Raw genomic sequence first — 72,089 nt, 5'->3', positions numbered from 1 at the left:
TTAAAAGCAAAGGGTTTGAATGGACCCAAGATTGCCAGCTCGCATTCGACGAGCTCAAAAGGTACCTCACTAGCATACCAGTTTTAACCCGGCCTAAGCAGGGCGATGTTTTAGAGTTGTACCTTTCAGCAAGTGATGAAGAGGTCAGCTCGATACAAATAAAAGAGGTAGATCAGGTCCAACGACCGATCTACTATGTTAGTAAAGTGTTGCAGGGAGCAGAGACGAGATATCCAGAGATAGAAAAGCTGGCCTACACACTGGTTATTGCAGCCCAAAAGCTCCGTCCGTACTTCCAAGCTCATACTGTTGTCGTCCTCACCAACAAACCTCTGAGGCAAGTTCTGCTCAAGTCCGAGGTCTCTGGTCGACTGCTAAAGTGGGCCGTTGAGCTCAGCGAGAACGACCTCCAATACAAGCCGCGAACTGCTATTAAGGCCCAAGCCTTAGCAGACTTCGTCATGGAATGCACTTTCAACTCCGAAGTCCCCAGGCCGATTGAGCACGAGGCCCCTAGTTCAGTCAAGCTCGAAGCTCCCAGGCCGGTTGAGTCTAATCACTGTGAGGTAGTAGCCAGTGCGACATCTCTCCTAGTGAGGCCAAGCGCGAACTGGGATGAGGAGCCCTGGATCCTTCACGTAGATGGCTCCTCGAACCAGCAGGGCAGCGGAGGTAGAATCATTCTGTACGACCCAAGTGGCACAAAGTTGGAGTACGCACTACGCTTCGAGTTTGCGGCATTCAACAATGAAGGGAGTACGAAGCGTTGATAGCCAGGTTGGCTCTAGCCCAAGAAGTGAAAGCCAAGCATATCGTCATCTGCTGCGATTCCCAGCTCATGGTCAATCAAGTCACAGGCAAATACGAAGCTCGCGAACCAACTATGATTGCCTACCTAGCCAAAGTAAGAGAGGCTCTGCTCAACTTCCAGTCACACTTTATCAGGCAAATCCCGAGGTCGGAGAACGCTGAGGCCGATGCCCTGTCCTGGCTAGCCAGCATCAGTGATAATACCATGAGAACCGTGTACATAGAGAACCTGTCTCAGCCTATCATTCTCGGGGGGGCATAGGAGGTCGCTCCTGTCATTCAAGCAGAGCCGAGCTGGATTGATCCTCTCGCGAGCTAGTTACTCTCAGAACCTAAGGGTAAAAAATGTCGAACTAACATTGACCTCGACGCGATAAGACCCAGTCGCCTCTATGGCATGGGCGAACTACTGAGTAGACCACGAGTCACTCTCAAACCCTAAGGGCCAAAATGGCGAGCTAACACGACCTCGGTGCAATGAGACCCAGTCACCTCCAAGCCATGGGCGAACTCCAAGAGTGGACTATAAGTCACTCCCTCAGCGTAGGGGCTAAAACACCGAGCTAACTAAGACCTCGGCACGATGGAAGACTTAGCCGCTTCACTGGTAAAGGCAAAGTATTAAGTATCAGAGAAGTAGGCAACTTGGGTCTGAACACTATGAAGCATAGCTCGTCTCAGTATATTGGCTGAACCTGACAAGGAACAACCTACGAACATACAGTTCAGGCATACATGGTAATTACTTCGGGGTATACTATAAAAATACCTCAAGCATTAAGGGATAGCTCGGGGTAACAACTACCAAAAAGTCCTACTTTGGGTATGTAGCTCTAACAGCCTGAGTGATGAAACCTCTTCGGCAGAAAATAAAGAGCACACCATACTTAGCAGGAAAAGAAAAATTCCATTACTGATTCATAAATAAAAGTCGGGCTTAATAGCCCAGAGAGAGTTCAACAAAAGTAAATAGGGCATAACCGCCCAAGAAAGAGATTTTGAAAACCGGGTTCTGACACCCAGGAACCACCAGAATTCAGTCAGAAGAAAAAAAAATAGAAGAGCCGCCAGCCTCAAGGGTCCACCTCCTCCACCTCGTCATCATCCTCCGGGGAGTCAGGCTCCTCCTCCTCCGCTTGGTCCGCCGTCTCAGGATCCAGGCCCTTCATCGTTATGCCGTTGAGGTTGAGCCCGGAGAACTTCTTTCGGACCAACCAGCGACAGAGCTACCATTATTTTTCTATATAATATTTAGTTATTGAAAATTTTAAATAATATTTTTTAATTTTAATATTTAAATTGAATAATTCATAAAAGTATAATTTATATTGTTAATACACGATTTCGTTATGAATTTCATAAAAGTATAAAATCATTAATAATATGAATATTACTAAATCTTGATATTTTTGTGTTTTTAATAGATATTTTAAAGATATTAGATAATTTTATAATAATGGATATATAATTCATACACTTTTTAAGTCAAACTTTCTTTTGATAGATATAGATGAAAAGTGGAGAGGATAAATAAGAAGAGATAATTTAGGAGAGAATAATCTCTACTAAATAAGGAATTATAGATAATGATGGAGGATGATTTGGCCCGACCTACGAAACGGTGACACGTGGACTTGACTCAGCGCGAGTAACAGCTCAACTTCGTGGCCTATTACGACCAAGTAATGAGCCCATAAAGCAGCTCACCGCATTGTAGCTTGTAAAGAAGGAGCTCGCCACAACGCGAGCTCCAGGTTCCCCGAGCTACCCCGAAGGGGATATTCTGAGGCAACTTTAGCTCGCGAGATAGGGAAACCAGCTTGCCCGGGCCCCCAAGCAGATAAGCCGTCCCGGGGACCAATTCTACTAAAGGTAACCCTGAGGTATTCCCAAGCTCCCTACAAAGTGGTTTGCAAGTGCACAACATGAGCGTTCCTCAGGAAGCTTCTATCTGACAGGCCGTACCGATCAGACTGCGCCGAGTCCCTTAACTGACGGCGCAGTCCCTATCCTTTCGACAGTCTGCGCCCACGTCTCTCAGCTGGTGGAGGTGTGCCTGCCCCTTGGAAACGTGTCACTCACTCGGGCAAGGAGTACGTTGCAATGGCCACATGTGCAGCCCTGGCAAGCAACGGCTGTGGCAGGGGTCCAGTGGCAGTTACGCCCGATCTAACAAGAACACCCCTATAAAAGCCCTCAAGGCAGAGGGTAAAAGGGATCTTTAGACTTTGGAACACTTTAACATTCTCATACTCTAAACTGTACACATCTTTGCTCGCGAGCTAATCTCTCGAGCACAGTGATATAGCGCGACCTACATTCTTATCTTTAGCACTCTTCTTTTCTCCTACCCCTGCGTTCTGACTTAAGTATCGGAGTATTCCCACCGGGTAAATCCCCAGGAATCCTTTTTTTTCGTCTTCTCAAATGTCATCCATCACCAACAAGGAGCTAGTTATTGAACAACTAGGAGTGCCCGGATCGTGCCGCATCATTTGGCGCCATTTGTGGGATACGCTTCTAAAAGCCTCCCATTAAACTTTCACAGTTCCTTTTTTTCCGAAAACGTAGCACCCATGGCTTCTTCAAGGAATGTCGGACGTAGCATGGAGATGGACATCGCGAGGGAACAACTCTAGGCCCCCGTGGTCTGCTTTGGGCAGTTCACCATTCCCCTTTCAGTGGACGGAGTCCCTAGCCTCAACGTGCCACGAGCAATGGCGCTTGTGAGTGTTCCCCTTCCCCCCTCTGTTGAGAGAGCCTTTGCTGAACCAACTGTTGTCCCTCCGATGACAAGCCAGAGCCAACTTGATAACCTAGTGCAGTCCATGCGGGCCATGCAAGCCCAGATGCAGCAGTTTCAGTAGTTCCAGCTCTACCAGCAGCAAGTATTGCACCAAGTCTCTCAGTATCACTATCAGCAGCAATTCCCTCAGCTGCCTCAACCTCAGCCTCAGCTCCCTCCTTGGCACCCAGCCTTACGGCAAGCTAGGTCTCGCCGCCAGGATGAACACCCTTCTCGTCAAGAAGAAGCTTCCCAGAACCCCCCTAAGAGCCAAGCCTCCTCCTGCGGCAGAAAGGAAAGACCAGCCACTCCGGCCTCGCCGCGGGCGGTCAGGTCAGGAGGACCCCAACTCGCCAGGTCTACATCACCCCAGCAGTCAAAGTTCGAAGCCCCACTTCTGGAGAACCAGTTCGAGATCCTAGCTGCAAACTCTAAGTAGAATTCCTCTGTCCGCAGCCATCACCAGCAGCCTGAGCTGCTTCCTGCGCAAACTATTCCTGATAGTACGGATGTGAGCAGCACCAATGCAGAGCCCACCAAGAAGCAAAGACGCCGCCACCGAGCTCGCCAAACTACCTCCCACAACCTACCCGATCACAGCGGTAGGGAAGAGGTAAGCTCGGGTGAAGTTAAAGCTCCCCTCCTTTCTGTTCCATTCCCCCTGTCTCCCGAGCTCCTGGTTGTTCCAATGCCCAAGGACTTCAAGCTCCCCCCTCTCGATAAGTATGACGGGTCGTTCGACCCGAATGATCATGTAGACGCTTTCCAGTCACAGATGCACCTGGCCAGGGCTAGTGAGTCTTGCATGTGTGTGGCCTTCTCCACCACTTTCAGAGGAGTGGCCCACACGTGGTATCGGAACCTTGCACCCAGATCTATAAGAAGTTGGGCACAAATCGCGCAAGCCTTCACATCCCACTTCGTCACCAGCAAGCGGTGCCTGCAAACTGAGGAAAGCCTTCTCAGCATAGTCTAGAGAGAGGGAGAGTCCATCTGAGGCTATATCAAGCAGTTCAATGATGCATGCATGCAAATACCACGCCTAGATCCTGCAGTGCGTCTCGCAGCAGCCAAGAAGGGCGTGATGCACAAAGAATTCAAGTGGTACATGGTTGTCAACCAGCCAGCGACCATAACTAAATTCCTCAAGCTTGCAGACAGGTTCATAGCCAAAGAAGAAGAGATCAACTAGAAGGGCGAGAGCGCGCCCAAGAAGAGAAAGAGAGAAGGAGAACCTTCCAGCCAAGGGGACAGCCGAAAGAAGAATGATGTAGCTCGGGGGGCAAAGCCAAGTCAGTCGTTCCAAGCTCCTGTAGCGGACCGAACTGATTACACCCCACTGAACGTGAAGCGGGCCGAAATCCTAATGGCCATCAAGGACGCCCCGTACGTGAAGTGGCCGCCCCGCTTGAGGGGGAATCCCAATGAAAGAAATAAAAATTTGTATTGTAGTTTTCACAGAGACCATGGTCATAGCACCGAGAACTGCAAGAATCTCCGCGACGAGATAGAGGAACTCATTCGTCGCGGATATCTAAGAAATTTTGTACAAAATAATAATAACAATAATAATAATAAAGCAGGCCGGCAGAGCAGTCACAGAGGCAGCCTCCAGAAGAGAGGCCAGTTCGGGGCACCATCCACATGAAATGGCCAAAGACTAGAGGAATCGATCTTCTTCACGAAGGACGATGCGCGCGGGATCCACTACCGCCACGGTGACGCGCTTGTCATAAAAGTAAGGATCAATGATTTCGAGGTCAGGCGTGTCCTCGTTGACTCGGGTAGCTCGGCGGATATCCTCTTCAAAGCCGCGTTCGACCAGCTTCAGTTGTAGGGAAGTGACTTGAGGCCCGCTAATACTCCCTTGGTGGGCTTCAGCGGAATAGAATTCAGGCCCTTCGGGAAAATAACAGTACCTATGGAAGTCGGCACATGGCCCAGCGTAGTCAGACTCAACCATGACTTCTTGGTGGTCGCGACCCCCTCCCCGTACAATGCCATAATAGGTCGGTCGATCACCCATGTCCTACGGGCGGTGGTCTCCACTTACCATTTGGCAATGAAGTTCCCTACAGACTTTGGAGTAGGGGTAGCGCGGGGCAACCAGGTTGAGTCTCGCAAGTGCTATGTCGTCGCCCTGAAGGGAAAGACCAAGGTGGCTGACGACCTCGAACTGGAGCAGCCTACGGAGCAAGGTGAAGAACAAGCTGCACCCACTGAAGAAACAGTTGATGTTCCGACTTAGCAGCAGATCCAGCTCGGACACTTCAGATCAGTGCTTCCGTCCAGGGACCCCTGCGATCCGAACAAGTAAGTTTCCTACTTCAAAACTTAGATGTTTTTGCATGGTCTGCGGCAGAGATGCCCAGTATAGACCCTAGTCTTATAACTCACAAGCTCAATACTGATCCTGTAGTTAGGCCCGCTAGACAGAAAAAAATGTAACCTAGCCCCGGAGCGATGGAAAGCAATCGACGAGGAGGTCGTGAAGCTCCTCGCAGCCGACTTCATAAGAGAAGTCCATTACCCGCGCTGGGTAGCCAACCCCGTTCTGGTAAAGAAGGCTAATGGCAAGTGGCGCATGTGCGTCGACTACACTGACCTAAACCAAGCCTGCCCAAAAGACTGCTTCCCACTCCCCAGAATCGACTACTTAGTAGATGCGACCTCGGGGCACGAGTTGTTGAGTTTCTTAGAAGCCTATTCGGGCTATAACCAGATCAGGATGGACCCGGTCGACGAAGAAAAGACTGCCTTCATCACAGAGTTCGGTCTATATTGTTACAAGGTTAGGCCCTTCGGGTTGAAAAATGCTGGGGCAACCTTTCAAAGGCTTATAAATAAATTATTTGAGCCATTAATTGGCAGAAAAATAAAGTGTTATGTAGACGACATGGTCGTCAAAACTCAGTTCTCACACGAATTAATACAAGACTTGCATTCTGTCTTTCGAAGTCTGCGACAATTTAACATGAAGTTGAATCAAAACAAGTATGTCTTCGGTGTCACATCGGGAAAGTTCCTAGGATACATCGTTAATCAGCGCGGCATTGAGGCCAACCCGGATAAGATTAAGGCCAGCTTAGATATGAGACCACCTTGAAAGTTGAAGGAGGTTCAAAGGTTGAATGCCCACGTAGCCGCCCTGAGCCACTTTATGTCTAAGTCAGCGGACCGTTGTCTACCTTTCTTTAAGGCAATTAAAAGCAAAGGGTTCAAATGGACCCAAGACTGCCAGCTCGCGTTTGACGAGCTCAAGAAATACCTCGCTAGTGTGCCAATCTTAACCCGACCCGAAGAGGGCGATATTTTACAGTTGTACCTCTCGGCAAGTGACGAAGTGGTCAGCTCGGTAATGAAAAAGGAAGTAGATCGGGTCCAATGACCCATCTATTATGTTAGTAAAGTATTGCAGGGAGCAGATACGAGATATCCAGAGATAGAGAAGCTAGCCTACGCACTGGTCATCGTAGCTCGAAGCTCCGTCCATACTTCCAGGCTCATATTGTTATCGTCCTCACCGACAAACCTCTTAAGCAAGTCTTACTTAAGCCTGAGGTCTCTAGTCGATTGACGAAGTGGGCCTTTGAGCTCAGCGAATACGACCTCCAATACAAGCCGCGAACTGCTATTAAGGCCCAAGCCTTAGTAGATTTCATTGCCGAGTGCACTTTCAGCTCCAAAGTCCCCAGGCCGGTTGAGCACGAGGCCCCCAATTCGGGCAAGCTCGGAGCTCCCAGGCTAGTTGAGTCCGGGCCACGTGAAGTAGCAACCAGTGTGGCATCTCTCCTAATAGGCCAAGCGCAAATTGGGATGAGGAGCCCTGGATCCTTCACGTATATGGCTCCTTAAACCAGCAGGGCAGTGGAGCCGGAATAGTCCTACACGGCCCAAGTGGCACGAAATTGGAGTACGCACTACGCTTCGAGTTCGCAGCATCCAACAATGAAGCGGAATACGAAGCGTTGAAAGCTTGACTAACTTTAGCCAGAGAAGTAAAAGCCAAGCACATCGTCATCTACAGCGATTCCCAGCTCGTAGTCAACTAAGTCACAGGAGATTACGAAGCTCGCGAACCAACCCTGGTTGCTTACTTAGCCAAAGTAAGAGAGGCTCTGCTCAACTTCCAGTCACACTTCATCAGGCAAATCCCGAGGTCGGAGAACGCTGAGGCCGACGCCCTGTCTCGGTTAGCCAGCACCAGCGATATCACCATGAGAACCATGTACATAGAGGACCTGCCTCGGCCTAGCATTCTCATGGGGGCAGAAGAGGTCGCTCCCGTCGCTCAATCAGAGCCAAGCTGGATTTACCCGCTCGCGAGCTTCTTGCTACATGGGACCCTCCCTGCAGATCGCAATGCGGCCAGAAGGGTAGAACGTCAGGCAGCCAAACATGTAATAATAGACGAACGGCTGTACCAGAGATCCTACACGCTCTCCTACCTGCATTGCTTGCGACCAACCGAAGCCGAACTCGTACTCCGTGACACTCATGAGGGTCTGTGCGGTGGACACTTGGGGGGCAGGGCCCTCGCCCAAAAAGCACTACGACAGGGGTATTATTGGTCAACAATGAAGGCAGATGCCATCGAGCTCGTAAAAAAATGTGACAAATGCCAGAAGCATGCCAATATTCACCATCAGCCTGCTGCCGACCTCAAGTATCTCACCAGCCCGTGGCCTTTTGCACAATGGGGCATCGACATACTTGGATCGTTCCCACCAGCGGCAGGCCAGAGGAAGTTCTTAGTAGTAGTAGTGGATTACTTCACCAAGTGGGTAGAAGCTGAACCTCTTGTAACGATCACAACCTGGAACGTCTAAAACTTCTTTTGGAAGAACATTGTGTGCCGCTTCGGGCTACCTCAGGTACTAATTTATGGCAAAGATAAGCAGTTCGAGGACATCAAATTCTAGAACTGGTGCCAACATATGGGGATACGATAGAATTTCACTTCGGTCGCGCACCCTCAAGCAAACGGTCAAGCAGAAGTCACAAACAGAGCCATCCTCCGCGGACTGAAGACACGTTTGGAACGAGCTAAAGGATTGTGGGCAGACGAGCTACCCAGTGTTCTATGGGCTTACCGAACCACGGAGAAAATTGCCACAGGAGAGACTCCCTTCAACCTCACCTATGGCACCGAAGCAGTTATCCCAGCAGAGATCGAAGTGCCTACGCTGCGACTGGAAGCATATAATGACAAAACAAATGAAGATGAACTACGTACCAACCTCGATCTACTCGACGAAGTAAGGAACCTCGCGAACATTAGGACTGCAGCTTACTAGCAAAGAGTAGCTCGATACTAAAACGCCAAGGTCAAGAAGCGGAACCTCTGCATCGGTGATCTGGTCCTTCGTAAAGCTATGGTACCTGAGCCCGGCGCTGGCAAGCTCGTGTCCAATTGGGAAGGACCTTACCGAGTGAAACGAGTGCTCGGGGAAGGAACATACGAGCTCGAAACCCTAGAAGGGAAACAAGTACCTCGGGCATGGAATATTATCAACTTAAGACAATATTACCTGTAACAACTGAGTAGACTATGAGTCACTCCTAGAGCTTAAGGGCCAAAAATGCCGAGCTAATGTGACCTCGGCGTAATAAGACCCAGTCGCCTCCATGGCATGGGCAAACTCCAAGAGTGGACTATGAGTCACTCCCAGAGCCTAAGGGTCAAAATGTCGAGCTAACTAACATATCGACATCAAGAAAGACTTAGTCATTCCGATGATGAAGGCAAAGTATGAAAAGCATAAGTAGCTCGGGTTTAAACCCCGCCAAGCATAGTTCGTTTCAGTATGTTGATTGAACTAAAGAATAACCGGCAAGTGTATGGTTCGGGTACACATGGTAATCACTTCGCTGCGCACCATAGAGATGCCTTAAATGATTAGGGGACAGTTCGAGATAACGACTATCGAGAAGTCCTACTTCGGGTATGTAGCTCTAATAGCTTGGGTGTTGAGATCGCCTTAGCAATAATAAAGAGGGCACATCATACTTGGAAGAAAAAGAAGAAATTTCATTACCATAAAAAAAAGAAAGAAAAATAACAAGTCAATAACCGAGCTAAACAGCTCGGGAAAGTCTGACAACCAAAGGGCACACCCGCCCAACAAAAGATCTTTGCAAGACCGGGTTTATGGCACCCGGGAACCACCAGAAGTCCAGAAAGACACCGCCAAAGCCTCAGGGATCCGCCTCCTCATCTTCGTCCTCCGGAGAGTCAGGCTCCTCTTCCTCCGCCTTGTCCGCCATCTCGGGAGACAAGCCCTTCATAGTGATGCCGTCAAGGTTGAGTCTGAAGAATTTCTTCCGAACCAACCACCGACAGAGCTTAAACCCAGAGCGGTACAAACTCGAGCCGTATTCCACTTGGAGGTCATGATATTCCTATGAGTCCTTGAAATCCCAGACCGCCTTCTCTCACTTAGCCTCCAGCATTTGGTCAAAATTCCGAGTCCGATCCAGAAGAGTAGACTCCAAGTCTCTCACCTGTTGCTGGAGGAGTTCCCTCTCCGCCGCTACCCTTGACGACTCCTCCCTATAACGTGCGCTCTCTTCAGAATGCCTGGCAATCTATGCCTCCTGGTCATGAATGACCAGCTCCTGAGATTCACTCCTCTTGCAAGTGTGATGGAGCACTTCCTGGAGCTTTTGATTGGTAGCCCTTTGGTCGATGGCGTCGCCGCGGTGGATGCACGTCTGGAGGGCCATAGCATGAATAACGGTATTCACCTGCCGAACAAAAAGAGGATCAGAGGACAGCAAAAGGAAGCAAAACGAGAGAAGAAAGGAAAGAATCACTTACCACCATGCAGTGAGAGGAGGCAAACACGGCGAGGTCCTCGGGCTCCATTTCCCCCCACTTGGTGACATCGTCATTATAGATCGCCCTCCGGCTCTTCCGTCGAGCCACGATGTAATCATTCACCCCCTCCCAGTTCCCCATTGGGAACCGCAGATAAGGGAATGGCTGGAGAGGATTGCGAGGAGTCACCCCCTGCCGTGCGAGCCCACCCCCTTCAAAGCCAGCCCCACTAGCTCCTCCTTCGGGGGGAGGTGGCGGGATTTCAGGCGGCGGAGAGGATAAGACTGGCTCGGCCGATCCGAACTCGGTGCCCCCTGAGGGGGGAGTCCGATCAGAGTGCGACCTCTTCTCTCTGCGCCTCTGGTTGCTTGAAAGGAGGCGGCGCGAGTCGATACCATACATGATGGCTGCCAAGAAGAAACCACAAAGTGTTAGTTTGGTAAGAACGAAGTATATGTATATGAACACAACGTTATGACAAGTACTACGCGACCTAAAATGGCAACCTACCCGGGCTCTGGCCGGCCTGCACGAGCTTCTCCTCGGTCAAGTAGTCCGAACAGAGGAAGCCTATTGATGCCCAGGACAGCATCATTTTCTAAGTATCGGGGTCCAGCTCGACCCCGGAGTCCTGCATGGCGCCCCTCCAAGAAGTAGGGAAGGGCCACCCTTCAGGGTTGCGGACCAAAAAATAATCCCGCTTCCAAGCAGGAATTTTTGTTGGGAGCTCGAGGAAGCCTACTGATGCCCAGGACAGCATCGTTTTCTGAGTATCGGGGTCCAGCTCGACCCCGGAGTCCTGTATGGCGCCCCTCCAAGAAGTATGGAAGGGCCACCCTCCAGGGTTGCGGACCAAAAAATAATCCCGCTTCCAAGCAGGAATTTTTTTCGAGAGCTCATGCAAGAGCTTGTAGCCACGGCAGGGAGAGAAGTAATAGAGATGCCTCTCCGGTGGAGCCCCGGGGGTGGCATTCTTTATACAAAGGATAGTGGAAAAAATGTCGAGATTCAAGGGAAAACAGTATTCCCAACACAAGGATATAGTCCCAACCATGTTTCGAATGGCATTGGGTTGAAGCTGATCGATGGTGACATTAAAGTGGTTTAGCACCTCAACTATCAAGGGGTGCAGGGGAAGACGCAGGCCAGCCTCGAGTTGCTCCTGGTAAATGACTATCTCATTGGGTCTATGCTCCCACGGAAAGTTACTGGTGGGAAGGCAGTAGAAGAGGTCCCTAGGAAGGTGGAAATAACTAATTAGAGACCTAAGCCTCCCCTCTGTCATGGAGGAAGGGCCGAAAGAATCGGGCTCCCTTCCCCGGGAAGTAGAGGTTCTGTCACTAGAGGTCTCCCGGGCCTAGTGACGGCTGCACGACATCCGGAGTTAAGCGCCACTTCAACACGTTTTCGGAATCCGAAAAGTCAGAAAATCTCCTGGTTCTCGCGAACGCATTTAATATGAGTAGTCAATCAAGTTTGAATTTCGGTCAAATCAGTCCGTCATATTTCATGAACTCCTCGCGCTAGGGTGACGCTCTCAGCCCAAGGAGTGGGGGGCAATTGATGGAGGATGATTTGGCCCGACCTACGAAACGGTGACACGTGGACCTGACTCAGTGCGAGTAACAGCTCAACTTCGTGGCCTATTACGACCAAGTAATGAGTCCATAAATCAGCTCGCCGCATCGTAGCTTGTAAATAAGGAGCTCGCCACAACGCGAGCTTCGGGTTCCCTAAGCTACCCTGAAGGGGATATTCCGAGGCAAATTTAGCTCACGAGATAGGGAAACCAGCTCGCTCGGGCCCCCAAGCAGATAAGACATCCCGGGGACCAATTCTACTAAGGGTAACCCTGAGGTATTCCCAAGCTCGCTATAAAGTGGTTCGCAAGTGCACAGCATGAGCGTTCCTCATGAAGCTTCTATCTGACAGGCCGTACTGATCAGACTGCGCCAAGTCCCTTAACTGACAGTGCAGTCCCTGTCCTTTCGACAGTCTGTGCCCACGTCTCTCAGCTGGTGGAGGCGTGCCTGCCTCTTGGAAACGTGTCACTCACCCGGGCAAGGAGTACGTTGCAACGGCCACCTGCGCAGCCCTGGCAGGAAACGGCTGTGGCAGGGGTCCAGTGGCGGTTACGCCCGATCTGACAAAAACACCCCTATAAAAGCCCTCAAGGCAGAGGGGAAAAGGGAACTTCAGACTTTGGAACACTTTAACATTCTCATACTCTAAACTATACACATCTTTGCTCGCGGGCTAATCTCTCGAGCACAGTGATAAAGCGCGACCTACATTCTTAACTTTAGCACTCTTCTTTTCTCCTACCCCTGCGTTCTAACTTAAGCATCAGAGTATTCCCACCGGGTAAATCCCCGGGAATCCTTTTTTTCCGTCTTCTTAGGTGTTGTCCGTCGCCAACAAGGAGTCAGTCAGCGAACAACTAGGAGTGCCCAAATCATGCCACATCAGATAATTTAGGACAAAGTGAGGCATAGTGGTGCCATTTGGCTAGATTATTTTAGATTTTGGTATAAAGAGATTTTAGGAATAGGTTTAAGAAGGGATATTATATCCAAAGGGATAAACATAGAGGAAATAAGGGTGGTTAGGCATGATGAGGTGTCATTATGAAAGAGGGTGAAGGGAGTGATGAGGTGACTTCTCTTAGACAGTGTATACCCTTAGCTCTAATCAGAATGATGTACATAATGACATTTAATGTAAATGAATAAAGTACATATTTGATTCTTGTTATTATGGAGTGTTTCTAAGTAAAACCCATAAACTGGACACTTATGAGACTCGTGTTAGTTTAAAATCTTTATAGTCATTGGATAGATCTGGGGAGATTAGTGTTGCCAAGGCTAACACTAATGTGCCGCCAAGTTGATTGGGGTGGCTTGTCTCAACTTCCAGGGTGAGACCTGAGGTACATGTAGTGTGGGTTTTTTTGAAACCCTAAATCGGACCAAATTCCAGTATTGCCCTGCACCTTTGAGATAAATGGGCAAAACTGGAATGTTACACCTGACCCCTAGACTCAATTATGATACTACACTAGGTGTCGGATTGGGCTGTCTTTGATATGTCAATCAGTAAAATCATTAGAAGGGGTAAAAACCTGAGTATGTTGGGACAGTCCGAAAATTCATCTGAGTGGGTGATAATTGTGACAAAATCAACCCCTCTGTCGAACAAAGTGAATGATCGGGGATGCACTCTCTCTTATGGAAACCAAAACTGCTGGCAGTCGATTTCAAACGTTGAAATTTGTTTTGCAAAATATATTTATATATACATATATATATATATATATATATATATCATTATTCAAAATGTTTGCAAAATGGTTTAATTCCCAAGATCCATGTAAGTAGAGAGTATAGCACTGTACCTTGCAGCCGAGGGAGAGGTCCTCTCTTGTCGGGCAATTTTTGATCATTATGGGCTGAGAGGTTAAGTGTAAGACCATTTAGGGTAATACCTGATGGGTTGATCTTGCATCTGCCCACAGTCCTTGGGTTTTTATAAGGTGGTTTGACCCAAAGACCATTTAGTGTAAATGTTGGGCCCATTAAGAGCCCATGGTGATGGACTCTGGGGTCACTGTTTCCTACAGTGAATTCGGCTAAGCCTTGTAACAGAGGCTGAACTGAACCCATGTGGTTGATGTGTAGATCAATGTTTGGGTCAAACGCCTTACAACGATAGCCAACTGGGTAGCAGTTAGGAGGTTAAGTGAGCACATAAATCTCTACTGGTAACAGTTTGACTACACTTGTCTTCTGCTCTTGTTCTTTCATGCTCTTGCCGCCCTACCTAGTTCGATCTCCAGCAGTGGGAGTGATCAACATCAAGAATGGTTCTTGATATTGTCTTTCAGTAGAAGAGTCAATTTGAAGTCATGCACACCAACCCTCCATCACATTCTTGCTGAAGAATTTCATTCTTGTTGAAGAATCGTCCTATTGATTTTGCTTCACCTCACACCGTATCATTTTCGGTGGAAGCACTCTTTGGTCTTCTCCTTGGGCGTGAACACCTTCATTGGGGGTTTACTATTACTTCGTATCAGGTATATCTCATTTGGGGGTATTTTAGGATTTGGATTATGACAATTTGGGGGTATTTTATAAATGGAATTAAGAGATCCCAGGATTATAAAAATATGAGGAAAGCTTAGAGATATTTGAAAAATCAATATTAAATCTACTAATATTTTACTAATTCAGCATTGGGTTTGTGGAATTATACACAAACGCCATCCCTGATTTGGAGCAAAAATATTCCCCGTCCCCACCCTATATCTTCCCCATCCCTATTTTAAATTTGAGAAAACCTGTCCCGTTCGGGGTGGGGCATGGTAGGGCCCAAGTTTTACAATGAAAATTTCCATCCCTACAGTTCTAATAATTTTCTATAACTAATTAACTAACAATAAATTTCAATATTTTATGATAATTTCCAAAATTTATTGAAATTGTTGTTGATTAGAAAAGATGTATAGTAAATTAGTTATTTACAATAACAATAAATTAATGTGAATTAATGTAAATTATTTACTATTATTCAAAGTGATGTAATTATATATAGTAACTAAGGTAATTATGGTAAATTATATTAATTTTAATTAAAAGTAAATTATTTGTTGTTAATTAATGTAAAACCAAGTATGGTTTAAGACAACCAAGTGGTCTAGACCAGTGTGGATAGATTTAATAATTTTCCTAAATTATTTCAAAATTCTTAATGAAAATAATAATAATGGATTTTATTTAAATAAATATGTAATAATTTCTGATAGATTAATGTTTTAATTAATTTTTCCTAAAACTTTTAATAACTATTTAGTTGAATAACAATAATGGACTATTATTTAAATAGTTTTGGAGAATATTTATTTTCGTAGATTATTTTTCTAATTTTTTAAATATTATTTATTTACAAAATTGTGGATTATTAGTTAAATATAAAATTATTATTAATTCATTTTTAATTTTGTAAATAATAAAAATATTATTAATTCAAAAGTTATTATTAACTATTTAAAAGTTATTATTAACTTTAATTTTAATAAAGTTATTATTAACTATTTAAAATCTAGTTATGTTAAATAATTCATTATTTAAATATTTAAATTATATGTAAAATATTTAATATTTTTATTTAAATTTTATTATGTTATTTTAAATGTTTTGTTACATAATTATTTATCTATTTTTAATATTTTATTATTTAAATATTTTTTTATCTATGCTTTTAAAATATTATTTAGTTATAAAATTGAATAACCCATAAAATTATTATTTATATTGTTATTACATAATTTCATTATAAATTTCATAAAAATATAAAATTATTAATAATATGAATATTACTAAACCTATTATAATTATTTTTTGTGTTTTTTATAAATATTTTAAAGTTATTACATAATTTCATTATAATATTTAAATAATTGTTAAATGTTTTAGTTGAAACTTTTTTTAAATAGATATAGATGAAAAGTGAGGGAGAGGATAAATATGAATTATTGATAATTTATGAGATAAATAGGAATTAGGGAGAGATAGAGACAATTTGGGAGAAAGTGGGGAATTGTTAGTTTCCAAATAAAAAGGAGAGGAATAAAGGAGATAAGCCATGTTAAGTGGCAAATCTTAGTGCTTTTATAGGGAGTCTTGCATCCAATTTAGAATTGCTTGTTTTGGGTACGGAGCAAGGAGAGAACTATTGACATGGCAAGTTCTACATTACTATATACATAGATATAGATATAGATAGTTATTACTTAAGATAAATAATTTCTATACTCCTTTATTCTTCTCTATTGTTTTTTTTTTTGAAAAAAAAATCCAATAATTTTTAAATTTTAATTTTGCTGATGTGGCAATTTCAATAACAACTCAACACAAACATTCATAGACCCCCAAGTTTAAGCCGTCTGTGTCTTTGTTTTGATTTAGGCTCTGTTTGGTTTATGGGATGGGAAGGGAAAATATGAAATGTTTTAGAATATTCTTCCCTTCCCATGTTTGGTATGTGGAATATCATGATATTGGATAGAGAAAAGGTGTGATTATAGATCCTAATTATGGGGTGTGGAGTCCCACCATTTTGGTGGGAAACAAGTGGAAATACAGGGGAAAACTTGTTTAACAAAAAGCAACACCTTGTAGTATTTAGAGTTAATAATAAATCAATGACCCATAAATAAATTATTAATTATTTAATAACATATTAATAAAATAAAAAATATATAAATTATTAATTAAGTCATAAGTATTAATAAAATAAAATATTAATAATAAATTATAAACTAATAAAAATTAAAATATTAGTTAACGATAATAACTAATGTCAAATTAATAATTAACAATAAAATACTACATAAAAAATATTATTTTACATTTATTAATAATACCTTATATACTAATAAATGTAAAATATTAATTAATTATCTAATTATAGATTTTAAATAATAGTAAAATACTAATTAATAAAAATGTTATTATATAAGTAATAATTAACAGAAATAGTTAATGATTAATTAACTAAGTAATAATGAATAAATAAATAAGAATTTTGTTATTAATCTAACTATTGATTCAATAAAAAATTAAATAATAAAAATGTTAAATAATTAAAGATAATTTAATTACTTTATATTAAATATTAATATATTTTAAATATTAAATATTAATTAATAGTTATTAATATGATTTAATTATAAATTATAAAATATAAAATAATAAAAATATAATTAATTAATAATTGTTAATAGGGTTAATTTTCCTTTTGCAAACGAACTAGGGAACATGGAAAAATTTCCACCCATTTTCCCATCCCATCTTCCTATCCTTCCGGTGCATGTCATGACCGTAGCACTAGCATATGCTAAAATGGATACCGAGACAAGAACCGCCCATTAATCAACACGTGGCTTTGTGCATGGCTTCTCCTTATCCACAAGATTAAAATATATTTCATAGTGACAAAATAAAAAGGAAAAAGAAAAAAGAAAAAAAAAAGCAAATCCAACGAAAGAATAAAAGTATACAACTCGAGAAACTTTACCAGTAAAAAAAAAAAAAGATATTCTTAAACTTTCTAGTAGCATCAATCAGTCAGCACCATTTTAGATTTATTAATTGATGGAGGGTGATTTGACCCGACCCCTTGGGATAGTGACATGTGGACATGACTCAGCATAAGTAACAACTCAGCATCACAGCTTGACCGCGATTAAGTAACGGGCTCGCAGGACAGTTTGATACGTCATAGCTCGCTACAGGGGGAGACCGCTATAGCACGAGCTCAAGGACCCTCGATGTACTGAAAGGGAATACTCCAAGACAAGTCTATCCCAGCTCGTGAGCTAGGGTGGCCAACTCGCTCCAATACTTGGGTAGAAAAATTGCCTAAGGGGCCACTTCAGGAGGAATCACCTCGCAATACCCTCAGTAGCTCGCTATAAGGTAGCTCGCGACATGGTGGCTCGCGACAGGGTGGCTCGTGAGCTAGGGATGCTTCTATCTAACAAGACCGTACCCGTCAGACTGCGCCACGTCTCCTGACCGATGGCTCAGTCCCTGTCAGTCCGACAAGTCTGTGCCCACGTCTCTTGACAAGTGGTGGCGTGTCTGTCCTTCTGGGACGTGTCACTCATCCGATTGGGTAGTACACTGCAACGGTTACCTGCGCAGACCAGGCGGATAACGATAGCGACAGAGGTCCAGTGGCGGTTATGCCCGATTTGACAAGAACACTCATATATAAGAGCCCCCTAGTTGAAGGAAAGGGCTCTCTCGAAGATCTGATATCATATATTGAATATCTCGAACCTTCTCTGGAGCTAACTCAATGATCTAGCTCGACCTACCATAGCCTTCTTTACACTCTTTACTAGTTTCTCTAGCGCTCTAACTTAAGCATCAGAGTATTCCCACCGGGTAAGTCCCCCGGAAATCCTTCACCGCTCTCTTCTCAAGTACCGTCCATCGCCAGCGATGAGCCAGTCAGCTGCCACCTAGGAGTGCCCGGATTGCGCACCATCATTAATAATAACTTATATGCTAATAAATGTAAAATATTAATTAATTATAGATTTTAAATAATAGTAAAATACTAATTAATAAAAATATTATTATATAAGTAATAATTAACAGAAATAATTAATAATTAATTAACTAAGTAATATGAATAAATAAATAAGGATTTTGTTATTAATCTAACTATTGATTCATTGAAAAAATAAATAATAAAAATGTTAAATAATTAAATATAATTTAATTACTTCATATTAAATATTAATATATTTTAAATATTAAAAATTAATTAGAAATTATCAATATTAATTAAATATAAAATATAAAATAATAAAAATATAATTAATTAATAATTGTTAATAGGGTTAATTTTCCTTTTGCAAACGAACTAAGGAACATGAAAAATTTCCATCCATTTTCCCATCCCATCATCCTATCCTTCCGGTGCATGTCATGACCGTAGCACTAGCATATGCTAAAATGGATACCGAGTCGAGAACCGTTCATTAATCAACACGTGGCTTTTTGTATGGCTTCTCCTCATCCACATGATTAAAATATATTTCATAGTGACAAAATAAAAAGAAAAAAGAAAAAAAAAGCAAACCCAACGAAAGAATAAAAGTATACAACTCAAGAAACTTTACCAGTACAAAAAAAGATATTCTTAGACTTTCTAGTAGCATCAATCGGTCAGCACCATTTTACATTTATTAATAATAACTTATATATTAATAAATGTAAAATATTAATTAATTAATTAATTAATTAATTATAGATTTAAAATAATAGTAAAATACTAATTAATAAAAATGTTATTATATAAGTAATAATTAACAGAAATAGTTAATAATTAATTAACTAAGTAATAATGAATAAATAAATAAGGATTTTGTTATTAATGTAACTATTGATTCAATAAAAAAATGAAAAATAAAAATTTTAAATAATTAAAGATAATTTAATTACTTTATATTAAATATTAATATATTTTAAATATTAAATATTAAATAATAATTAATTAGATAATTATCAATGTTAATTAATTATAAAATATAAAATAATAAAAATATAATTAATTAATAATTGTTAATAGGGTTAATTTTTCTTTTGCAACCGAACTAGGGAACATGAAAAATTTCCACCCATTTTCTCATCCCATCATCCTATCCTTCCGGTGCATGTCATGACCGTTCATTAATCAACACGTGGCTTTTTGCATGGCTTCTCCTCATCCACATGATTAAAGTATATTTCAAAGTGACAAAATAAAAAGAAAAAAGAAAATAAAAGCAAACCCAACGAAAGAATAAAAGTATACAACTCAAGAAACTTTACCAGTAAAAAAAAAAAGAGACTTTCTAGTAGCATCAATCGGTCAGCACCCACCCTCAATCTCAGCCAGTCACGTCGTGGGCCCCGCAGAGTATCGCCTCCTTCTGTGGCTGTGGATGGAGCAGAAGGGGTTCTGTCAGGCTGCCCGGCAGATTTCATAACTGCCCAAATATCCGAACACTATATCCATCCATCCATCCATTGTCATCATCTCCATAGTCGACGGTCCAGATGCAGCCCGGAAGCTCGAAAGATGCGTGAACATAACTAGCCGAGCGCCACGAAATATTAAAATTTAAAAATTAAAGAAAATTTGGAAATTTTGAATAAATTAATAAATAATTAAATATAAAGGGAGATAAAAGCGAAAATGTCCCGCATGGATGCTGTGATGTACACTGATAACGAAATCCATTTCGAAGTTGCAGCAGAGAAATAGAGGGAGACGAGAAGCTCTAAGTTAAATTTGTTTTTTGAGGTAAGAGAAAACGGAACCCTAGGGGCTCGATCTGTATGTCATTTTTTGTTGCTGATCTCAGTTTCAGTTATTTGTTTGATTAAACTGTTTATGTTGGTTGGTTTCGTCGTCCGATCGTTTTATTTCGGCTCTGTTGATTTGCATGCGTTTCTATTATAGGAGTTACCCCTAACTATTGATTGAATTCGCAGTGTTTAAAAGTTTTTGAGCAATTCGGTCTGTTCTTTGTGATGAGGAGGTGGTTGTTTGTTGGATTTGGGTGATGGTTTTGGTGTTTTGTCTGTGTTGTTTTGGTTGTTACTGCTAAGGGGCTAGTTGGTTTGGTTCTGAGGTTGTTAGTTACGTCATGGGTCTTGATTGGTGGATCATGGAGAAAGAGTGACAAGTTGATTCTTGAGAATTGACCAATTGGAAATGACAAGAATGGGGGATCAACTAGAGAATGACACAGACCCACGATTTTGCATTTCCTGTTTGCCAGCATTGGCGGTGTTTCAAGTAATGATATTTTAGTTTCATCACTTTAGAATAGATAAAAAGGGCGCTCTTAGCATCTTCTTTATGAGTGCGAGTGTTGAAGGATCAGAGTTAATTGTTGTGGTTCTTGAATGTTCTTGCAGGGGATAGTGATGTTACTGTAGTAGTTTTGAAGTTTTCTGAGGTCACTGCATAGAATGATCAATGATTTTGAAAAGATTGAATCCTTCTCGATCAACTGTCTATAGTGGTATATTTTCCATGTAAAGTTTGTCTATTCTTAACCATTCCTGTAACTTAGCTTTTTATAAGTTTTACCAATAAATTAAATAATTATATCTACAGGCTAGAATGGTGACATGACAGAATCTGATACTCCAATCAATATTCTAATACTTAACTGGATTTGAAGTAGTCAACCAGATAATGTAAATCAAGGACTCAAATTTTTAACACTAAAAGAATAGGAGTATAGAAGCGTATGTTTTGATTTTATTTTTCATAGTTTTTTTTATAGGTTAACAAATTTTTGAACTTTAAGATCCATCATGCATTGGATAAGCCTATATTATTCATCTGGAGTAATTCCCTTTCATCCGCATACAATCTTTGAAATGCATGAAGGCATGGACTCTTATTAAATGCCATTTTATAACACAAGATCCAAGCTATCATTGTTATAAGTCAAGAATTATCTGGACTAATATTATCAACAAAAGAAAAAAAAGAATTTTCTGGAACTGGGTCACTAAGTATTCTCCTCTGCAAGTAAATTCAAAATCATTTTATAAGGCAGGATCCAAGCTTTGTTTGTTAACCAAGATTCATCCAAATTAGTTGTGGTCAACTATTTGAAGCTTGAACTGACATTCTGTTTTATCAAGGGTCTTCTATAGAAGCCTAAGCCTTCAGTTTCAGTTGTATACCATGGGTTCTAGCAACATTGGTTCCAATCTTTATCCATTGGAGATGGTGGCTACATTAGAAATTTTAGATAGATCATTTGGATCATTTGATGGCTACTCTATGAGATGGCAGGACTATCTATCATTTTGAGTGCATGTTGCATCTCATATTTTGTTATATTCATTGTCCATTTATATTTGATAATGCAAAAAGCTTTTGTTATTCATATGTTACTAAGCAGGCAAAAAAAAAGAAAAAAAAGAGAGTACCTAACAGCAATAATACAAATAATAGAATTGATGATATCAAGAGATATTGGGAAAGTTAATGGAACTTAATGATGCAGTCTTGAGAACTTTTAAGTTCTTTTGTATTGCTTTGCTTTTGAGCAACAGTGGAACTCTCTCTCTCTCTTTCTCTCTCTCTCTGAGTCAATGACAAGATCAAGAGAGTTTTCATAAATTAGAGAAAAGCTGGATACAACCCCAAGCCTCTCCAAAGGATAAATCAGCAAGAAGGGGACCACAGTCTCCTAACTGACAAAATAAAGCAAAAATTACATAATTTGCAGCATTCAATTTTCCAGGAGCATAGTCTCCCTGATATAAATAAACTTTATTCACTCCTCTAGTTAAGCTTCTGTAAAGAAACTAGCACCTTAGTACCCATTTAAATAAGCTATTCGGCCAAGGATTTGGCTTCCCTAGCAATGGTACCTTGCCTTTCCTAGCTATTTTCCTGGAATAGCTATCAAAATTTAGCTTATGAAGTCCTTGTGTTCGTGGTTCCATGCCTGTTGTACTGGCCATTTGTGATCTGTGAATGGTAAAATTAGAAGTTGGTTGCCATTCTCTTGGTAAGAGTCCATAGAGACCACACTAAACTGTTTGTGGTTAACACTCAGTTTATTGCTTGGATGATCATTAGATTGATGATATTCTTCAGGTCCTCTTTTTGTCATCAACTATTGTTGTTTCCCCTCCCAAATGTTCCGAAGAGAAGTTGCCCTTGTGCAACACCTTAGTATCTTTCCTTTTGACATTGGTGGAGCAAGAAAGTTAGGGGAGAATGATCCATGTATCTACAAGAGGATGCCATCTTGACCCAAATAAAGGTGGGAAATAATCTAAAAAATGCAGAAGTGAATGAACAACAAAAATACTATATTAATATTTGAGTTTATTCAGGTGTAGGGGCTTGAAAGTGATAGAATTCTCTAGACATCCCTGCTCAATGATCCAGTTAGTGGAAAAGCTGAATGAAGAGCTGCTGCTCTTTGAACAAAGACAAGAGAATTGGTGGGCTCGGTGATGTGAAGGTGAACAGTGATAGTGAACAATGATGTTGAACAAAGACAAAGAATCGGTGGGCTTGAACAGAATTTTGGGTTTGGCAGCTGCGACGTGGCTAGAACCAATGTCAACTTTGACAAAGGGGTCTGTTAGGGAAGTAGGCAAGGTAGAAGAGAGATTGGAGTTTCAAATAGATATTTAGTAAGTAGGTTTGTTCACATGGACCCTGCTATTAGAGATGTGGAGAAATGGACAAGTGCTGAGTGGAGAAATTTGAGTTTCTCCTATGTTTGAAAGTTGGGGGCATCACATCACTATTTCTCTTTAGCTTCTGGTGGAGAGAAGATATGGAAGAATTGATCAAAAAAAAAAAAAGAAGACATGGAAGAAGCCCTAGCTAGGGAAGGGACAGGGAGAAAAGGAATCCAGAAATATTTTTTCAGTAGATGGTCGCCCTGTCTTGTAAAGGATGTCGAGAAAATGAGATTTGTTTGGATTGATGTCTATGGAATACTGTTACATGCTTGGAGTACAGAGGTTTTTAGAGCCATTGGAATTGAATGAGGTGGAGTTGGCAGGAGGTTTGGTCATCTTGTGGGATCTATGGGTCTTTAGGAAAGTAGGGGAGTATGCTGGGAGTCATTCTGTATCAGTTTGTAATGTGAATCTTTTCAGTCCAGTCTGATGCTTTTGATGTATGTTTGTAGTAGGGTGCCATCTTGACACCTGAACAGATTTTACCTGCTTTTATTTTTAATAAAGTTTTTCTTCATTACTCTTCAAAAAAAAAAGAGGCGATAAAAGTAGGCAGTGAAACCTTCTGCTGTTCGTTCTATGCTGGGAGAGTTGTAGAGAAAGGGGGTAGTCGAAGGTGAAAGGTCAGAGGCTTCTATTGTAAATTTGAAAAACTCTAAGTCCCTAGACCGAAAAGTCAAAAGGGTTTAAATGTTGGACCAAGTGGGGTCAGTCTAGGCTAGGGCTGTCAATGGTTCAGGACAGGATGAAACTGTTTCGAACCAACAAGAAATTAGGTTGTCCCGGTCCCGAACCAGACCCTATCGGAACAGTAGTTTGGGACCCAGAACCAAACCCATTATTAATCGGGCTAATTGGGTCTGGCCCGATAAGAACAATTCAGAGGGTTTTCCTTCAAAGATTAAGAGGTAAAGCTGCAAGTCTGCAATTGAATCTGCCCTAATGGCTGCTGGAATCAAATTGATTGTAGAAAATACTTGGCAGAGTTGTAAATAGGAGCTTAGGCAAAGAGGCAATGATAACCCTCTATGATTGGGCCGTCAAGCATCCCCATGTACCAAAAGAAACAAAAAATAAAAATAGAACCACATAGAGGAAGAAAACACAGCTCAAAGTGCTACCTGCCGCTGCAACATGTTTCTGCCGTTCAAGAAGAAAAAAACCATAGCTCAGATCAGATGGTCATTTCCTGCTGCGGTTTAAGAAGAAAAATCACCAATTAATGGTTACTTGCCGCTGCTGTTCTTTCTATTCTTGTATTCTCTGCATAGATGCCGTCACTACACTTCCAAATAAACAGATCTGGTCTTGTGCCTATCGCCTACAACTGCAACGTCTCAAAGTTTTGTGAGTGGTGTTTGATTTTGGTGTAGGTGTCTCCCTTAGTGGGCAGCAGATGAGATGAGAATAGTTTAGGGTTTAGAACTAGTAGTCAATAATAGAAAGAGTGAAAAACGAAAGGGTTTAGGGGTGCATGGGATTTCATTAAAGTACTTCTACTAGATGGACAATTTTAGACATCTACTATAATTGATATTACGTAAAATACCATTAACATATCATAAATGTTATGATATTTAATCGGTTCGGGTCTGAGTCAGTTCGGGACAGCTAAGACCGGTCTCGAACCGGTAATAATCGGGACACACAATAAAGAACCAGAACCGACCCAATGGGATAGAACTCTGAACCAGAACCAACATAATTGGTTCGGTCGGTTTGGTTCTATCGGGTAGACCCGACCCATTGACAGCCCTAGTCTAGGCAAACATTTGGCCAGTTTGGCACTATTGCAGTCCAACTCTGTTCCTATGAACAGGAACTTATTTGAGTCGAGCAAAGATTTAGAACTTGCAGATGTTGCTGAAGAAGGAACGAGATGACTTCAGGGGAAGACTACGAGTTGTGTTTGGAGGGGGTGAATACAAATGTTTTGTCACAAGATATTCTTACGCTGATCAAAACAAGGGGTGGGAAGGGAACAGATGTTTTGGGCTGTATTGTAATATTCTTTTCTTCTTTCTTTTCTAGGAGAGTTAAGCCTCTTTACCTCTTCCCGGAATGTTGTAATATTATTGTCCATTAATAAAATGATTTCTGTTATTGATAAAAAAAAAGATATTCCTACCACTGATGGTGAATGTTCTGAGAACTGACAAGATTCATTCCAAGAAAACCTAAGAAATCAATCGACTATGGAGAAGAAAGGTGAAGGACCAAAGGATCACAGAGGTTTGGGAGTTGTTTCCATGTTGTCTCGTTCAATAAAGGGTTTTTAGGGGTAAAGAAAGAGTCTGTGGATTGCATCTCCCTCAACTGCAATGTTTTGGAACACAAGTGTTCATCGGAGGTAGGCTACATTGACTCCTTGTTTTCTGAGTTTGACAAAAGCTGGGTGGGCTCCTCTGGGATGCAATTCAAGTTCTTTTTACTGGTTTGCACAAGTGCAGGAACACCCTCTGAACATTGGGAAAGAGATTAAAGGATCCCAAGGCATGCCCATCAAAACCACAGAATAAGGGGATGAGAATTGAGGGTAAAACAACCAAAAGAGTTGGGGGCTGATGCTATATTGTCAGAGGGTACGGAACAGTTCCTAGTGCTGAATCCCGATGGTGGTAGGGAAAGAACAGTGGAAGGTCCACACTCCTGTTTGGATTCGACATGTAATCTAGAGGAGAAAGGGATAGAGGATGAGGAAAGAACTAAAGGAAAAGGTCAGACTGATGTGAGAACGGAAGTTTATAATAGGAAAAGAACTTACAGGAAGTGATTATACAGAACAAGACTTTTGAAAGAGACTGAAGTTAAAAAGAGTCCTGTTGATGCCCTATCTTCCGATGAGGATGGTGGGGAAGAAGCTTGTATAGATGAGACTCATCAGATTGATAAAGCTGTTGATTTAACTTAGGTTGTGGACATGATTGTGGATGTAGGTAAAGCTCTAGGCTTGTTTGTTTTGGGAGGTGAATCTTTTACAAGGAAAATGTTCCAAGATTTGGAGAAATCCTATGCGTTGCCTGTAAGGGAGAATCTTGGAGATTTCTAGGTGCACCCACCGCTGATTGAGGAAGGCCACATTGATTTAAATACATTTAGTTTGGTAGGAGCTGTTGGTGAAAAAACTGAAGCTTTGGTTGATGTTCAGCAGTCCAGCTCTTTGAGAAAAACACAGTCCTGGAACTGGAAAGGATTAATGAGAATCTTTCTTGCTTGGTGGATTTCTGGAAGAATGTTTTAGCCAAGGTTCAAAAGTATCGATACATATCAGCCCGTATCAGCCGATACGTATTGTATCAGAGCCTTCCTGATACGCCCCTACAGGGGGTGTTTCGGGTTGGCAAGTGGTTCAGGGGGTAGACCGGCCTTAAACTGGCCCCTCTGAACCAGATTTGAAAAAAAAATAAAACAAAAACGAAAACAAAAACAAAAAAAGAGTACCGATACAGGCTGATACGCCCTACCGGCGTATCGCCCTGCATCGATACTTTGAACCTTGGTTTTAGCATATGGAAGACTTGAAAAACAGAGAAAACATCGAGATGTTCTGGTCTCAAAGGATTTTACTAGACCAGAAGGGAGTCTTTTCGGGATTAGACCAAACAAGAAGATCTTGAAGTCAAGAAAGCCTCAAGAAGTTTTTAATGGCCAGTCTTTTAAAGGATGTAGTCCTTGAGGGTGATTTGGTGAGGCCTTGATAAGAGAGTTTGTTTTGTTTTTTTCAGGGGCGCTGAAGTGTGTTTTATTTGTGCTGCCTTTGAGGTGCGTGGGTTTTTTGGTGATAATCTTGGGTTTTGGGTTTTGCTGGTTTTGTTGAGGTTTGGCTGGTTTGAGTTTCTTGTTTGGGAGTTGTTGTTTGCCTTTTCTTTTCTCTCTCTCGAGTGACTTCTAGTTATTAGTTATTACCAAAAAAAGGAAAGGTGTAAGGGCTCAGAACTACTGATAAAAAAAGATGTAGGGACTTGGGACTCAACATTTCCAAAAGGTTAATAACAAGGCAAAACTGAGGAAGAAACAAAATCCTTTTCCATCTTTTCCATGATATCATCAGCATTTTTTAAGGAGTGTCATTCCATTTCACAGGTGGTTTTTTTTAGATTGGAAGAATAGGTGGTACCTCTTAATTTTCAATTGTTTTGTGAGACCCAGAAATTATTACAGGCTTGGTGAAACATAATAGTTTTTCCATTTGATATGTGTTTTGATGGCTGGTAATTGAAAATCTCATACTTAACTTTTCTTATATTTTTTGATTTTTAGCTTTGTTTTTCCTCTCTAGTAATGCAGGTTGTTTTTCAGGTTTTTTTCATGCTCTTTATTTCCTTGGAAGGATCAGAAGGATTGTGCATTAGGCGTTAATGGAGATGAGATTGGATTTCAGTGGTTATCAAAACCGTAGCATATGATACAGAGACCTCAATCAGTTCTTCTAACTAAAGCTTTTCATATCAGATTGACTTGGATTGTGCTTCTATATCTTCTCCCTGTTTCACTTGAGGAAGCGAGTCGTTGGTGATTCAATATCTGAATATCATGACATCTGTCCATGATTTTTCATCTAATTCTGGTACTTTTTTTTTTCTCAAAATTTTCTCAAACATTATTTTTTATGATTGTAACCCTCTTTGAAGAATTTTATGTAAAACAATCCTCCAAAATACTTCACAAGTCCTTACTGGGCAAAGGCCTCTTTGTATGTGAATGCAAGATTGGATTGTGCAAAAATAAGCAACAATTGCCTTTACACCTCATTGGTTCTGCCAATGTTTTGTTGTTGCTTTGGATAACAATGCAAATCATGAGTCATCTCTTTTCTTAATAAAAGTTGCTGTTATTGAACAAAAAAAAAAACAATGCAAATCATGAGGAGCAGACCAAATATACAGAGAACAGTTGGGGAAAATTAGAAATCCTGAACTTTCCATTTATGATGCACACCCACCCTTTAATTTGCATAATTGGATGATGTTGCCCCAATAAGAAGTCAATTAAGTCAATTGATTTCTGGGTTCTGGCATGGTGAAATCGTTAGGTTTATTTATTTTGCTATCACTTGGTGAATGATATTGATTCAGTGATTATTGGAATTTCTTAAGCAGAAAAGCAGAAAAAGAAAGGGATTACAATGACTGGAAATTGTAGATGGCATTTTGCTAGCCACGTTTACTGGAATAGTTATCCACTGTTATTATCTCATAACTTGGATTTTCATGCATGTGATGTTGTAAAAGATCTTCATATTTCTGGGATGTTTGCATTCACCATTCATTCCATGAGTAATTGTCCTGTGCACTTGTTTATATACCAATGAAATCATTGCAGTCCTAGCATATTGGTGTTGGATATGGTACACCACCCCATATGACACCAGCTTGATATCCTTGGTTTGTTGCCTCTTATTCCCTTAAGGAAATAACCCTTGTAAATGTTTTAATTTTCTCTGACAATTGCAATTGATTCATTGAAACGATCTTTAGCAAAGTGATTTTAGTTGGTCTTCATTGCAAATATGTATTTTCTGGGTAACACAAAGGGAATTCATCAACCACTTGCTCCAACATCAGCAATTCGTAAGTTGTGGTATAACACCATTGACCACGACTTTTTGGAACCCATCAAGTTATGCTAGGGGGCTTATTGATTTTTAAATAGTTTAGGCATTCTATACACGGGGCTGATTATATTGGAGGATGATGGTATTTTCTGCCTTAGAGCATGTAGGCATATTCTAGATGGCATGTTGGCAAGGGTGTAAGAGGGTATTCAGGAGTGGCTTGTAAGACTGCTAGATATATGATCACCTAATCTGGATGTTTACCACTAGGGACTTAATATGTTGGACAATGATGCTATTTCTTTATCTTGATGCATTGGAAGGATTCTAGATGGCCTGCTGATGGCTAAGGGCTGAAGGAATGAAAGGATGAATGGAAAGTGGTTTGGATGGTTGTGGTGAATGAGCTTCTGGACAGTGGGGAAGGTGGTTTAGATGAGTGATTTCTTATTTAAGATGTTCCTGTGGATTAACTCAGGCATCTACCATGTATTTCCTTTTGTTAGGATGTCTCAAATTACTGTAGAGTGACTTGTATATTGCAGGGAAGTTTTAGATGTTGGAGAAATATCCAGGTATCTTGGATGCTTAGGGAGAGGAAAATAGAAAGAGAAATGGTGCTATTGGGTGGTAGAAACTGGGGTAGGTCTATGATGCAGTCTTTTCTCTCTATTTCATATCGTTGCTGCAAAGAGGATTCAGATGGACTTATTTTGTTATTGTTGGGAGCATATTATAAGCTTGTGTACTTGTAGTTTGATAGGCAACTGGGGATCAGGCTTGTAATATCCATGAACCTAGCTGTCCCAGGTTATAAGGAGAAATAGTGCTAACATTTGATAATCTGACAGAAAGATGATTGCCAGTAGCAGGTGTCTTGGGAATACAGCAATGAATGAAGCCTAAGAAATTGATGTGTAGAAAGCTGTTTGCATATTTCTAGACAATTCATAATTGGTTAAAAAAGAAGCCCTTCTTAGTGTCCTAATTAGTGTCTTATGGGGAAGAGATGCTATTTCTCTTCAATGATGAAAAACACTTTGCACTTGTAGTTTATAAGGAATTAATAAAACAAAATGTGGCTGGTGTCTTCCATTGAAGCAGGGCTGTGGAAAGAGAGTTGTAGAGAGAGAGAGAGAGATGAGAAGGGCGAAAGAGATGGATTACATGGCACTGTTTGGTTGGATAGTTCAAACAAGGAAAAGTGTTATATGGGTTTGAAAAGACAAATCGGGGCTCTGATCTGTTGGGGCAGGTTTTTTGACCACTGGTTTAGGGTGGGTTTCAGGGAAACCCGAAACTCTAGTGACTGGGGGTGGGGTAGGGGTGGTATTTGTCCACCCTGCCTCGAACTCACCCTGGCTAAAAGTGTGTCTTTATATATATATATATAACTTTAATATATTATATTTTATCAAATATATATTTATATTATATAATATTACATAATATAATATAGTTATAAGTAGGTTTAAAAAAAACAAAGAGAAGGGGTTTGGATTTCTAGCCTTGTTGGGGCACGGGGTGGGGTATTTGAGTTCGTGGTCTGGGACGGGGTATTTGAGTTTACCTATTCAGATCGGAAACCTCTTTGACCCGACGACTTTCAGTTGGTCAAAGAGAAGGGGTAAGATTTTTTGGAGATGTCTAAGGGCTGCATTGATTTGGATGGTGTGGGAGGAAAGGAAGGTAGAGTGTTCAATGATAAAGAAAGAAGTAAGGAAGCAGTGCTGGAATGCATTTTATATAGAGCTATAATGTGGGCCAAGTCTCTAATATTATTTTCTGAGTTCTCTTTTTGATGATTTGTGGAGGAATTTGGAAGTGGTAGCTAGAAGCTCCTCTAAGAGAGTCAAACCTGTTGGCTGGAAACCACCGGACGAAGGCTTCATCAAACTGAACTTTGATGGAAGCAGTCTAGGGGACCCAGGCCTGGCTGGTATAGGAGGAGTTTTTAGAAACTCTGAAGGTCATATTGTTGCTGTTTTTTCAGGTCCAGTTGGAGTAGGGGATTCGGCCTTTGCGGAGTTCTGAGCTGTCTTACAAGCAATGCAGATTGCTAGAGAATTAAATTATGACAGGCTGGTAGTGGAAGGTGACTCTAAACTGGTAATAGGTTGGTTGAAGGAACCTGAAATGGTAATTTGGAATATAAAGAGTATATGAAAAGATTTAAGTGGCTGGCCAGGGATATGATAATCTCAGTCCAATGAGAAAGACGTTCAGCTAATTAGATGGCTGATTTTTTTTCGCAAAATGTGGGGTGCATAGATCTGATTTATTTTGGGTTCAGTTGTAATCTTGTTTCCAGATGGGGCTGCATCTTGCGCCTCTCCTGGATGTACTCTGTACCCTTGTGATATTTCTCCTAGTCTAATAAAATTTCTATCATTCATAAAAAAAAAGGAACCCCCGCCTTGCACTGTTGCCATTTCTATCGTAGTGAAGGTTACCAAGATTGGAGGTTTAAATAGGGTAGGGGAACATGTGTATGGCAGCTTTCCTGAACAATTTTTGATAATTGGTATTAAGTTCCAATTATCCAATGAGGTGAGTAGCGTGATGGGGAAGCCAAAGGGGAAGTTGGTTCAAAACCGAACCAAGTGGAGACTTTTGTTTCTTTGGATTTGGATCCCACACATGATATCTTATTGGGGGTCGTGAATAGTCAGGAATCTGGATTGAGGAAAGGTCTTGTGGGAGGAATAATTTTGAACGAGGCGTGTGGGCTGGGTTATAGGTTTAGGCCCGGTGGAGAAGTTAACCATTTTATGTTAAAGGCATGTAACCTCAGTAGGCTGTGTGAGTGCGGTAGATCATTGTTGGGGTCAACAGGCTGAAACTTTTGAAGGAGAACAAACGAATAAAGTTTTGTGACAAAGAAAGTTTACAAGTTTGATTTTGGATATGGATGATTAATGTTTGGAACATTGTAAAATTTTCTCAGGTCCTTTTGGATATGGAATCTCTCTCAGGGCTGAACTGTTGGTGGTCATTCAAAGGTTAAAGTTGCTATCATTAAAGGGGTTGAAAGAAGTGGACATCGAAGGAGATTGCCAAACAGTTATCACTTGGATGAAGAACAGAGAAGAAATTCCTTGGAGGATGAGGCCTATGGTAAGACAGGCACTCTTCCTAGGGGACCCCTTGAACATCTCATTGAATTGGATACCCAGAAGTAAGTGCCAATTCGATGGCTGACACATTGGTTAGAGCGGGAGCATCAAAATATCAGTTAGAGTGGGGTTGTCCAGGGCCGGGCTGTAATTTGTAACTTTCTAGTCTTTCTTTTTGTTTAGCTTTAGCTTCAGCCTTGTACCTGACCTCTTATTCCTCTGGGGCCTGTTTGATGTAGTCTAGGATTTTTTCAGTTCCTTAATGAATGAATTTTACTTGTTACTTACCAAAAAAAGTCAAAGGAAGATAAAATAAAGGAAGGGGGAGATGACTGATGGTTCCAGTGGAAAAGGGAGGTTCAAGTGGGAGGTTGAAGGATATTCTGGGAAGGGAGGGAGTTGATTTTGGAGGTGGGGAGAGTATTTGTGCTAAGTTATTTCTAGTAAGAAGGGGAGGAAAGGGAGATAATTGGGAGTGAGAAAGAGGGTGGAGATAGATGCGCTGGGATTGATGTAACTATGGATGGAATGATAATCGATCCAGTTACAGGGGAAGATATTGTGTGGTTATTCAAAGGGACGATGAGATAGAGGAAGTAGAAGTAGAAGACGGGAAGGGGTGTTTAGAGAAGGAAGGTCATAATAGGGAGGGATCATTTAAAAGTTTAAGAAAAAGAAACATAGGACTGTGCCTTTGTGTGAAATAAGGGAAGGTGATGACGATGTTGAGGAAGATGCTGAGTGAACCAAGGATGAAGTGTTTCTTGACGAAACTCATGAAGTAGAGGGTGTGATTGATGTGGAGAAGGTGGTAGCGACAGAGTGGAGGTGAGTTTAGGCTTGTTATTCATGAATAGTTCTAGAATGCAAGTTCAACCTTTTGATTTGTTACTCCCCTTACTCCTTAAGAACTTACTATGTGTTTGAACAAAATATATTGGACATTTTAGAAGATATTCTGTAAGGAGCTTCATGAATTTTGGAAGTTTCTTTGAATTTGATGGGATAAAATATTGAATAAAATGTAGTTCAACAAAACTGAAGGAATAAAGGTAAAGAGTGGTGAACCATATTGGATCTGCATGTTCTGTGCCCTGGATTTTGATAAGTGAAGGATTAAACGCAAGTTTACAATTTGTGCCTGTTAGAGTCGGCTGTCAAGCGGTATTTTGTTCTTTTGTCTTATTTTAATTGATTTGTGTTATGTCCTTTATGTCTTACTTTTAAATGATATGTCCCATACTTAATTAGGAGCATAACTGTCATTGTATTCCATATTAGAAACATATAAATACAACCGGGTTGACTGGAGAGATTGATTGAATTCTCTCTAGACCGAACCAAGGGTTTTTTTCTCCTTACTCTTCCTTTCTCTTCTCTTTCTCTCCCGCTTCTTCTATTCTCTTTCTCTCTCATTCTAGGACCGAATCCAGTGCAGGTTGAACCAATAGCATGGTATCAGAGCATTGGTAATCAGTCCAGAGATCAACCTAGAATTTTCCATCGTCTCTCACCCTACTGTTTTGAAGAGATCTCATTGATTCTTTGGAGAATCAAAAAAGACATCAGAAAGGAGTTATCGTTTCTCTGTTTAGGAGTTTTCATGCCTCCAGTTGGTGCTGAAGTGGGTGTTTCGGTGGTTGCTAGAAACCCTCTAATTGATGAACTGAAGAGGGATGTGTGATTGGTGCACAGTTGATTTCTATGCAATAGTCAGTTTGTTTGAGTGGGTGTTGCAGTTGAGAACAAATGTAATTTGGTTGTCGACCTTTAGGTATGTGTTTGAGGTGTTTCTTTGTGGTTTTGTGGTGATGAGAGTGTGTGTGACAGCCTTGACTATCATTGCTGAAACTTGTGATAGTAGATGTTTTCAGCAATAATTAGTCATTAGTGCTGTAGTGTGGTGGTTCCCCCTGATTACTTGAATGTGCAAATGACCTCTATCAAACTAAATTGTGAGAATTATGTGCCTTGGGATGAGTTAGTGGAAGCCTTCCTTAGGGCTAAGAAGAAGGTGAAACATGTGAGAGATGACAAACCCTCATGTGATTCTCAAGGGTACAATGAGTGTGAACAAGAAGATGCATATATTATGACATGGTTGTGGAATAGCATGGAGCTCAAAATTAGTGTGAATTTTATGCTTTTTGATACAACCAAGGAGATTTGGAATCATGATAAGAAATTTTATTATGGGCAAAACAATACTACAAGATAATATGCATATATTATGACATGGTTGTGGAATAGCATGGAGCTCAAAATTAGTGTGAATTTTATGCTTTTTGATACAACCAAGGAGATTTGGAATCATGATAAGAAATTTTATTATGGGCAAAACAATACTACAAGATAATACCAACTTTACCAAGAGTACTTTAATCTGCAATAGGGAAATCAAAGCCTTGAGGAGTATTATACCAGCATGAGAAATCTTCAAGATGAGTTGAATGTCTATCATTCGTTGACATCAAATGTCAATTCGGCAAAAACAGTGGAAATAACTTGATGTGACCAAATTTTTAGTGGGATTGAAAGCTGATTATGAGTTGATGAGAGCACAAATATTAGGTGGTTCTGCGCTTCCCTCTCTTGAGGAGGTGTCTCCTTTTAGTGTGCCTCCTTTTTGAAAGCCCTCTGTTCTTCCTCCCCTCAGTCATTTTTTCTGGTAAAGGAGCTTTGGGCTAAGCCAGTTCCCCCCAAAATTATCTTGTTTTGTTGGGAAGTGTTTTATGGAAAAATCAATACTCTAAATTGCCTATAAAAAAGAAGCCTTTTATGTGCTTGTCCCCTAGTTGCTGTACTCTTTCCAAAGCTAATGGTGAGGACTGCTTCCACTTACCAATTTCTTGCTCCTTTGCTGTTGCTATTTGGGATTGGATTTTTGCCTTATTTGGTTGCAGGTGGAATTTGCCCACTGATGCAAGTCTGCTTTTCGACTCGTCGGTCTTTGTATGGCCCACAAAAAGAGGGAGGATTTATGTGGAAATCTATTAGAGCATCCGCACTTTGAACAATTTGGGAGGAAAGAAATTCAAGAATTTTTCAAGAAAAGGAACGAAGCCTCCTGGATATCAAAGAGTGTATCTTAACAAGGGCAATTCATTGGTTGAGAACTTCAGAATTTTTCCATTTGTTCTCCTTTGATGACTTTAGAAGGAACTGGCTAGAGGTGGCTAATAGCTCCCTCAAGAAGGAAAGGACTTCTATAGTATGAAAGCAGTCAAGGAAATCCTGGCCCCTCAGGTATGGGAGGGATTTTGAGAGATAAGGATAGTAATATCTTAGCCTTGTACTTGGGTCCAGTGGGAATAGGAGACTCAAATAGGATTGAGTTGTTGGCAGCTTTACAAGGTATTTAGATTGCTAATCAACTTGGTGTTGAGAACCTTCAAATTCAAGGTGACTCCAAGATTGTTGTAGGTTGGTTAACAGATCCAAGCTCAGTCATTTGGTTCTACAAGAACCTCTCAAAGAAAGCCAGCTGGTTATTAAGAAACATGAATGTTAGTATACAGTGGGTTGGCAAGTCTGCAAACGCTATGGCAGATTATCTTGCTAAACAAGGGGTTTTGAGGGAATATTTGTACTGGGCTACCTTGTAATCTTGATTTATAGTGAGTGCTATGTGATTTTCACTCTTTAAGGGAGGTCACACCTCGTGCCTCTCAATAAGATGATTGTAACAGTTCTCATATTGTCTTAATAAAATTCCTCTTCAATTATCAAAAAAAAAAGAAGTTCTAGGTGGTGTTGATGTGGCATTATTTAGCATTCAGAACCTAGATATTCTATTCTGGACCATAGGAGTATTACCCATGTATGCTAATTCCCCAAGGGGAAAGTTGAACAAAGGCAATGTCTTTTCTTTTTCAAGGTGTAAAAACTTTGAGGATGTTGGATCTGGTTACTATTTGTGTACATAGATTGAAATCTATGTATGGAGCAGAGTGTTGGGTAGTCAAGAAACAACATGTTCAGAAAATGTGTGGTAGAAACGCGAAGGCTAAGATGGATGAGTGAAAAACTAGAAAGGATAGGGTCAGGAATGAAGCCATTCCGTAGAAACCTAACAGTAGCTCTAATAAGTGATAAAATGAGAGAGAGTAGGCTAAGATGGTTTTGATCACATGCATAGAAGACCACCAACAGTTCCAGCTAGAAGAAGTGATTTGTTACAAGTGGAAGGGGCTAGAAGAGCTAGTGGTAGACCAAGAAGGACATGAGTATACTGCTTAACAAGACACATAACATTTAGAGTCCAATTGATGGGTACAATGGCAAATGCTCTGGCTGATTCTCTTGTTAAACAGGGATCCTCTAGGGGTGGGTTATTTTGGGCAGCTTTGTAATCTTTATTTCTGATCTCTTGTAATGTTTTGGAGAGGCTGCACCTCCTGCCTCTCCAAGGGATGCTTGTAAATCCTTATTCTATTTGATTAATGAAATTAACTTTCAATTATCAAAAAAGAAAGAGAAATGATTTAAGCACTAATAATTTAGCAGTAGTATGATTTTAAATAGAACATATTGGTGAAAAAGAATTCATGTAGCCGACCCCATTTAGTTGGGATAAGGCATGGATGATGATGATGATGAGATTGAAATCATTAATTTTTCTTTTGATCAGTAGTTTGCAATCATCATTTGGCCATCTGGAAAGGAAAGAGCAGTGGGAGATCTACATGATTATAGAGATATGGTATTATGACCTCAGACATGGTATCCCATTTCTCTTTTTCTGATTCAGCTAATGATAGTCAGATTACTTTTTTGGAAAGGTGTCACTATGTATGCTTATTGCAACTGAATGGAAACTTTGATGCATCAGCTTGCTTATTCCTTTCCCTTCCATCTATTTATCAGCTCCTCCATTTTTCTGATTATTGTCTCCATAAATCATATATCCATGGGTTCGATGCATACAAGCATTGATTTTCCAAGTTGTGCTGTTGTGGATAATGCTCCAAAAAGACATGGAAGCATAAAGTTAGTTTTATATAATCAAGCTTGATAATGGGATTCAAATAATATATAACGAGAATATATTTTTCTTTTAAGAAAACTAAAATCCAAATGCATTTAGCCTTTGAACCTTAAACCAGCTTAGCACAGAAGCAGAGATATGGTCCTTGATAAAGTGGAAAGGTGAAACATCTTGCACTGTATAAGCCTTGCTGAGTTAAGTTGTTTAGCCCTTTCTCCTTGGGTAGAAAGATCATTTAATTCTGGTTTGTGACCCTGAAATTCATATTTTGGAATGTTTAGGGAATTTGTGGAGGAAATTAATTCATTAGTTACTTACAAGTGGGATTCTAATCAAATTCAGGCATTACTTTTTGCTATAGCTAGAGTTGTCAATGGGTTGGATCTGGTCTGATAAGAAATTAGGTTATTCTGGTTCTGAACCAGACCCTATTGGTTATAATTCCTGACCCAGTACCGAGCCACTTATTTTGCGTCTATAATAACCTGTAATACGACAATAAACTGCTCTATGAAAATGCTCTTAAAACAAGTTTTCTTTTATTATCAATCTCATCACAATCATCTTTTTTTGTTGATCAGCAACACAAAGAAGAATTTTATTAATAGAGAACAAGGAACAGATTGCAACAAGGAGTTGTTATAGGACAGTCTGAAACAGGACTAGCCCCCCCCCCAAACAAAAAAAAAAAAAAAAAAATCACAAATGTACCCAGCACAATTTTTTTGTTTGAACCCCTTGCTTAGCTAAGCCGTCAGCCAAGCTATTTGCAGATCTCCTAATCCATCTAATTTGGATATTCAGGTCTTTTGAGATCCATTCAAAGCATCTGGAATCATTTTATTAGCTGCCCAATCACCCCTTCACCTTTCCTTGGTCATCCCTCTAAAAATTTTCTTAGAATCATCTTCAACAATCAGTCTGTCAATGCCCATTTCTTTTGCTTTTTCCACTCCAAAAACTGCTGCTAGAAATTCTGCTTTTACTGAGTCCCCTTGTTTGATTGGGCCAGAAAATAAGGCCCGAACAGCACCATTCTCATCCCTGATTACCCCTCCAATGCCTGAGGGCCCCAGGTTACCCATACTGCTGCCATCAAAATTCAGTTTCATCAAACCCCTCCCGGGGGGGGGGGGGGGCTCTAGACTTTCTATTTTCTAGAGGAAAAGACAGTTATGGCTCCCCAATTCCTGAAAAAGTTCTCCATCTTGAAGTCCTTGAACAATGTCAGAGTTTTGATCCAGTGTGCTACTCTTAGAGCTATGATTTCAAAAATTGCGTCTTTACTTTCCTTTTCCTCAAAGGTTCTCAGATTTCTTTCTTCCCATACTGTCCACACCATTGCTGTTCTTGTACATTTCCATAACAATCTACCCCTCCTTTTACCGCTTCTTAATACATTAGGGCCAAACAACGGTTTGTGTATTGGAGTTCGGGTTCGTTTCTGGGAAGACACCTGGATCAGTAACTCCATCCTTACGGACCTTTTTCCAGCTTTGTACTCCCTATCCCTCTTTAAAAATGAATCCATTCAATGGTTTGTGTGTTTCTCCCAATCCTCGGGTTTTAGTTGGAACCTGGGGTTCAAAAGAGATTTGAGAGAGACTGAGCTTGATCAAGCTGCTTCATTGCTCAAAACCCTTGACAATGTTTGTTTGGACTTCTCTAAACCTGACGCTAGAATTTGGACTCCCAATTCTATGGGGTGGTTTTCTTGTGCTTCTTTTTTCTCTCAGTTGTGTTTTTGTCCCTAACCCTCAGCCTTTCTTTTGTATGGAAATCTGGTCTAAACCTATTCCCCCTAAGGTTAAAGCCCTTTGTTGGGAAGTCTCTCTTGCGAAATTAAACACCTTGGATAACCTACAAAAGAAAAGATCCAACCTTTGTATCTCCCCAAATTGAAATTAAACACCTTGGGTAACCTACAAAAGAAAAGGTCCAACCTTTGTATCTCCCCAAATTGGTGTTTCCTTTGCAAAGCAAATGGAGAGAGCTGTTATCATCTTCTAATGTCATGCCCTTTTGTTGTGAAATTTTGGGAAAAGATATTTGGTCTTTTTGGGTGCAGGTGGAGGAGGCCTTTGCAAATCGGGGGGCTTTTTGACCCTACTACTTTCAGGTGGCCTAAGAAAAGAGGGAGAGTCTTATGGAGGTGTGTTAGGGGGGGCTGCTTTAGTTTGGACAGTTCGGGAGGAAAGAAATAACAGAATTTTTAATGACAAAGAAAGGGATGAGGATTCTGTGTGGGAATGTCTGCTGTTTAGGGGGCTCAAATTGCTAAAGATTTGAGCCTCAGAAATCTGGTCATAGAAGGAGACTCCAAAGTTGTAATTGGGTGGCTGAAAGAACTGGAGACAGCGGCTTGGCGTTTCAAGGGGGCCATGAGAAGATTCAAATGTCTAACTTCTAATTTAACAGTCAGAATTCAGTGGGAGAGAAGATTGGCAAATGGGCTGGCAGACCTACTAGCTAAGCAAGTGGTGAATAGGAGTCAACTTTTATGGGCTATACTGTAATTTATTTTGACTTCTGAGGCTGTCTCGCACCTCTTGGGAAAACTAAATGCTGTATCAATTGTAAACCATTCTTAAAATTTTTAATGAAATACTTTATTATTCATAATAAAAGACCTCTCCAAACTATCAGGGGGTCCCACCTACACCCAAAGAGAGAAAAAAACCATTCCCAGATACAGTAAACAAAAGGACATGAGATTAAGAAACGGAAAGCAGTCTCACCATTCACCTTACATAAGCAACACCAGTTGGGGACAAAGGCCAATTTGGTCTTTTCCTCTGAAGCCAATGGGAAAAGAGGTGCTAACAGCTTTTACAACTTCAACCCGCAAAGGTCTTCTACAACTTCAAATTTTCAATTTCTCTTTCACAAATTGACATTGGAATTTTAATGAGAAAAAACAGAGATCATCCAACAATCGCAGTCCAAGAAGCCATCCTATGATTCCTATCATTCGGTAATGATAAAAAAGGGTTTGGGTTGCAGAGATGAATGTTCATCTAAGGGTGCTTCTCAATGTTGAGCTTCCACACTTTGATCTCATCTTCTTAGAGAACAGCATGCTTTGTCTTTTCTCCCTGTACCTCAGTATCTCGTCTCTCTATGCTTTATGTTCAATGCTGCCTCGCTCATCTTCAGATCTCCTTGCCCCCACCACTACCCAATGTGTGTAGCCATTAGAAAAAGCTGAAATAAACTATGAATCAAGAAATATACTAAAAAGAGATAAAACATGCTATAAAAGTGGAGAAAAGTAGCCTAATTACAGAACCAGTTGAAGAGAAGAGCTGTGGTTACCACATAGAGGAGAGAGAACCAAAGAACACAGGTAAAACTGGTACTTTCTTTTGGTGTGAAAGCATCTAGAGCATCTTGTGGTCTCACCTCAGCTCTCAAACTCTCACTCTAAGAGATTCAGAAAAGAGAAAAATATCATAGGTGAGAAATGCTAGCGCTTCCTAGTTAGAGAAGCAAACCACTAGAAAAATGGAAAACAAGGGTGAAGAGAAAAGAATGGAGTTGAGTGATTAGGGCTTTCTTTGTCTTGTATATTGGCTCTTGAATTTGCACTTTAAAGACATGAACAATAACAAATAATACTAGACCCATGAGGTATGGAGACATGTATACTTAATCGGTTTGGGACAGTTAAAACCAATTCGACCCAATTATAATTGGGAATTTGGGACAGAAGTGGCAAAACTAGAATTGACCCAATTATAATTGGGACACAACTTTGAACCAGAACTGGTATACTTAGTTTGGTTTTGTTGGGTAGATCTGACTCATTGGCAGCTCCTGTCGTGTAGCTTTATCTGTGTTGGTGCAGACTTCGTGCAATTAGTCAATTTTTTTTTTGATAATTGTTCATGCAATTAGTCATTGAAACTCCTCTTTTGTGTTTATTGGTACTTCATAGTTTGTTACTTTATTTTCCTCTTTTTTTTCCCGACTAGCTTCCCTCTCCTGATCTACAGCAGGTTAGTTTGTATAATTTCTAATACATGTAACAACTGTGGAAGAAGTGCAAGCGGGCCTTTGTTCAAGTGTTAGTCCAATTAGTATTGTCACATGGCAAGTTGACAGTTATTCTTCCATTCTGATTAAACAATTGAAGAAATTTCAAGGGCCATTTGTAATAGAAAGTACAGTGTACATTGCGTATGTAGCTAACATGGACCAGGACAGCACGCGTTTCTATCTGGAGGTTTAGATGGTGTTCTGAGTTTGGCATATTGCTTTTTAGTGCAGGCTTTGAAGCTCAATACTGATGAAAGAAAGAACAGATACATCTTCCCTGATAGAGGGGGTACCATGGTCCCTCCTATGTTAGTTGTTCTGAAGGGTGTATTGTTTCCTAAAAATTGTTAATTCCACTACAAAGTATTTTGACTTACATGTTGGTGTAAAGGAAGGAGAAAAATTGTCTTAAGATAGTGATGTGCATGTGCCCTCTTTCTTTTTGATGTTTATTCAACTATACTTATTGGCTTGAACTCAAAATGTTGGTTTATGTGCAAATCACTTGTTTTGAAGCTCTATTCCATGTGGTTGTTTTTGCTCATATATATTTTATAAATAAATTATTGGAAACTTCTGTTTATCCAGATAATGATGCACAGGATGAGCAGCAAAAGAAGCTGGAATGTCAGACTCAAAATCAGCCTCCTGCAAATGGGATCCTTAATCCTGCTGTGGCATCCCCTGCTGCTGGATATACGATGCCTTTGCATCATGAAGTTGGCCATTCTGTGGTACTTTTTTCAAAGCCAAGAATCAAACTTAGTTAAAGATTTATCTTTACTCTACATTGAAAATGTTCTGCTTGCCCAAGAATCCTCCATCAAATTTCTTTGGTAATTTATTGAACTTGACATCTAATATTTGATTTATTCCTCCAAATAAGTAAACAAGTAATGCTGAAGGTTATGAGATTCAAATGCACATACCAGACTGTTAAAGTTCAGATCTGTATTAGTTTTAGTTCCAGAATAACAGAGAAAAGAGAGAAGAGAGAAATAATAGAAGGAAGAGAAGAGAAGAGGAGAGGAGAAGAAAGACTGGTTCAAACTAGTGAAGACTGTTGTGCCCCTAGTTAAGTATGGGACACATCACTTAAATCAGACATTACATCACACTCTTAACATAAAACAAAAAGACCAAACTGCCCCTCTACAGCCGACTCTAACATCTCCCTCAAGCTGGTGAGTATATGTCATATAGTCCCAATTTGTTAGATGTAATCCACTCTTCCCTGACTCAACCCTTTGGTGAGCAAGTCTGCCCATTGACTTCTTGTGTTTACATATGTAGTACTTATCACTCTACTGAGCACCTTTTCTCTCACAAAGTAACAATCAACTTTTATATGTTTTGTTCTTTCATGAAAAATTGGATTGGAGGAAATGTGGACTATAGCTTGGTTGTCACAATTATAGCTTCATAGGGGTATTAATTGAGTACCCCATCTCTTGTAAGAGGTTCTTCAACCACACTAGTTCACATGTTGTATGTGCCATGGCCCTATATTCTAGTTTCTGCACTGCTTCTTGCTACCATTGTTTGTTTCTTGCTCTTCCATGTCACCAAATTGCCCCCAAGAAAAGTATAATAACCTGTAGTGGACCTCTTGTTAGATATAGAACCACCCCAATTAGCATCAGTTTATCCCTCTATCTTAATGTTTCCTCCACTCTTGTATAACAACTCACGATCTTGAGCTCTCTTCAAGTATCGTACAATCCTCAGAACTGCATCTCAATGGGGAACCTGAGGATTTTGCATAAACTGACTCATCACACTAACTGCAAATGAGATATTTGGCCTAGTAATGGTCAAGTATTTCAACTTACCCACCAACCTTCTGTACCTTCCGGGATCTTCAAACTCCTCACCCGCATCAAACTCCTCACCCGCATCACTACTCAACTTGACATTTGGTTCCATGGGTGTTTTAGCTGGCACCCAACAATCCTATCTCCTCTAACAGATCAAGAACATACTTCCTTTGACATAGATTAATATCATTCTTGGAGAAATATTTTAATTTACTAGGGTCCTTTGTTTGGAAGTGATGATGCAGAAAGGTCTTCAATCTATCAATGCCCAACCTATCTCTATCGGTAATAACACTATCATCTACATATACCACTAATAACATATTCCCTGCAATCATAGTTGAATGTTGAATGATCAATCTGACACTGTTTCATGCCAATTTTTTTCACCACTTCACTGAATCTACCAAACCATGCACAGGGTGACTGTTTAAGTCCATAAATGGCCTTTTTGTGTCTCCACACCTCACCATCCTTCCCCTTAGCAATGAACCCTGTAGTAAAGGAAAAGGAAGTGGGTAAACAAAATAGCGAGGAAGAATCCAATGAAAAGAAATTGGTGTTTCAAAATTGGAGGTGGATGGTAATATTATCACTCAACAAAAATGAGATTGCTTGAGCCTTTGTGGATCACTTTAAATCTATGTTTAGGAAGCCATTGAATGAAAGAGTGTGGTTTGATGTTTTGGATTGGACTATCTTATTTGATGAGTCTAAGGATTGACTAGAAAGATATTTTGAATTAGAAGAGATAAGGCTGTGTTTGGTTTGAATGAAAAGGTAGGGAAACCTTTGCAAATCTTGTATAGGTTTCTTTGACTTTCCCTTCCTTTCCCTACGTTTTCCTTCAAACCAAACATAGCCTAAAGGCAGCAGTTTTCTCTATGGACATACCCAAAGCGCTTAGCTTGAATGATTTTACTATGTCCTCTTACCAAGATTGTTGGGATATATTGAAACATGACATCCATTTTTTTTTTTCTTTAGATTTTTTTGAGAGGGGTGTGATGAATCCAGGGCTCAACTCAACCTTCATTGCTTTGATCCCAAAAAAAAGTTGAGGTTGTGCACCCAAAGTATTTTAGACTGATTAGTTTGATCAGCAGCATCGTGGTTAGAGCCACTGTCGATTACGATGAGAGGTGTGTTGGTTAGGGATAGAGGCAAGGTTGAAGAAAGACTAGAGTTATTAAATAGATGTCTAGTAGGTAGATATGTTCACTTGGATCCTGACATTAGAGTTGTGGAGAAGTGAGTGAACCAAGAATGGAAAAACCTAAGTTTCTCTTGTGTTTGAAGGATGGGGTTGTCTTTATTCTTGTTTAGTTTTAGGTGGAAAAAAGACATTGAAGAAACACTAGCAAGGGAATGCATTGGAAAAAGAAGAATCTCGAAATGTTCTGTAGTCGTTGGTCTCCTAGTAATGGTTTGGAAGTAGAGAAAATGTGGTACGTTTGGATTGATGTCTATGGGATTTTGCTGCATACTTGGTGTACAGAGGTTTTTAGGGCCATAGGAAATGCTGTGGGAAGCTTCAAAAGATTTGATTTTTAGGAATAGAAGATGGGAAAGTATACAATATGCAAGAATTCTAGTTGAGACAGAAGATGTTAACTTGATCCCAGCACATTTGGATCTGTTTTTTATTGCAGAAGTCTTCAAACTTTGGATTGTAGTTTCTGGCGGTGATCCACTATTTCGTTGGAAGGATCAAGAGGCGATTGAGGAGGCCATCGAGGTAAATAATCTAAAGAATTTTTTTGTGCTTCAAAATGCTTTGAGAGAGACATAAAAATAAGGGATTGCAGAAGGTGAAAGGTCAGGGGCCTGCGTTGTAAATTTGAAAAGGTACAAGCCTCTGATTCGAAAAGAAAATAATTTTTTTGTAAATAATCTAATGAATTTTTTTGTGCTTCAAAATGCTTTGAGAGAGACATAAAAATAAGGGATTGCAGAAGGTGAAAGGTCAGGGGCCTGCGTTGTAAATTTGAAAAGGTACAAGCCTCTGATTCGAAAAGAAAATAAATTTTTAAATTTCAGCCCAAGTGGGGCCGACCTAAATGTTAAGAATGAAATTGGACCAAGCCAGGCCGGCCCAGTTCCTGGTTCAACCCAACAACAACCCAACTCTTCCTCATCTCTAAGTAGAGGTAATCCTCCTTCGAGTAAAAGAGTAGAAAGCTCAGAGGGTGTCGATGGAGAGATGAGATGACTTTTGGGGAAGACGACCGTTGTGTAAGGTATGGGTGAGTTTAAATGTTTTGTGACAAAATATTCGTATGCAAGAGGAAGTCTTCAGAGAATAGGCAAGGTACAATCCAAGAAAGTCACAACACTCAATCAACTTTGGAGCAAACTTGTTAAAGGTCTAGGGCTTGCGGAGCTTTGGGTGATACAACACTGTCATCTCATCCTGTTAGGTCTGAGGAAGATTCGAGCTTGATCTTAGGTGTGGAGAAAGAAATGCTTGATGACATCTACCTCAATCGTGGTGTATCGGAACATTTTCGTTCAACAGTGAAGGAAGACTTTGTTGATCCTCTTCCGCTTTCTGATTTTGGTGGGGGAAAAGGACTAAAAATACACAATTGTTGAAGAAGGGGGATGCACCTGTATTGACTGTGGACAAGGACCAGCCGTCGGGCCCTATTCCTGATAATGAGGTGGGAAGTTTAGTGGAAGATCTATTCATGAGTGCAGCATTGCTATCTAATCAGGAGGGGCAGAACTTAGAGGAAAGAAGGATATGTAAGGATAATGGCTAGGTCTCAGAAATCATGGTGGGGAAATTAGGTAGAGATCTTGGTAGGAAGACGCAAGGTCCAAGGAAACTTGGGTCAATGAAACAACATTCCTCCTCTTCAAAATCATTAGTAAACCCAAAGAAGACAGAGCAACAACATTGCACATCTAATTCACAGTACCAAGGCATTTTTTAGACTGAAAGATGGTGGATGTGGGAGAAAGGTGGTGGAAATTAGTCTCTAAGTAAAAAAGTTAGACTTATTGGCGTTAGGATGGGAAGAATACACCAGAAGAGCATTCTGGGAGCTAGAGCTACAATACTTGATGAGTGCTGGAAGGTCTTGATTTGTCTAGGGTTAGTTTAGAGTTTTCTTGTATGGGGAGATTGTTGGGTGGACGTTTCTTGGTGTTTGCTACTCGAGGATTATTTTGCTTTGAAAGCAATCTTCTTGGTTTCTTTCTTGTTTTTTTTTTGAGGATTTCAAGTGATAGCCAACTGCTAGGAAGGTGTACTTGTGCAAAGCTGTTGAGGAGATGGTGTTACATCTATACCTTGGTTGCTCTATCTCAATTCTCTATCGGGGTTGTCTTTGGGCTGGTTCAAACCTAATATGGTGAATACAAGGTTTCTTGGAGACGATCTTGTTCTTTGGCCTACTTTGAAAGGAATTCTTAAGGCAAAGGGGGTCTGGAACTATGTTTCCTTCATATGTTGGAAAGTATGGAATGAAAGAATCAAAGGGATACCTGATTTTGTTCATTGAAGAAGAGATGAACTCACTCTTTTTTTTTGTGAGAAAAGGAGAACAGTTTTGGTTGCTTATATTTCTAGACCTTGAAGGGATTTCAAAGAAGGTCCTTAGTGTTGGATTCTTGGTTTTCATTTGAGGTGGACTTTAAGCAGTTAATCCTGTATTTTTATTTCCTCTTTGATGTATCCCCTTTTGAGTTGTTTTTAGAGTCTAAGACGTGGTGGTTCCTCATCACCCTGATTGATTTACTTTTCCTTTTATTAATAATTTGTTTTTCTATTTTCTTTATTAGCAAAAAGAAATCATTGCTAAGGTGCTTTCTAAAAGAATCAGGTCTCTCCTCCCTTCCATAGTTTCACATACTCTAGGGGCGTTTGTAAAGGGGATAGGTAAACCAACGATCAGATTTTAGTCGCAAATGAAAGTGTTGAGAAGAAAAGGGTTAGAAGGGGATATGCAAACCATTGATCAGATTCATGGGCTTGCGGTTGAAGGTTGGGACATTGGATTTCAAGCTAGGGCTACAAGAGCTTTCCCCTAGAAATCCATTCATGCCATACTACCTTATTTTTTGCCATATATCAAGTACAACCCCTGTTCAGGAAATCTTGTTAAATTTTGGGAACATGTTTGGCTGGAAAATTTACCCTTAAAGAATAATTTACATCTCTTTTTTCCCTTTCCTACCACATGCGATGAGCTTTTTTCTTCTTTTATGGTTCCTTCTAGCTCAAGGTCTAGGTTTTAGAAGAGGCCTCCATGAGTCTGAAATAAATAATGTTTTGATTTTGCTCAAAGGACTTGAAGTGGTGATCTTGGACCCTTCAAAAAGGGATAGTCGGATTTGGACTCTTTCTTCCTTTTGTTCTTTCAATTGTTCTTTAGGTCCTTAATTTAGTTGGGTGATAGTCTTGGAGTATCCTTTCCTGTTAAATAGGTTTGAAGCAAAAGGGGTTTTGCTAGGAAGTATTTCTAGATTAACACCTGTGATCTACTCCAAAGAAAAAGACCTAATTGGGAGAGGAGAAGAATCGAAGTTGACGATGGAGAAGTGGTGAGAAGAGTTGCTTGTACTGATGAGAAGATGGAAAAGTAAACTGTCCATTTGATGCAAAAAGTTTCTTATTGGAGGGGAAGAGTTGAAGTCAACAGGTTTTGAAGATTTAGGGAGGAAGGGTGTCCATTTTCCTAATTGGAGAAGTTATTTTGTGGTTGAAAGGGTTCATCGATGGAGCAATCTTCTTTGTTAAAACGATGGCTGGAGAAGCTCGCTGGAGCTCTCAAGGAGGAAATACTAGGTGTTGTTGAAGAATAATTGCAAAGGATGGTATGTGGAGGTATCCGAGTCCTTCGGAAATAACAGGAAACAATTGATCTATGTTCCATAAGGAAAACAAGGACAAGGATGGAGGTTAATGGTGCAGAGAATCCAGGATTTCTTACTGACTAAAGAAGAAGATCTGAAACCTTCTATTGATGAAAAACTTTAGACGGCATTCAGAAAAAGCAAAATAGCAGAAAAGATTACTCTCAATTTGAAAGGAATGTCTGAGGCAAAGGACCATTGCCAAGAAGAGGCACACCAACAACTTATGATGGTGAACTCCTATAAGTTGCAGAGATTAATTCTGGAGAGTTATAAAGGTGATTGGGAGCATAGGCTGATTATTAAGGTAGGAAAAAGGGTGGAGCATAGGTTGTATCTCGAAGGGCTTTGCTCACAATACCCTGGAAGGAAATTTCTGGCATTCTCCCCAAATTCCTCAGGTTTGTAAGGTATGATGCTTGCTTCAGAAACTCAGTTCTTTTTTGGGAAGATATTTGGGTGGGCACTCAACTCTTAAAAGATTGCTTCCCTTCCCTCTATTCTATCTCCTTCTTTGAGGTCCCGTTCGCTTTTCGGTAAGTTACTTACTTGGGTAAATGCACATACCCAAGTAAGTGTTTCCCAGGAAAGACTTATTCGGGTTAGTGCATTTACCCATGTTCTTTTATTTCCTAGGTAAATAAGGCAATGGCCATTTTAGCCATAAAATTCATTATTAAAAGCGACATTTTTGTCCCATTCAAGTGTTAGTGACTTCCCCCCAGGTGGGAATACCCAAGAAAATAAACTTTCCCTAGTCCCCAAATATAAATTTGAAAAAAGAACATGGGTTTCTTGGTCAATGGGAATTTCATTCCCATTGACCAACTTACCTCCCTCTCAAAATCCAAAAGAAAGAAGCCCCCTAAAAACTCAATGTTCCCCCCTGATTCACCTTTGGCTTTAAACTAGGATTTTGGGTTTCAAAGAGGTTTAAGGGATGATGAATTTGCTTATGTTTCAGAGCTCTTGTTGCTTCTAGACTGTGTTTGGACCCCCCCAGACCTAATAAAAGGATTTGGTCTCTAACCTCGGTTGGCTCACTTGTGCATCTTTTTTTTTTTAAATCCTTTTGTTCCAACCTCTCCTCTTAGGTTTTCCCTATTAAAGAAGTCTAGTTAAGGCCAATACCTCCTAAAATAGCTGTGTTTTGTTGGGAAGCCTTTTATGGTAAGATCAATACTGTGGAAAACTTGCAAAAGAAGGAACCTTATATGTGCTTGTCCCCAAATTATTGCTTTATGTGTAAAGTGAAGGGTGAGGACAGTAATCATTTGCTGATATCTTGCTCTTTTGCTGCCAATATTTGGAACTGGGTTGTATCATTATTTGGGTGCAGGTGGAACTTTCCCTTCGAAGTAAAGTTGTTGTTTACTCCGTCTGCCTTTGGGAGATTGACAAAGAGAGGGACACTAATGTGGAAGTGTATCAGAGCTGCTAGCTTGTGGACTTTATGGGAGGAGAGAAATGCTAGAATTTTTCGAAAAAAGGAAAGAAGTCTTGCTGAAGTCAAGGAGTGTATTAATGAGGACAGCCTCTTGGCAGAAATCTTTAGACTTGTTAGTGGATTACTCCTTTGATGATTTAAGGAGAAATTGGGCAGTAGTGACCAAGGTTTAAAGTATCGGAAAGATAATTTTAAGAGACGTATCGGGATACACTTTGGATACGTATGGATACGGACGAAAAATCAAGATACGCATAAATATGCTAAAAAGCTCAAATAAATCCTAAAAAATATATTAATAACGATAGTTACAAGTTTTAGATGACTATAAATAAGTTATTTAAAAGTAAAAAACTGTAATTTAATGGTCTATATAAAATTCGAGATATCGAGACACACTTAGTAACTATTGACAAATGATGGAATAACTAAAACGTGAAAAAACAAAAAAGAAACTAAAATGTATATTGATATACATTAGTTTTAAAGTAATCAATATAATTTATCTTAATATTTATTAATACATAAATTTTAATAATTAATTCTAACATTTATTGATAAGTATACACTAAGAAAAAGAGAAATTACTTAAAAATAAAAATGCATAAACAAATATCAAGCAAATGGGCATGGCTTAGTGGTGAACCTCTAGTTCTTAAAGCTTAATGTCTAGGGTTTGAATATTGCTATTGCTAATTTGTAGTTTTATACTAACAAAACAAATTTAATGAGAAAAAGGGTTATCAATTAACGAAATTAATGAGAAGAGAATTCCAATTAGGCGTTAAAATTGAAATTCAAATTTAAAATTATGCATTAATTATAGGAGTAATTAACTAATTAATGAGAGAGAAGTTCATTTAAATATAGGAGTAAATATAAAATTAATGAGAGGTAATTCGCCCTTAAATATAATTTAATGAAATTAATGAGAGAGAAGGGGACTTGTATCAGGCTGTATTGGACTGTTTCGGAACCGTATTGGCCGATACAGACCCAAAACAGTCTGATATAGGGCCCGAAACGGTCTGATATAGACCGATACATACGACAAGTAACGCTATATATAATTTCTATGCGTTCCGTGTATCGGACTTGTCTCGGAACGATACGTATCGACCGATACGTTGCGAAATTTTTGAACCTAGTAGTGACATCCACAACCTCCACAAAGAACAGACCATGAGCAAATTGGAAACCCCCATTGGAAGGAATGGTAAAATTGAACTTTGATGGAAGATTAGAGGATTTTTGGAAACCAGTGGTGGAGAGATTGACAAAGAAATTGGCTATGTGGAAGAGAAGCTACTTATCCCTTGGTGGAAGGATAACTTTAATAAGAGCAACCTTAACAAACCTTCCAGTTTATTTCTTGTCCACCTTTAAAGTCTCGGTGACGGTAGCAAGGGAGCTAGAGAAACTTATGAGGGACTTTCTTTGGGAGCTTGGGGATGAAAAGAGAGACCGCCTAGTAAAATGGGAACAAGTTTGCAAGACAAAGGAAAAGGGAGGTCTTGGGTTGGGGAACCTAATTCAAAGAAATACTTCGTCACTAGGAAAACGGCTTTGGAGGTTTCCATTGGAACGAGACAGGCTGTGGCACAAGGTTATTGAAAGCATTCATGGGCTGAGGAATAATGGCTGGGATGCAAAGGTTACTCCAACATCAACCTTGCACTCTCCTTGGAAAGAAATTCAAGAGGTATATCCATTTTTTTTTTTCAACTTCATTAGATTTGATGTGGGTTGTGGTTTTAGGGTTCTGTTCTGAGAAGATCTTTGTCTAGGTGACTCCTTTTTGTTCCCTTTTCCCCGATCCCTACTTGATTTCTAACTATAAGAAAAGACCTATCTCAAGTTTCATCTCCTTTTCTCATTCTGGTGTGAGTTGGGACTTTGGTTTTAAGAGAGGTTTAAGGGATAATGAGTGTGAAAGCTTATTACTCCTGTTTGACAACCTCAATTCAGCTTTTCTTGTTCAATCTTTGGAGGACACTAGATTTTGGTCCACCTCTTCTGATGGTTCCTTTTCCTGTGCTTCTTTTTTCAACTCCTTCGTGCAATCTTCTGGGGGGAAGAGGATTTCCTGGTTAAAGAGGTTTGGAGTAAGCCCATTCCACCCAAAATTCAAGCTCTTTGCTAGGAGATGTTCCTTGGAAAGGTGAGCACCTGTGAAATGCTTCAAAGGAGGAGGCCGCGTATGTGCCTCTCCCCTCATGTGTGCTTTCTTTGTTTTGCAAATGGTGAATCCCTTTCTCACTTACTGATCCACTGTCCTTCTATGCTCTTTGTCTGGGTCTGGGAGTCTTTTTGCTCTCTTTTTGGTTGCTGGTGGAGCTCTCTACAGGATGTAGTGAGCCTCTTCAATCCAAATTTCCTAAGACAGCTGACAAAGAAGGGGAGAACTATGTGGAAATCAGTGAGGGTAGCTATGGTGTGGACGATTTGGGAGGAAAGAAATGCAAGAATATTCAATGGAAAGTGCAGATCAAATGAAGAGTTGGTGGAAACTATAAAGATAAAAGTCGCTCATTGGGTAAAAACACTTGAGCAGTTCCCAAAGTTTCTTAGTGGCTGATATCTTGCGGGCTTGGAAAGAAGTGGCCTCTTCAACTAAGAAAAAAGAAAAGATGGGGGATTGGATGGAAGCCCCCAGCTTCAAATAAGTTAAAGCTGAATATTGATGGAAGTTCCATAGGGAACTCAGGATTGGTAGGAATAGGGGGTGTTTTCAGAGATTCAGCAAACAAAGTGCTGGCTATGTATTCAGGGCCTATAGGGGTTGGAGACTCAATAAAGGCTGAGCTTCATGCACTTCTTTAGGGGTTAAAACTAGCCAAACAAGCAGATTTTAAAAACTTGGAGGTTGAAGGAGATTCAAAACTGGTGATTTCTTGGTTCAACTTCAGAGGTAATGCTCCTTGGATTTCTAGACACCTTGCATGGGATTGAAAGTTTAGCAAGGGAGCTCAATGGCACTTTCACTTGGATCAGAAAGACTGCAAATGACATGTTTGTTTTTTTCCGGTAAAACAAATGGCATGGTTGACACGCTAGCAAAACAAGGAGTTTACAGACATCTTTTCTGGGAAGTTTTGTAATGTGTTCCTGTTTGTTATAATCTGTTTTTCAATTTAATAAAATTTATCCTTCTTTACTAATAAAAAAACAACTTTGGCCAGTCAACTTGGAGTGGAAAATTTGATAGTTGAGGGGGACTCCCAAGGTAGTAGTGGGCTGGCTGACAAATCCAGAAACAGTTTGTTGGGGTTACAGGGATCTTTTAAAGAAAGTTAACTGGCTAACAAGAAACATGACGGTTAGGATTCAGTGGGTTAGCAGATCGGCAAATGCAATAGCTGATTCTCTGGCTAAACAAGGGATATCAAGGGGAGACCTGTTTTGAGCTACGTTATAATTTTAATTCAGGCTTGTGTGTGTTATGTGCATATTGTTCAGTCCTAGGGGGAGGTAACACCTCGTGCCTCCCCTCTTAGGCTGAATGTACACTCTTTCTTTGTTTAATAAAATTGCATTCATTTATCAAAAACAAAAAAGGGGGGGGGGGAATAATAGTTGAAGCTATTATGGGCAAGCTTCAATTTAATTCTGGGGTTGAAGTTTATCCTTTTAATGATCGTAGTCCATAGAGCTGTTCTGTTATCAGGGGAGAGGACGATTGATTTCCGAATGTTGGATACTAGCAGAGGGTGGTTTTAGTCCATATTAGACTTAGGCAACTGTTCTTGATTATGTATATGCAACTGAATATATTAAAGAAGTTAGCCATGATTTTTCTTCCTTTGTTTTCATATTCTCTGCATAAACCCCAAAAGGGATCACTCTGAATTTGGGCCTATTGCTAGACCTATACAATTCTTTTTTGTCGTGCTCTTTTACAATTTCAGAAAATTTACATAAGGTTTTGGAATGTCTAGGACATGCATTCACTGGAACTATTTACTTCTTCTGGGCAATATAAAATTCCTTCAATACTTGGATCAGTTTCAGGAAATCAAACTTTCTTGCCTACTTGAACCACAGAAAATAATGGGATTCAGCATTGATTTATGCTGAACTAACTTAATGACAGCAAACTAATCTAATTGAAGTATAATCATTTCTCACAGGCACAGGCAGTTTACCCATATCCAGATCCTTACTATAGAAGTATCTTTGCTCCGTATGGTGCACAACCTATGGTATGTTCACATTTTGCTTCATTGTCTGATAAAACAGATGTTTTTCATCTGATACTGGACTGGTCAGTTGTAAATACAATTTCTGTATATCTTTGTTGATGACTAGTGTCAGATGCACCCTCACTTGATGGGAATTCATCAAGCTGGGGTACCATTGCCATTAGACGCTGAAGAGCCTGTTTATGTCAATGCAAAACAATATCATGGTATCTTGCGTCGTCGGCAATCTCGTGCAAAAGCTGAATCAGAGAATAAATTGATTAAGTCTCGGAAGGTATGTAACAATCTCAAGTAATCTTTCTTAAGTATTATGCAAAGTAGTAGCTTTATATACTTGAATGATTTTTTAATAGTTGATGCTTATCCCGTATTGCCTTTCATCCTTTACATTCAGCTTTAGAACCTGTCTCTGTTTCTCAAATAATCTTTCTTTATACATTATGCAATTAAGCGGGTTTCTATGTTTCAATGATTGTTTAATAGCTATAGCTATTGATACTTGTGACAGATTGTCTTTTCTCCTTTGCTTTTATCTTTTAGAACACGTCTCTGTTACGGATTTTCTCTGCCTGAATGATTGCAACTTTTAGGTTTGTTACGTTAAGTTGTTGATTAAGTTACATTATTGGCCTTTGAAACTCTTGATTGACATTTTGACATACTGTCTAAGTATCATCTAATTATTTCTAATGGATGCTGTTAAACAAATAACTAAAATTATTTTTAATGCCTTTTCTTTCTCAAATGTAGGAGTTATTATTCTGTTTTTGTATATTGTTTAAGGGGTGTGAACAGTGGTATTCTTGTTAGTCTAGAGGAAGTCACTTGAAAGGGTTATAGTGGTTTTTTTATTGTTTTAATTTGTGGTCCATCATGTAACTTAAAGATGCCATGAGTTGAGGTCATGGGTCTAGTATTTGAATCAATAGTGCAATATATCACACAAATAGTTACATGCTATATGATATTCTTTACAAATAATATTACACTTGAATGTTGTGGATAAATGGTTAGTTCCTTAACTTTTAAAGCAAATGACTGGGGTTCAAGCCTCTTTAACTCATATATATAAAACAATATACATTAAAGAGGTAATTAAGTACAAATGAAGGAATGGATTAATGGCAACAAGAGATTACACATAAATAAAAGGTTATGGTTGAACTCCTACATTAGTGTTTTGAAAATTCCATTCAATTAATGACCTGAGCGGTTATATAAAACTGGGACTGGTTCATCAGTTATCTAGTTAAATCGGCCGGTCAGCCAGTTTTGACCATTGTTTCATTCCAGTTTTAGGGTATGACCGAAATGGCCAGGGGCCTTGTCAGGTTCAGTTTGACCATTTGTTCATGAACTCTGTTTTTTAGTGTATGACTGAACTGGCCAGGGCCCGGGTCATGGTTCAACCGGTCCAACCAGCCAGTCTATTCTGGTTTCCTAAACACTGATTTGAATCCCGTGAGATTTCTTTTCTCTCCCACTTCTTTTCTCTCTTGTATGTACTTTCTCCTCTTGTCTTTGTGTTACTGGTTTGTCCTAGGGTCAATAAGAATAGAACATGGTATCAAAGCATTAGAATCTTATCTGATTGACTTTCTCATTCTTTTTGTTCAACTAGAATTTGATTAGACTGATCTCTATCAATGTTTTTGAACCGTGCTGACCTGGATGGTCAGACCGTTCGGCCCGGAAACCGTCCAAGCAACCGGTTCCGTTTCACCCCTAACCCATTTTTGGGTAAAAAATTGTTGACTTTGTCAGAAAACCGCTGACCTGGGCAGTCGAACCGTCGACTCGTTTGATCCGGATAGCAGTTTGTGGTTTAAGAAAGTTGCAGAGAGGGGAGAAACTGAGAGTCTGGGACACAAACTTAGATCTGAAATCCAGCAGAGAGAGAGGGAGAGAGAGAGAGAGAGAGAGACAGAGAGAGAGAAGACAACGACTACAGACGTAGAGAAATTGATCTCAGATCTGAGATCCCACTGCCTCGCCGGTAGCATTGAATCCTCCTCCTCCTCTTCCTTCTTCTTCCCTCCTTCCTTCCTTCCTTTCCTTTCCTTTCTCTCCTTTTCTTTTTTTCCTTTCTCCTTCCTTTCTTTCCTTCTTTTCTTCTTTCTTTTTTTCTTTCTCAGCCGACAACAGTCTCTTCTCCTGTTCTCCTTTCTCATATAAATATTTTCCCTAATGCAGACCGTCCGAACCATTCGACTCGGAAACCGGTAGCTAGAACGGTTCCGTTTCCGGGTCGGTTTTTAAAACCTTGATCTCTATAGGACAACAATCAGATTAGAGCTATTCTAATTGAACATAGATTCAGGTTTTCTTTCTTATTCTATATGTGATTGATATATGCTGGTGCTATGGTGTAATCCCTCTATTTGGTATCCAAAGAGGGTGTGACTGGTGTGTGGTAAGCAGATTTCTATGGGCAGAAAGGTTCTCGACTTCTTGGAAGTGACAGGTAATTGTGATTGAATATGTAGAAATATTAGGCTGGATGGTTAATAATTTGATTCAGATTTATTTTATTGCTTTTTTGTGTTAATGGCCTTTAGTTTCATTGGCATGCTAACCTTTTTTTCTTTAAGTATTAGAAGCAACTGCCCCATCAAGGGTATTTATGTAATTATATATTTTAATTTAAATAAAAAATTTTGGGGGCTGGAGAGAGTTTTATCGACTCTTCTTTTTCTCTCTTCTCTTCTCTTCTCTTGCATTCTTGCTCTCTTGGCCGAGATAATTATTGGACTTCTTGGCCGAAACCTTAGCTAATTGGAAATTTTGAATAAAGGGTCCTAGATGGGGTTCCAACTTGGCACTCAAGGTTTGAAGGGATTCTTTTTGATCCCTATAGAGATTGATCCAAGTAGAACTGGATTCTAGAAGTTCTATAAGGGGCGGCTAGATTTTTATGTTTTCTCTGGGTTTCTATGGTGAAATGACAGTTCAAGGATCTTGTCGAGGTCGGTATTATTTGTTATCTTTTTTAGTCATTCTTATTTTCTATTTGAAGATTGTTCCTTGAAGTTTTAAAAGTAATGGAGCACTCTGAAGTAGATAATAGATATCAAGCAAAGCTCTGAGTCCTCTACTGGTTGTGACCATATTGAAGCTTGATGGAACCAATTATTTGGCTTTGACACAGTCAGTGATAATATATGTTTGTAGTAGAGAAAAGTGTGGATATGTCTCCACTCTCCAGTAGTAAGAAGGAGCCAAAGCAAGATGATCCCTCCCACGAGAAGTGGATGTAAGAAAATCATACTGTTATTGGTTGGTTGGTGAACTCAATGCAACCTCGTATCAGCCAACATTACTTGTGGGTAAACTCTGCAAAGGATATTTGGGATAGTGTTGTCTCTTTGCAGAGACGTACTCCCAGAAATTGAATGTGGCTAGAGCATATAAGCTGAAAAATGGTGTGGATAATTTACAACAGGAGGAGAAACCATTAGCCGTTTATTATTGCTGAAATTTCTATGGCAAGAGATTGGTATGATGGAGGTAATTGTTTAGGAGAGTAAAAACGATGTTGAAACATATAGAGAACTTGTGGAAAGAAACTGGGTGTTTGAATTTCTTACATGGCTGAATACAGAATATGACATCACTAGATAGAATATATTGGCAAATGATGATGTAGTTCTCTCTTAGGCTTATTCTATGGTGAGTAGTGAGGAAGTAGAAGGCAAATACAATTTCAAGGAGTAGTTCAATTGACCACTTTGCTAATGTAGGGGTGAAACCTAAGGCAACTAAAGAAATGAAAGATGTTATATGTGAATATTGCAAAAAGCCAAAACATACAGGGACAACCCCTAAAAGTTGTCCCTACTAGATGTTGCTAAGCAAAACCAAGGACAATCCATAAAAGTTGCTTTTGGATCTTCCTCTTCAGAGTCCACTGGTCATATTATGTTATGTCATTTTTGTCTAGGTCATTTGTCTTTTTTCAGCTTTCAGTCATTTATTTCTTGAATTGTTTAAAGGAGTCTGTTTGTCAAGTTTGCATTGTGAGCCATGTGAGTTTTTGGAGCATTGTAGAAACACTTATCTTTTGAGTAATAAAAGATCTACTTTTTTTTTTTCATATTTTGCATTTTGATGTGTGAGGGCTTTGCCATTTATCTTCCATGAGTGCCTATCGATATTTTATTTTGTTCATTGATGATTTTTTGTAGCATTGTAGAAATACTCATCTTTTAAGTAACGAAAGATCTACTTTTCCTTTTTATGTTGTGTATTCTGATGTGTGGGGACTTTACCATTTATCTTCCATGGGTGGCTATTGATATTTTATTTGATTTGTTCACGTGATGAAGTCCCAAAGATTGTGAAACAATTTCATGAGTTTATCCTTACCCAATTTGATACTTGTATCAAGATATTCCAGCCAGATAATGCAAAGGAATATTTTGAGAAGAGTCTTGTTTCTTATCTTGATAATTTTGGGGTCATTCACGAAAGCTCTTGTGTACACACTCAACAACAAAATGGAGTTGCTGAATGGAAAAACCGTCATATTGTTGAAGTAGCTAGAAGCATTTTATTTGCTTCACATGTTCCTATCAATTTTTGGGGGGATGTTTTTTACAACAACTGATCTTATCAATCCTATGCCATCCAAAATCGTGGGTTTCAAGTCTCCCTTTTGCCTGTCGTTTCCAAACAAAGACCTCTTTTCTCTTCCTCTTTGTGTCTTTGGTTGTACTTGCTATGTTCGTATCCCCTATTCACAAAGGCACAAATTTGAACCAAAGGCCTACAAATGTATATTCCTTGGAAGAAATTATTGCTTTCCACAAAAGTCATACATGGGAGTTGGTTGATTATTCAGAAGACAATGAACTTGTTGGGTGCAGATGTTATTGTTTACACAAACATTTGAAACATTAGGTTGAGAGTTCTATACAGTGGTGTAAAACCAAGTTCGTGGCCAAAGGATTTACATAGAAGTATGGGATTGTTTACACAAAGACATTTGATTCAATCGCCTAGATGAATTCCATTAGAATTTTATCTCTTGAATCTAACTTCTCTTGGCCACTACATCAAATGCACATGCTGATGGTTGTATTCTCCTTGAGTTTTGAAGCTGCAGCTGAAGGAGTTCTTAGATATTTGAAGAAGTGTCCTTGGAGATGATTTTTGTTCACTAAATCTAGCCATTTTAAGTGTAGAGGTGTATATAGATGTAGATTGATTGGGTTTGATAGTGTATATATAATGTCTATAGATGTTTCATAAAAAAAAAAAAAATAATGTATATAGATGTAGAGGTGTAGATTGATCTGGTTCTATAGTTAATGTCAACTAGGAACTGTACATGGAAAAGCAAGAAACAAATGGTAACTGCAAGGTTGAGTCTAGACCCTAAATATAAGGTCATGGCACAGTGTGGCAAAAATTCTTTCTTGGGACAGTTGGGGTGTCCAATTCTTGGAACTATATCCCTTGCTATGATATAAGGTGGAACTATGTCCCTTTACATGGCTAGCAATTAGCTGACATGTTTATTTAAAGTGTAACTACTCTGTAGCATGTTGTGTGACAAGTTGGCTATGTATGATGTATTCCCCACATGAAGGGGAGTGTTTTAAAAATAAAGTACATGCCAAAGGGGTAGTATGGTATTTTTATCTGTTATTATCTCTCCTAATGGCTGCCACGACTCACTATTTGACCTTTCAAACATTTTCTATTCTGTTTTCATTTGTTTTTCTAACAGGTGTTCTCCAGAAATAGGTTCAAATCTTTATTCAACTTAATTCTGTAGTTTTTATGATACTGAACTTGAGCCTAAAGGGAAATCAACTCCCACCCCCACCTTCTGATTTAACTTTTATGATACTGGGCTTGAGCCTAAAGGGAAATCAACTCCCACCCCCACCCAAAAGTAAAAATCAGAGATTTTTGTAAAACAAGGCTCAAGTTGATCCTCCAACCTAAGCTTCCTGATTTGTGTCTTTATTGATTGGTTCAAACTGTCTGTTGAGTTGGTCTGTCCATTTGGTATTTTCTACTAGGTTTTTGAACAATGTTCAGAGAACTGGACTGGGCATAGGTCTGGTAAAGGGGGATGTTCACAGCTCAGAGGTTCAACCACAGTCAAACCGGAGGTTGAACCATGATGACATAATATATATTGCAAATTACATCAATACCATATATAATATATTTTACTAATGTTTTTGTACTTGAATGTAATGGTTAAAACCTTACATTTTGTTTAAAAAACATGTGCATTAAAGCCATATATACATTAAAGGGTCATAAATGTACAAAAAGGATTAATGGCAATAAGATGATACACACAATAGAAAGGTTATGAGTTCAAGTCTTGCCATTAACATTTTGAAACTTCATTCATTTGGTGACTGGATGGTTCTATAAAACCGGGACCAGTTCACTGGTTTTCCGGTTAAACCAGTTTTTCATGAATTATGGTTCTTAGCATATGACTGAACCAGTCTGGTTTGGTGTTCTAAACAGATTTTTTGAAGGCTGAAATAGGAGTGAAATCCCTCCGGTTTCAGGTTTACTTATGTATTGGTTTATTGTCATAAATCAATGCAGTGTACTACAAAAAAAAAAAAAAACTATATATTTCATCTTTAATTGTAGAAAATCAGTGAAATCCCTCCTCCCCTTTTCTCCTTTCTTTCTTTATGTTTATTACAAAATGGATGGTGTTTAGTGAATTTTGATTTTAAATTGTTCATAGCCTCTCAAGTATTGAAATCGATTTCTCGCTAGATGTTGCATACTTTATTGAAATTCCTCGTTAAAATCTCTTTAGAAGAATTTTTTTTTTGATTAATAATCTCTTTAGAAGATATTGAATATTGTTCCCTGAAATAGTATCTCAATATCACACTGAAGTGATGCAAAGGTGCTTACATTTATGTTCAGTTGGTCAAAAACATTTTTGCATGAAGCAGATGGACATTGAAAACACAAACAGTACTATTGTAGCTGCACAGCGTTTTTCTCACTCTATATGATCTTCTGGCACAAAGCGATAAGCAATTGGAACTATTCTTTGCAGCCTTACCTACATGAATCTCGACATTTACATGCTATGAGAAGAGCGAGGGGATGTGGAGGCCGCTTTCTCAATGCCAAGAGTAGTGAGAAACAACAGAGTAAAGGGGCCTCAGGTGATGAAGCGCAATCAGATGCTAATCTCGATTCCAATAAAATCCAACAAGCTTCCTCAGAGACGGCATCTTGAAAACCATGGAGGCAATGTTTACACTGCAATAGACATAGCAGTAGTGTGTCTGGCAAAACAACTTTTATATCAATAGCCAGAGGGATTTGATGCGTCTCGGTATTGCTGGCTTACAAAAGTGTTGTTCTAGATTTTCTCCAGGGTAGTCAGATTTGGGTGTGTATAGTTCTTTTGGTAATTTCTTTTTAGATAACTTGCTACTGGGAGTGAAACAGATTGGTATTCCTAGAAAATCAGTTTATTGTATGCTCGGGCAATGGATTTTTCTAGTTTAGTGACTTCACACTGTTCTTCCAGTGCAGCAGCTGTATAGATATACAGGTTTAATGTTAATACAACGTTGAATATTGGTTGGTTCTCTGGTAATGTTCTAGTAGCTGATCATTTCTTGTCCGTATTGAAGCCTGTATATATATCTATATCTATAACTATGTACACTACTATTATCTGTCTATAAATTATCTATAAATATCCCTATAGGCTTTTGGATTTTTTCATAACTATAATACCCCTTCTTTTGAACTTGTTCCTCTCTATTGTGAGGACAAAAATTGTAGTTTAGATAGTACTTTTCGGTGCATCCCATTCCCTCAGTCTTTACATTTAAGGCATTTAACTCCCATTGTAACCTCATCGCTGACAAAAAAAAAGTCACATCCCATCTTTAAGATATTTTTGTCTTTCATTATTAACTTCCACTAAGCATTAATAAATAATAATATCTAAGGGTTTTTGAATTTTTTCTTTGACTATGATTATTTCTAATCTTAAGCTTGGTGCATCTCAATTTTGAGGGAAAAATTGTAATTTACATGCTACATTTTAGTGCATCTTATTCCCCAAGTCCTTTCTATATCATGATTTTTATCTCATCATTAAATTCCATTAATTAGATCCATGAACACTAATAAATAATAACATGCAAGGGTTCTTGGATTAATTAGATCCATCATTATTCCCTCGTTAAGTCCATTCTATATCATGAATTTTATCCTTAAGGTGTTGTTGTATTTCATCATTAAATTCTACTAATTTTTAAAATCGACTTAAAATGAATTCGGTTTTTCTAGGTGAAGTCATGATGTTATAAGGAATTCAATGTTCCTGGTCAAATAAGTGAAGTCATGATGTTATAATGAAATGCTAAAAATTTAAAATTAGATAAAAATACAGAAATAAAACAAACCTTAGAAAAGTTTGGGAAATATATATTAAAAGAAGTAAGTCTTGAATTTTTTGTTTTTTTTTGATTTTTTATCGCATGTTATTTTTGAAACAACCAATGAGAAACTCTCATTTTCCCATGAAAATCTTCCTAAAATCTCTCATTCTCACTCGTATGTTTTCATTAATCAAAATAATATTCTCTCCTAAAATTTCTTCTAAATTACATTTCCCATCTAAAACTTCCTCCTAAAACATCTCCTAATCTATCACACAATAAATCATCTAATGCTAACACCCTTCTCTCTCTCTCTCTCTCTATTAAAATATTAATGTTTAAGTCAAAGCACTTTTCAAAAAACAGTTTTAAGTTTAAACATTGAAATAAGATGAGTAAAAAATATCTAAAATACTAATAAGAAAAACTAATAAATAATACAATAAGACAAATAATAAAACTAAAGTAATAAAAATTAGTAATTAATTAAAAATATTATTTTAATTATAAATAATATTTTTAAGTTGTCATTGTAAAATTTAATAATTAATTGTATATTTATAAATAATAAAATTTATTTCAATTTAAAAATGATTAATATAATAGAAATTTCATAATCATTTATTGTTTTTAATTTTACCAATAATAATTGTTAAATTTAATTACATTAATATTATACTTAATTTGTAATAAAATGTTCTAACATTATTAAAAATTTTAGATAATAATAAACTTAGCATAATATCATAACTTAAATTACACAGCAGTAACAATTTATTAAAAAATTAAAACTTAGTTAAAGTAAAAATTATTAATTTAAACAAAATTTAAATTTAATTTTAAAATTATAAAAAATCAATAGAACAAATCCCGTTTAGTACATGTTTGCCTTCACCCTATCTAGGCCCTTCAATTTGCCACATCATCGAGCTCTTAACTGGTTACATCACCCTACCTCCCACTTCACCACCATAACAAAGGTGGAAACTTTCCAAAAATTAAACATATAGGATAATTAAAATATTAATGTATTTTGATATTTTTAGTAATTAATTATTTATAAATACATAAATTTAGAAAATTAATTTATTCAGATAAATTTATTTATCATTAATTATCGTTAATTAATTATTTATGTATCGTTAATGATAATTAAAGAGATAATTATTAGTTAATGATTATAGAAATAATTTGGAGTTAATAATTAATGAAAATTATTGATATTTACTTAAGATTAAAAATAGTTATCTGAAACATTTGGATAGAATTTGTTGAAAAGTGTAGAAATTTTCAATAAAATGTAGAATTTGCTGATTATCATGGATATTCTGAGGAAAATGCATATACTTGCAATTTGAATATACGGTAATACACAAAATCGTCAACACATAACATGCATTTATACATTAATGACTATTAAATATATTATTTAAGTGATTTTTTTACTTTTTTCCACAGTTTTTTTGTCTACCTTAAGCTTTGTGCCATCATCAACAAGTAAGACATTGAAACTTTTTTGTTTTTGAAATTGTACATTTTTTAATCATGCGGCATAAGTTTTTATTGGACTTCAATGTTATAAATTTCTTTGATGGTAAATTTTATTTTTGTTTTGTATGATATTTATTTTTATTGCTTATGAATACCAAATATTACTATTTTTATATGTTTGCACTATGTGAAGAAGACAAACTAAGGATGAGAGGAAGGCTAAGTTGATGGGCAAGGACTCAAAAGGTCCAAAGCAAAATCGTGATGGGCTAAGTTGATGGGCTAAGTTGATGTGAAGAAGACAAACTAAGGATGAGAGGAAGGCTAAGTTGTTAAGCAAAATCGTTTTTTTTTTTTTTTTTTTTTTTTTTTCTGTTTGTTGTAGTTATATCTAGAAGTATTTGAACTTAATAGCCATTTTTATTTAGGTTGGCATTTTCTTATACGATACCAAGAATGTGAATAAAACTTTGAAGACTAATTTTTGGTTAAACAAAGAAAAATTACTTAATAACTTAATTAACTAATTAAATGTAATAACTTAATTTGTTATACCATTCTCAATTACAAATTCATTAAGAAAAACTCAAAATTAAGTAACAAAACTTTAGCAAATATTACATTAACAAAGTTCACTTAACAATATTATAATAATTCTAATTAATTATAACTTGGATAAATTTAAATTACTTTTAATTATTTCAAATAAATTTGATTAAACATAACTACATTAATAAAATATAAATTTAATTAATTAATAAATATAAGTTCAAATCTTAAAATTTAATAAGTTTTAAAATATTAATAAAATTATTAACCTTATTAATAATTCATAATAGTTAATAAAACTCATTGACCAAAAAGTAATACTTGGTTTGGACTTGAACCAGTACAACCCAATTGGAAATGTCACAAGGCTTTTTTTTTTTTTTTTGCTTCAATTTCTCTTAACAAAAAAGACTTCTTAGATTGCTCTTTTGCTTCAATTTTAATTCCCTCCATCATCGTATTGGATAGCGGCTTTTCCTGTGCATCACACGGGGCCCTACTAGTATTATATATTTGTCATATTTAACAAAAATAAGTATGATAAATAAAAAACACTTTCTCAATGATAGAAATAGAATACCAAATTTAAAATTGTTAACAAAATTAAACTAGTTACCTCCTTGAGTGGTGGGTGAATTTAAAGTTGATTAAAAATTAAACCAGTTTTTTCCTTGAGTGGTTGGTCAATGGTTCAACCATTCAGATCAATGGATTAACATGTGATATCATAGTTAAATGATAATTTTTTAAATAAAAATATAAAAAATACAAGAAACAAAAAAAATTTAGATACGTCTTTTATATAATATTTTAATTCATAATAAATAAAGAAAAATTGATAAATAAGAAATATTTTTATTAGTGATATAATGAAGTACAAAATTTAAAATCAAATGGGTCAATTGTCCAAGTCAGAAAAATGTTGCACATCTCTAATACTATATAATCATCATATAAAAGAAAATAAGTGCAATAAATAAGAATCAATAAATTTTATTGATGATGGATATGGACTAAACTTTAAAATCGTCTTAGCAATGAAAGTCTTTTTCATTTCATTTATGGGTTGGTTTAGAAATTCAATGGTCTTGTTAACTCATGATGTAATAATTAAATACAAAATAAAAAAAGATACAAGTACAAGAAGCTATAGAAAACAAAGGAATTATATAGAAAAACAAGAAGACATCCCTAATATATACATTCATCATATTATACAAAAATGTGTCATAGACAATAACTTTTATTAATGATGGAAATGTGTAAAAATTTTAAAATGGACACAAAAAAAACCATTTTATTGTTAGGTTAAATGGGCCATCGCATTATGTTGTAATTAAATAATACAAATTTATAATTAGATCGACATATAAGGGATTATAGAAAATATAGAAATTTTGATATTATCATCATCGTCATCATCATTATTATGAAAAGTTTCACGTGTCTTTTTGACTTTTTCTTAGATAAAATTCCCCTATTTTTCAGTTCTGCCCCTTTTTTATGAGATCAGAAATTGTAGTTTAAATAATATTTTTTGGTGCATTCCCTGAGAAGTCACATATCTCAGGCATTAACCTCCATTCTTTTCATTGAATATGTGTGCGATCTGGTCCGATGCCTAAGTTAGTGAAGAATGATTGTGGATGCTAGAAAGCAAGAGAGCAAGAGAATTCTGAGAGCTAATCACACATCCCTTCTCTAGTTGGAGGGGACGCTTGCCTTTATATAAGGGCAGGCAGTCGTGAGCTTCATGTAGCACATATGAGATCTCTGGGAGGACATGGTTTATCGGCCTGCCACGTTCGGAGGTGGCTTTATGCTCGAACACGGTTTTCGCGTAAAAAGATAAAGTTTATCTGATTACCTCCGAAGCGGGTGGTGCGGGAGCCGGCTCCATCGGTGAGGTGACATGATCCTAGAGGATTTGGAGATGATAAGTCACACGTAAAGGAGGTCGGTCTCCACGTCATGTAGGTCACCAACTAGGCCTCAATGAGGTCGGTGGGACCTCGGTAGGAAGTCACCCTTCATATTGAGGTGCCTACAGGTTGGCCCTACTGAGGTGGTGCCAAAACGCTCTCATAGTGTGCGAGGTGTGTCCGAGGTGCATCCATGGTGAACTCTATCATCTTGGCAAAGGCAAGTCATTGCCTACGTAGCATTGAGGTGTTATGCAATGGTGCGGAAGTGCTATGTGACGTGATGTCACCGGACGACCAAATTATCCCTCATCAATTGCCCTCCACTCCCAAGTCAAAGTCGGTTTGTCGAAGGGAATAACTTGATATAGGTCTTTGGCTCGAAGTGGCCGGGTTTGGTTTGTTCATCACTACTGGTTTAGTTTGCTCGCTTGAACTGGTTCAATAGGTTGCATTGGCCGCATAGATGTTGCACAACAAATTTGATTTTTGAATCAGGTGTGCAAATTCGAATTTTGAATCCACCCTTGAAACTTGAAGTAGCTTGTTCCTATGAACCGTGGGATTGGATGCATCACAATTGTCTATTGCTTGGGTCCCTTGTCTATATATAGGGGGCCCCTAAGGGGTACCATTTGATTTTTGAATCAGATGTGCAAATTCGAATTTTGAATCCACCCTTGAAACTTGAAGTAGCATGTTCATATGAACCATTGGATCGGATGCATCACAACTGTCAATTGCTTGGGTCCCTTGTCTATATATAGGGGGCCCCTAAGGGGTACCATTTGCATTATTTTTTGCAGTTTTTGTGGAGTTGTAGGAGTAAGAGGTCGAAGAGTTTGATGAGAGCAGGCGAGGTTGGTTTTGCACAACGAGGTCGGTCCACTTTCTCGCAGTCATGTTAGTGAGCCCTTTTCCCTTACTTTAAGTTATGTCTTCTAGTGAGTCAGAGAGGGAGTACCACCAAGACACTTGAGCCGAGGTAGGGACCTCGGCTAAAAAGCAACGAGGATCCCAAAGAGGGGCCTTGACCTCTCAACGCCAACCTAAGACAAGGTCGGAGTTCGGACCTACCGAACTGAGTGGTGAAGAAATTGTAGACTTGGTCACAACCTATTAAATACTTGACACCTATAATTGCATCCAACTCAGCGAGGACCAGTATCCTTGAAGTTACAGTTTGTGTCTTCGATGAGGCCTTGATTGTCGGATTTTGTTTCCCTCTTTACCACTTCATTTGTGGGGTGCTGAGATATTATGGCATTTCCTTAGGTCCACTTCACCACAACTCCATTAGAACCATTGTCAGGACTATCTCCATTTGCTACCACCTTGGTTTTCATTTGAACATAGACATCTTCTTGGGGCTCTATCAGATAAAAAGCATCAATGAATCCTACTTTTTTTTTACCGGTGCTACCGACCTAGCTACAAGCTCCTGGGTAGCTTCCCTGTGAAGGTGGCGCACTGAAAGACAAGACACTTCTTGTCCCAAGAGAATAGCTGGCCTATGGGCACTACTTGGTCGGCTGAACCAAAAAAGGTCCCAAAGATTGAGTTCGATGAGACACTATTGAACGAGGTTCAATTTCTCCTAGCACGACAATCACTGGTCGATGAATTCTTGGCTGAATCGATGTTTGTCTGAGCTGGTTTGAGCCCTGTAGGTACGCTGCCCTTGTTGCACTTAGCTATTTTTGCAGTTTGACATTTTCTTGTTTCAGCGGCAGAAATGTCTAGCATTTCATCCATTTTGGCTGTTGCTAAGAGGCCCTCCAAGAAGAAGAGAAGGGTTGGAAATTCAGCTCGCTCGTCGGTCATTGAACAAGGGTTGACTGATGGCAGGTCAGCCAGTAGGAGGTCGGTCAAGCATGAAGTGGTTGATCTTGAGGAGGGCGGAGGTCCAATATATGTCGATCCATCCTCCTACGGCATACCAGATGCAACAACTCAGTCACCGATGCCCCACATCCCTACACCTGGCCCTGTAGATGACACCTCTAGTTCATATGGTCCTCCCTTCATTCCTCCATGGCGCTAATCAAATTCGGGATCCCCTCATCGTCCTTTAAGTCATGATCCCCTCATCCTCTTGGTATGTATCTCCACTTTGGATGCTTGCACATATCTTCTATAGGTTTTGATTGCTCTATTTCTATTATTTGCAGGCCAACAACATGGGCCAGATATTGTTGGACCGGGTCACCACTTCGGAACATGGCTTGAACAAATTAAGGGCCGATGTTGAGTCCCTTTGTTCCCAGCTGGAGGGAGCTTATCTCAACACTGAGGAGAATCATCAGCAATTTTGTAGCCTCAATGCCAACCTGACCCATGAGTTGGAGGTCAGGGGCACTGCCATTAACCAGATTGGCGAGGGTTGGAATGGACTCGTCGGCTTGAAGAGAGGTGGAACAAATATTTTGAGGATATTTACCAGGCCTAGAGGAGTTCCATTGCTCGCCGAAGTACGAGCACGAGAAAGCAGAGTATGCCATGCTCGCCTCCAGAGGGGCTTCAAATTGTGTGGCTACTTCCTCTAGTCTTTCCATCCTAATTTTGATTTCGACACCATGTTCATTAGGTCGGTTCCAGATGAGATGGCCGACGAGGTCGATGCAGAGTCTGGGACCGAGGAGGAGAATGGAGATGGCGGCGAGAATGACCCCGAGGAGGTTGCTGGAGACGATGAAAACTATAAGGAGTAGTTGCTGAAAACTTATTTCTTTTCCTTTCTTGACTGGATGTACCCCGGGCCTACATGATCAGAAAATTGGAAATTGAATTGCTTTTTTGTTGCATTAAGGTACTTGTCCCTTTTTTTGTTAAGTAATGAAGTTTACTTTGTCGAGGTGTCAGGGTGTTTCTAAGCCGAGGTGCTAAGAGCGAATCGTCATGTTATAAATTCGGCTAAATTAAAACGTTACCAAAGTGTCTAAGCGCACTGAGGTGTGCATGGTGTAGGTCAATCACAAGTTGCTGACGCATTTTGAATGTTAGACAGTTATGTCCTTAGCTCCAATCAGATTGATGTATCTTTTGACATTTATTGAAAATGAATAAAGTACATATTTGATTCATGTCATTTTGGTGTATTTCTGTATAATACCCTTAAGCTGGACACTTATGCGACTCGTGTTAGTTTTGAATCTTCACAGTTGTTAGATAAATCTGGGGAGATTTATCCTGGCAAGGCCGACACTGATGTGCCGCCAAGTTGGTTGGGGTGGTTTGTCTCAGCTGCCAGGGTGAGACTTGAGGTACATGTAGTGTGAGTTTTCTTGAAACCCTGAACCGAACCAAATTACTTTATTGCCCTGGACCTTGGAGATAGATGGGCAAAACTGGAATGTTACACTAGACCCCCAAACTCGATTATGGTACTGCACTAGGTGTCGGATTGGGCTGTCTTTGATATGCCAATCAATGAGATCCTTAGAGGGGGTCAAAACCTGGGTATGTTGGAACAATCCGAGAATTCATCTGAGTGGGTGATCATAGTGACAGGATCAACCCCTTTGTCGGACAAAGTGAATGATCGGGGAATGCATTTTCTTTGAAGGAAAAACCTGGGTATGTTGCAAAATACATTTATATAGAGATATACATATATATATATATATATTATGATTTCAAAATGTTTGCAAAAAAGTTTTAATTCCCGGGATCCATGTGAGTAGAGAGTGTAGCATTGTACCTTGTAGCCGAGGGAGAGGTCCTCTCTTGTCGGGGAGGGTTTGATCATTATAGGCCGAGAGGTTAAGTGTAAGACCATTGAGGGTAATACCTAATGGGCTAATCTTGCATCTGCCCACAGTTCTTGGGTTTTCATAAGGTGGCTGGATCCAAGAACCATTTAGTGTAAATGTTAGGCCCATTAAGAGCCCATGGTGATGGACTCAGGGGTTCACTGCCTTTTATAGTGAATTCGACCAGGCCTTGTAACAAAGGCTGGGTTTAACCCATGTGGCTGATGTGTAGATTGATGTAAGGGTTCCATGTGGTTATGTGCTCACTTAACCTCTTAACCTGCTACCCAATTGGCTATCTTTGTATGACGTGGGACCCAAACATTGATCTACACACCAATCACATGAGTTCAGCCCAGCCTTTGTTACAAGGCCTGGCCGAATTCACTGTAGAAGATAGTGAACCCCTGAGTCCATTGCTATGAACTCTTATTGGGCCCAACATTTACACTAAATGGTCGTTGGGTCCAGCCACCTTATGAAAACCCAAGGACTGTGGGCAGATGCAAGATTAGCCCATCGGGTATTACCCTCAATGGTCTTACACTTAACCTCTCAGCCCATAATGATCAAACACTGCCCGACAAGAGAGGACCTCTCCCTCGGCTGCAAGGTACAGTGCTACACTCTCTACTTACATGGATCCCGGGAATTAAAACCTTAAGCAAACATTTTGAAACCATAATATAGTATGCCGTTAGCTCCAATCAGATTTATGTACTTGATAACATTTATGGTAAATGAATAAAAGTACATAATTGATTCATGTCATTGTGGTGTGTTTCTGTGTAATACCCTTAAACTGGGCACTTATGAGACTCATGTTAGTTTAGAATCTTCACAGCCATTGGGGATATTTATCCTGCCAAGGCTAACACTGATGTGCCACCAAGTTGGTTTAGGTGGCTTGTCTTAGCTGTCGGGGTGATACCTGAGGTACATGCAGTGTGAGTTTTCTTGAAACCCTGAACCGGACCAAAATTTTAGTATTTTCCTGGACCTTGGAGATAGATGGGCAAAACTGGAATGTTACACCTGACCCCTAGAATCGATTATGGTACTGCACTAGGTGTCGGATTGGGTTGTCTTTATATGCTAATCAGTGAGATCCTTAGAGGGGGTCAAAACCTGGGTATGTTGGGACAGTTTGAGAATTCACCTGAGTGGGTGATCATAGTGAAAGGATCAACCCCTTTGTTGGACAAAGTGAATGGTCGGGGAATGCACTCTCTTTGATGGAAACCTAAACTGCCGACAATTGAATTCAACCATTGAAATTTGTTTTGCAAAATATATTTATATAGAGATATACATATAGATATATTATGGTTTCAAAATGTTTGCAAAAGGTTTTAATTCCCGGGATCCTTGTGAGTAGAGAGTGCAACACTGTTCCTTGTTGCCGAGGGAGAGGTCCTCTCTTGTCGGGCAGTGTTTGATCATTATGGGCTGAGAGGTTAAGTGTAAGACCATTGAGGGTAATACCTGATTTGCTAATCTTGCATTTGCCCACAGTTCTTGGGTTGTCATAAGGTGGCTGGACCCAAAGATCATTTAGTGTAAATGTTGGGCCCATTAAGAGCCCATGGTGATGGACTCAGGGTTTCACTATGTCCTACAGTGAATTTGGCCAGGCCTTGTAACAAAGGCTGGGATGAACCCATGTGGCTGAATTGTACATCAATGTTTGGGTCCCACGCCATAGAAAGAGAGCCAACTGGGCAGCAAGCTAAGAGGTTAAGTGAGCACATAAACTTAATGGGCCTAAAGCCCAATTCGAAATGGGCTTAAGTCAGTTAATTAAAAAGAGGCAAGATAGGATTTATAATCTGATTAGGATTAACTAAAGGATAGGATAAGTCTTATCCATTCAAGAGTCTAGGTCCAAATATCAGATTTGGATTAAGCAAACTCTCTCCTAATTAGATTAGGAGGCTGATCCTGGGAATGCTATAAATAAAGGGCCGAATTCCTCATTTATACAACACAGCATTTTGCAAAGTTCTTCCCTTTTCTTGCCGCCCCTACCCAGTTTGATCTCCACTTGTGGGAGTGATCAAGAATTGTTCTTGATATTGATTCCTGGTAGAAGAATTAATCTGAACTCGTGCTCACCATCCCTCTACTCCATTCTTGTTGAAGAATTCGGTTCTTGTTGAGAGCCGTCCTACTGATCTTGCTTCACCACACACTATGTCATCTTCAGTGGAAGCGGGTTTTTGTTTTCTCCTTGGGCGTGAATACCTTCATTGGGAGTTACTGCTACTTCCTATCTGGTATATCCCTCTCCTCCTTTCTGGTTTCAGATCTGGTCTAGTTTGGTTCAAGATTGATCATTGAAAATGCTGTTTTCTAAAATAGGGAATGCGATTCCCAGATGGGAGAGAGAGACAATTTTGAAATTTCGCCTTACATTCCTACAGGATTTGGCCATCCATATGATGGATCTCTCATCTCTTCTGTGGTATTAGAGCCAGGTTCACATTCTTGAACCAAAATCAGATCTTATCTGAACCTGCACAAATAGGTAGAATCGGTTCTACCCGATTTGCGCAGATTAGGTTTTTTTTCTAAGAATTCGGTTCTTAGCTATCGGCGATTGATCTGAAATTAAATTATTCGACATAGATTGGACCAAACTGGTTGGACCGAATCTGTGGTTCAATTAGGGCTGTTAACAATCCTAAAATTCCATATATGGGTCGAGGGTTTGATGGCAAACTGCAAGGTGCAATTCGGCCCGCAA

General features: G+C 39.2%; 1 protein-coding gene across 12 annotated transcripts; it reads left to right on the top strand.

Annotated features, from left to right (window-relative positions):
- Window positions 1-20,121: 20,121 nt before the first annotated feature.
- On the top strand, window positions 20,122-60,833 carry LOC104585873 (nuclear transcription factor Y subunit A-7). 12 transcript variants are annotated; one of them, XM_088899908.1, is made up of 8 exons: window positions 20,289-20,774; window positions 20,897-21,003; window positions 27,506-27,773; window positions 36,510-36,598; window positions 41,490-41,635; window positions 53,159-53,230; window positions 53,337-53,504; window positions 60,282-60,833. In XM_088899908.1, exons 4-8 carry the CDS (start codon window positions 36,562-36,564, stop codon window positions 60,465-60,467), a joined length of 609 nt encoding a protein of 202 aa, XP_088756034.1. In that variant the 5' UTR covers window positions 20,289-20,774; window positions 20,897-21,003; window positions 27,506-27,773; window positions 36,510-36,561; the 3' UTR covers window positions 60,468-60,833. The 12 variants fall into 12 exon arrangements, with proteins under 12 accessions (XP_088756038.1, XP_019056130.1, XP_088756037.1 ...); XM_088899906.1 differs by having other exon boundaries at window positions 36,507-36,598; XM_088899912.1 differs by lacking the exons at window positions 20,289-20,774; window positions 20,897-21,003 and adding an exon at window positions 20,122-20,276 and having other exon boundaries at window positions 41,504-41,635.
- Window positions 60,834-72,089: the final 11,256 nt, after the last annotated feature.

This window comes from Nelumbo nucifera, chromosome 3 (assembly GCF_055504915.1).
Source record: "Nelumbo nucifera cultivar China Antique chromosome 3, China Antique-T2T, whole genome shotgun sequence".
Classification (NCBI taxonomy): domain Eukaryota; kingdom Viridiplantae; phylum Streptophyta; class Magnoliopsida; order Proteales; family Nelumbonaceae; genus Nelumbo; species Nelumbo nucifera.
This window is presented reverse-complemented; position numbering and strand designations above follow the sequence as displayed.

Excerpts from the sequence above, each read along its gene's own strand:
- LOC104585873 (XM_019200585.2), top strand. The coding sequence starts at position 36,562 with ATGATTATAGAGATATGGTATTATGACCTCAGACATG. Across the intron at positions 36,599-41,489 it reads GTATTATGACCTCAGACATG|ATAATGATGCACAGGATGAG; the intron begins GTATCCCATTTC and ends CTGTTTATCCAG. Across the intron at positions 53,505-60,281 it reads AATTGATTAAGTCTCGGAAG|CCTTACCTACATGAATCTCG; the intron begins GTATGTAACAAT and ends TATTCTTTGCAG.